General features: G+C 33.9%; 2 protein-coding genes across 2 annotated transcripts; both read right to left on the bottom strand.

Annotated features, from left to right (window-relative positions):
- Positions 1-1,604: 1,604 nt before the first annotated feature.
- On the bottom strand, positions 1,605-31,714 carry LOC124360011 (transcription initiation factor IIA subunit 1-like). Its single transcript, XM_046813238.1, has 9 exons — positions 31,473-31,714; positions 17,152-17,368; positions 15,668-15,753; positions 14,383-14,446; positions 11,967-12,092; positions 10,320-10,453; positions 9,114-9,263; positions 8,017-8,106; positions 1,605-5,788 (listed from the first exon to the last, which is right to left on the bottom strand). Exons 1-9 carry the CDS (start codon positions 31,494-31,496, stop codon positions 5,681-5,683), a joined length of 999 nt encoding a protein of 332 aa, XP_046669194.1. The 5' UTR covers positions 31,497-31,714; the 3' UTR covers positions 1,605-5,680.
- Positions 31,715-38,346: 6,632 nt separating this feature from the next.
- LOC124360010 (calcyclin-binding protein) lies at positions 38,347-54,876 on the bottom strand. Its single transcript, XM_046813237.1, has 6 exons — positions 54,676-54,876; positions 49,264-49,471; positions 45,767-45,863; positions 42,452-42,561; positions 40,856-41,117; positions 38,347-38,888 (listed from the first exon to the last, which is right to left on the bottom strand). The coding sequence occupies exons 1-6, from the start codon at positions 54,694-54,696 to the stop codon at positions 38,882-38,884; spliced, it is 705 nt and encodes a 234-aa protein (XP_046669193.1). The 5' UTR covers positions 54,697-54,876; the 3' UTR covers positions 38,347-38,881.
- Between the last annotated feature and the right edge of the window lie 2,899 nt (positions 54,877-57,775).

The following is a 57,775-nucleotide window of genomic DNA, read 5'->3' as shown; positions in this document are numbered from 1 at the left end:
TTTGGAACTGTTCACTATTAGATTTGTAAAGACTTACAACTCCAAAAATGTACAGAGATGGGAGGATGACTGTCAGGATCGGAGCTTAAACATAATTCTAATAATGCGTTTTTGCATTTTGAATGATTTTTTGAGTTAAATGAACTACAGCTCTGCCGTTTTATTCATTGATTCAATAATAGTTTCACATTGTCTATAAATTCTTTAGCAGAGCTAAAATACGTGATCTATCAGAGTCAAACCAACAAATAAAAAAGAAAGAGAAATATAAAAAATAACATTTGGACTCAACAAACTTTTAGTTCTTCCGGTTAATCTCTGTCTGAAAAGATATATTTATTGCAACTGCCAATGGAGGGGAAACCTGAAAGACACTGTTTAATGACAGAGGTTGGGATAACCGAATTTGTATTTCTCATTATAATTCAATGAACTTCCTACTGGTCAGTTGGAAGCAAAAACATTGTTAGATACGTCTTTCCGTTTTTCTCCAAAACTTTTGCAAAGGTTAAAAATTATCTGTTTTTAATTTGTTGCAACACTTACAACACATGTTAAGTTTGTAATTAAACAATTGTTTCCCCCATTTACTATCAAAGTTACATGTTCTTGTTGTTTACTGACCAGTTTGTCTGTTTCAAGGTGAACAACCTCCCACACAGCCTTAGATTTATTTCTTGCACACAATGTGCTTGTCGTTTGCCATCCTCTTAGCAGTAGTGATTATTTTCTTAAATATTTCTTATAGTGATGCTTGGGACAGTTTTACCGTGTACAGCATACTGCTCATAAAGTGGGTGAGGCACACGATCGGTCGGCCGACTTTAACTGTCTAATGGATTATTACATGTTTTGGGGAGCTTGATGTAACATAAGGGGTGGAACTAAGATAAACTCCACTACACTAGTGAAGGCATCTTTGGCATCAGATGGAGCTCATGAACATCGTGAGTTGATCCTTATTCACAGTTTCACAGACCACGTAACATAAAGTTACGATGTTTTGAGATTAATGAGATCCTTGATTTTTGAGATTTTCCCGGTTCTACAGGAAAATTCCCGGCTTATTCCCGGTTGAGTGGCCACCGTCAGTTTTTATGGGGCTAAAATCAAGATGGTAATCACTAAAACTAGCTCTTAAGTTGAACCAGACCCAACAGGGTCTACCTTTAGCTGTTTTTACAAATTCTAGTACAGAACATTTATATGAATAGCAAAATCTGATATCAATGAGGCAACACAATAGATAATGAGACATGAGAGTAACTCTAAATATGGTTGCACATTTTTTCATCCTGCCTTAGAAAACAGACATCAAATATATTGATATTTTTTAAATTTGTTTACTGTAATTCACTTAATTGACAAAAAAAAATTAATATTAACATTAAAACCCCGTTCTATTTTATATACCATCACAATTCTTTCTTTTCATACATGGAAGAGAATGTTAAAAGGAAAAAGGTTTTAAATTTACAATATAAAAACTGTTACTTTACTAGTCACAAAAGTGACGTCTCTGAATAAACCCAGAGTCTAGAAAGGGTCAACTGATCAAATTTACATACCTTAAAAATATACATTGAGGAAGAAAAAAAGGATGATTTCATATAACAAATACTTTATTTTACACAATAATATATTAACATGATCTCAAATACAAGTAAAATTAGACAATACAAACTATAGGTATATAAATACCAGAGCCCCAGCTTGGTCTACAGATATGTGCAAGACGTTGGTAGCTACAACCTACGCATCTCAGTCTTAGTCCCGCACCATCAGCGGAACTTTCTTCTATAAGACATCGCTATCATATATATAAATAATATATACAATGGTAGTTTTTGACAACAAAAGGTACAGGTCTCACCCTGTTTTAAGAAATGAAATAAAGTGATTCATTTTTATGCCAAAATGTAAGTTTTGGGGCAAGTAAAATGTAATGCAAACAAATGCGCTAATTCATATCATTTGGTTTTAATCTGGGTAAAATGTTGGTGCTGTTAATCTCTAAACGTTATAATGTTTACTAGTACCTAACAATATTTTAATAGTTTGCTATAAAAAAGAGACAAGTTTTATTTGTTTTACCCACTGAGGTAGACAGATGAACTGAGTTTGTCCCGCAATACACAGCTTATCTTTTGTTTTAATGTGTAACACTGTAAACATAGTTGTGTATTCTTCAAATTGTGTTCACATTCTGGAGCTAGACTTTGAAAGATGAACGTCTGATTCTTTTATACTTGTGATGGATAGTCCAATCAGCTGTTTGTTTACATACAATTTTATGCAGAGTCATGTTCACATTCTTTATTCATTAACACTGCCATGATTTGATCATGTTGTGAAAAAATTAATATAAATTCTTTTTGTCAACAAACAAATTTTAAGCAGATTACAGAAACATCACTTAGATTTAAATTTTTAAGATGTTTTAAAAATTAATATTTTAATTGAAAACTGTATTGAAGTGTAATTTAGAGGTTTTTATCCAAAAATTTAGAAGTACAATAAATGTAAAATGTTACAACTTTAACTTCTATGGTTAAAATTACAATGGTTAAAAATTACAACTAACCATTTTGCTTATATTACTGTTGCCACGGGTTAAATTAGCAAAAAATAAGTGTTTCCTCAATGGGTTACAACATATGGTGTAGAATTCCTATAATATAATAAATATTTAATAATTTAATGGAAGTATTTTACTATTGGCAGAATATAATTGGTATTTAGGTTTTCAATAGTTTACTACAAAACTTAGATTGAAATATTTTAAAATGAACTATTTCAAAATTTATGTTTTAATATTAAAACAGGAATTGTCTTCCTTAAAAACATTTACTCAAATATTGATACATATCATACATACCATCTCCCTAAAATCAGTTGAATTAACATAACTGTTAAAATAAATTTTATTTTGCAGTTGTTTTTACACTGGCACCAGCACCAAACTATTTGCATTTCATACTTTCTTTAATTTTCAACTAACATAAAATACACAACCTCTAATGAAACTTATATTCCAGGGACTACCATATTAATAGTAGTATTACTAGTAAGTAATGAAGGAGTTAACAGACAAGTAAAATGAAGTATTCTTCACACAAAAGGCAGGAAAATTCACAAACTACAAGTAAAAGTACACAAGTCATGTAAAACGAGTTTAACTCATAGAAAGTGGAAACCTTGCACATATCACAGGCCTGATGGTAAAACTAGAGACCTTTGTACTTCCAGTAACAAGAAAGGCCTCCAGAAAGTTTGGAAGCGGAAAACTGATGTCAATGACCTGACTAGATCCAACACTATCTCAGCAGTCATCGTCTTTAGAGCATTTGCTCTAACACATTTATACCAGAAATAATTCAGTCTAGAAAACAATATGACAGGAAGAAACAGAGAAAGTTCCTAGCACCTAAAGTATCTTTTAATGGAAGTTATTTATTCTAAAGAAGACAAATTTATGAACTAAACTAAAAGTCTGCCACGTCTGAAAAAGATTTTATGAAACAACACTATTTATAAGTGATAATTGATAAATAGGAAGTCAAGGCTTTGACTACTCATATTATAGTAATGAGAACACTGTTTTGTATTGGAGATAAAAGACAATGTTAAATATACAGATGTTTATTTAACTTAAAATGAATTAAAGTGAATATTTAAGAAATTGTACTGTGAAACTTTTTGACAAACCGCAAAACTTTTCTTGACAAAACTAAATATAAACATAAAGATGCCAACAAGAGAATTAAGGAAAATTTTTCTACAAATATAGGATTCCTAAATCATTCAAACTTTGCACAACAAAACTATTTTCAGAATTGACAGACATTCTGCAAACCCCATGAAAGAATTATAAACAACAATACCTCACTAACTCAAAATGGTACATTTTGTTAAAACTTACAATTCTATAATTAACAATGAAATCTGATGCCCATCGTGGAATCTGAACTCAACAGGTCAAAATTGTAAACACCGCAAAAGAATATCTTCTAACTAAAATTTAAGATAAAAATATCACATTTCAGTACTGCAGTATATCTTAATTACTTAAACTCATTAATAAGCTGTTTTGGTATGTAAAAGTAACCTCTAAATCATATAATCGATCTCTTAATCAATGAGTTAAAAGTTTTACGTAATGTCTTACTTTTTATCATCCGTTTAATTATCTTTTTATTAATAAAATTTTCTTTACAACAAAAAATTAATTATGATCAAACACAATAAACCTTTTTTCACTATTACAACTCATAATCAAATCAAATAACAGTCATATACTACTGTAAATCAACAATTTTATGGGTCAACTATAGTGGCGCACTCAATCAACGTAATTTAAATATGAATATGTGTTTGAACATATATTTGGTATTTTATTTAAAAATTACGACTGAGTGAGACAGCACATAAATGTATAATTAATAAATGTGAGACTGTTATATCACAGTAGGACTACAATGTATACAAAATATACATCGTACACAAGAAGTATACAATGTATACAAAAATTTTGTTTTTATGATCATAAAAATATTAAATAAATACATTATTTACAAAAGTATGTTTGTTGGATGCTAATAGAACGCTAAACATAATGTGACACTAGTTTAATCGTCATTATGTTAAAATTATTAGTTAATGTGTATCACTTATGTGGAATTAATAAAATAAGCATGATAACAAATTTAACAATATTAAGTTTTAAAATTGTTTTTAAATTGTGCACCTTTGTGAGTAAAAAATTTGCACTGAAAATTTCATAAACTATTCTTCAAATAAACAGAAGATGTAAAGAAAGCTGTAAAGAATGTTGATAACTTACACATGATGACCTTTATTAAAAAGTTTTCGTAACGATTACACTACAACTGCATGATTGGCCAGTACTGTAACTGGTCTTATCAAATACATATACCAATATTTTTGTTAAGTTTATATAAAATATTATTCAGTTTTAATGCTCTAAATAATAATTATCGGTACAATAATTTAAAATTAACGTATTTCATTTTATAACAACTAATTACAGTATATTAATGATGAACAAAATCTACGAGCCATAAGACCGAAGTGTACATTTTGAGTCGATTTTTTGTACAACATTGCTGCTCTTTTACATGTAGAAAAACAAATGTCATGATTTCTACATAATAATAATTGTATTACTTACCTGACAAACTGTACAAAACAATCTTTTACACAGTTTATTCAAATAACAATTATTTGTTAGGATGAAAATGTTTACAATTTTTATAATACACATCACCAGGACGCTTTGGCATTTTTCAATGTCTGTTTCATAAATTGATGAGTGTGTATGTAATGAATGATACAGCATATAATGTATTAACTACAATCATCCAAATAAGGATACTAATTAAATAAACAAGTAATAATTGTAACGTAAAATCTAATCGTTCTACTGGTGTCAAAATTATTTCAAGAGGCACTCAACAACTAAATAGTGCAGTGAATCAGAACTGAAGGTCCCACAACCCACTACCGTGTTCACTGTAGTAGTACTGCCCAGAAAAAGCAACTAACACTACACATGGGCGACTTTGACCGATTGAGATTCACTTTTCCGCTACCAAAAATCACTTGCTTCAACATACAAAATATGATACAACAATTAAAAACTAATCCTTAGGAACCATTTTCACCACTCTGCGTCTCCGTTGGCTTTTTGGAAGACGTAATCCTTGCCGGCGAGGTTCATGATGCCATCCTTCAGGTAAAACTTCCACTTGTTCCGGCTCCGTGTGATCTGCACACAACAACACGGACTAATGATCAATTGTATCCTTGGAACACTGATAAGTAAATGGAAAACATCGAGTTACATAGGACTCTCACCACTATCATCAGTGTCACAATGATTACAGTAGTCAGGTGGCAAGGGACAACTACGTGTGACACCTAGAATATGACATGCACACATATCTTCACAGGGCAAGGAACTTTAAACAAGTGCATTTGAAAGATGTATATTTACGAACACAACATTTAGTCACTGCCATGTAAGCTAACACAGCATAAGAGCAAAGAGATTTGTCAGTATTACCCATTTTATTTATATTCTCAACTGTAATTGATGGCTTATTATATTTTTTGTAACTGTCAATTCTAGTATTAGTGTAGTAAAAACCTCTTCTAATATTTCTACAGTACATTCTTATTTATAAATTCAGTCTAAAACATAGTGTCATAGATTGTTTTCAATTTTTATTGTGTCAAGCATTGTTTTTTTTTCACATTAAGCTGTTTTGTTTGCACCGTGAAGGGCTATGGATGGGTTTTTTATATACCATTTTTCTTCATACAAATGTGCAATAGAGGTTTTTCTTACTTCAAAACCATCACTCATCCTTAAATTGTTCTCATACTTTTTCTTTTGTCATGATAATTTCCTTTCAATGTCAAATAACAATATTTTTACTGATTTAGTATTACTGTGTTTTACTGAGATTCTGCATTGCAATTTACCTAGATATCAATTTTACACAAAGTTCAGTAGTTCTCCTGTTTCCAGAATAAACAGGCATTTTAGAAAAAAATTAATTAGTATAAACTGATCCTATATTCCTGCTTTTTTCTATAATAACTAAATTAAAAGAAATCAAGAAATTAAATATATTACAACACAAATTAATATAAACAAATTTTGTTGTAACCTTTTTCCTTCTGAATAACTGAATTACATTAGAAACTGTTGTATTCAGTCCTGTAATGTCCGGCATCTTTGATATGTATTTGGCCTGGTGACAAATGATAAACGTTTTGTAATTGTAAATTTTTGTTCACATGGTCAATTCAGGAGACACTTGCACACCTGAGGACTCATTACTGAATATCACAGGTGTAGGCTATGTAACCAGATTGAGAAGACTGCTAAACACATTATTTTTATTGCGAGAGGATTGAGGTTAGAAGAAGAACCCTATTTGGTTCCTAACAGCCAGGTAATGAGTTCTATATTAGTATTAGGCAGAAACTCTTAGATACAGGGCTCTTTTAATCTAATCTAACCCATCTGTAAGCTTTACGAGCAAGGAATTGATCACTTCCTCCCACACGTAGGCTGGTGGGCAAGGGTAGAAGAGTGGCCAGAGGGACAGAGGCTTTCTTATGACGAACTTATCTGCGCTTGTTTTAGAAAGAGTTGCCTTGAAGAAACTGTGATTTTAGTGTTGTAGTGTCAAATGTGCGTTGGAATGCAATGTAGTGGTGGGATGGTTACTTTTTACTTTTTCTAGAAATAAGGATCAGAATCATAAATATTGTACATAAATTGTACTACATATTTCATGATTTTTTCTAAAAACAAACCTGCATTTACTGTACACTCTTTTAAACTATATTTTATTATACAACATAACCACAAAAGTAAAAATATCTGGTGCATTAGTTTAGTTTTAAATATTTAAATAGAATAACCCTTTTTTATCATAAATTTATAAAATTAACAAATTTTACAGGAAACAGTTTTAGCGCAGTATTCAGTTTTTATAATTAAAGTGTACATACATATGCAATACATGGCATGCAATACAATGCAATACATACACGAAAACGTAAAACAAAATTTTTGAAAGAAAATATATAATTTCCTTGAATCATAAATATTGCGCTCCCTGAAGCTTCAGCTTATACATACTGTAAAAATTTCACTTTTTATCTTCAGCCATTTTTATTTGGCCCTGATTAAAAATTGCCTACATTTCCTACTTTAGATCTCTATTATTTACATGGAGTGATAAAAAATGCACCTATTTTTTCTGTATTCAGTGAAATTATGTTAAAGAGCTACAAATTTAATCTTTAAAAAAATATTTTCCAAAACCCACTCAACTGAAAGTTGTCGGATTTTCAAAATTTCTGGGAATGGACCCCAAGCTCTGCGCTTTTGCAGATATTTCATAGCAGTTAGAGGGTGAAAATACTCATTTCTGACCCCTTTTAATTTTTAGCATTTCCACTTTGGATATGGCTTACCTTATCATACTGGCAGACCACAACGTTGTCAGTGTCAAACATGTCCGTTGGGTCTTCCTCACTGACATCATCTGATGAGTTCAGAGGTTCCTACAACAAGTGCACACCAACTTGTCATTAAAAAATTAAAAAGTTCCTAAGAAATTAATGTAAAAAACCTTGAGCTGGAAACGTAAGTTCAGTATAAAGAATTAATACATACCTCAAACATGAATTTATTGTATGGTATGAATTTTTTCTTGGTATAGTTCCCTCGGTAAACAACTCATTAGCGCTTAACTAAACCCCATTATGGGACAACAAGCACCATCGTAGAACTTGATCTTGTATATTCTAAAAATGGACAATCTTTCAAGCCTATAGCTCAATTTGATTTTGAGACAATGTCTTGAGTAATGGGTTTCCTTAAAAATCAGCCAAATCCCATGGATACAATGGATATAAATACACTATTAATGAACCTAATTTGATCACAAAATAGAAATTAAGTATAATACAAATTTAAGCCTGTAGCTTAATTGGATATTGAGATATATTCCCGAAAAACAGGCTTTATTAGAGCTCAACCAAATTCCATTTGAACAAAAATTCAACATAATCAAACTCGATCTTGACTACATAGAAATTAAGCTCCATACAAAATTTCAGGAATACATAATATTTTGTTCCTGGAATATCCTGTGGCAGACAGATAGACAGGCAGAAATAAGAAGAATTTTGTAGCCCAAATGAATGGAAGCAAAATATAAAAATGAGGAAGTAAAATATATAAAAAAGGTCTATGGCTTGTTCTATTCTTGAAATATCCTGTTGCAAGTTAGGCCTCACTAATGCTCAGCCAAATCTCAAGGAGGGACATGCATACCATCACTGAATTCGATGTTGCATATACAGAAATAAAGCTTTATATAAAATTTCTAGTTTATAACTCAGTTCATTTTTGAGATTTTATGCAGACAGACAAGCGAACAGAAGTAGAATTTTTCCAGCTCTTCGAGTGATAAGTTTTGCTATCAGCCAATAACTATATATAAATCAGTTTTAACATACTATTTTGATCTAACTGTATAGATTTAAATTAATAAAGTCACACTCACCTCCTCTGCTCCTGCCTCGTTCTCATCGTTCTCTTCCTCGTCCTTATCCTCGTTGTCATCGTCATCATTATCATCATCTTCCTCCTCCTCATCCTCTTCTTCGTCGGATGTGTCGTGCTGACCATCCAGCTGAGGTACTGAGTTCTGCAACTACCATCACACACAGATTACAACACAAATCTTCTTCACACTTTTCTATCTCATTAATTTTGATGTCTTTCAATTGTATGGTAATTTTGTAACTGACATTTACAGTAATTTTTCTATAGCTACTTCTGTAACACCAGTGTCACATATATAATTGATGGCGATGTTCGGGAAATTTATTCATTTTATATGATTCTAATTTGTTTATTTAGAAAAAAGATAATTTGATAAAAATTTAATTGATCTAATAAATCAAATATCTTCCAATTGATTCCCAAAGATCACATACAGATTCTAGGGTTCCCTCCGGACCTTTAAGCCCCATGATTCTCTATGAACTATTCATCTATGAATTCAACATACTCTATGCTTACACTAAAAATTTTAAATTTCATAGCCTTGTTATTACCTCATTAAACCATTGTCCTACTAGTTCATACAGCCTCTGAATTGCACAGTAAATCCAATTAATTCTGTTACTTTACTTGTGTTTTTAGGATTTTAATTAAATTTGGGGAGTTGTAATATATCAATCCTTAACTAAATTTTTATTAGAAAAATCATATAAATTGTGAAATGTTGTGTTATACATTTTGTAACATATTACAATCGCAAATCTCCAAAATCCTGTTATCATTTCAAACCTTCCATCATCTAATTATTAATGTAATTTATTTATTTTAAAGGAAACAAATTATTAACAATTTAATTTAATATTAACAAATTTCTAATTATGTAGCAATAGTGAGTGCATAACATATTCATCCAAAATTGATGTTTTGATATTATAAAAAGTATTTTTATTTTGGAAACCAAGTGACTGACTTTAAAATTTAGGATTAGCAATAACAATAAAATCCTTTGAATTCATAAAAAATTATAAGGTTGCCTTTACAGAGCTGATTTCTTACAAAGAATCATAAACAACTATTACAAAATGATTGGAATTAGTTTGACCCATAACAAGAGATTTATTTACACACGAAGTTAAACAAGATTGGTCCATTGTATAACAATTAGGAAACCCCAGTTTACACAACTGAGACAAATTACACTTACCTGGTGGTGAGTGAATGTTTGTCGGGTTTCCTGTTGTGTGAGTCCTGCTGCCTGTAACACCTGTTGTTGTGTCTGTTGTTGAGGTTGCTGTTGTTGCTGCTGTTGCTGCTGCTGTTGTTGCATCTGCAATGATCCTACACCGGCAACAAACAGTACGATTAGTAAACTAAAAATAATTTGACACAAGAGAAAAGGTTTAATACTTTCACTGCCACCCAAATAACAATTATCTGTTCTCGTGTGATACAAATTAATTTTTTTTAAAGCAATATGTTATAATTTTATGAACACTTATTGTAACAAGTGTCAGGAATTTCACATTCATAAAACATTCTTTGAGGTAATTTCTTTTTCATCTAAGTTCTATTATTGGTTTAACGAGGCATGTTTTTAAAGAAAGCACAGATTTGAAATCTTTTTCAACCAGATCACTTTTAGTAACAAAATTATTTTAATGTGAAACCCTGTATCTTGAACTATTTTTCAACATAATTTCCATGTATATTGAGACACTTTTTATATTGTGAAACCAACTTTTGAAAACCTTACTCTAAGAAATCTGCCGCCTGACTGGACGACCACTGCAGCATGGTTGTTTTGACATCGTCAGCGTCGTTGACCTTCCAGATGCTTCCTTAAGTTTGAGAATAAATTAAAGTCACAGGGCGCAATATCGGGTGGATGATAAACTTGTTCCAGCTATATGATCGGATCAGTTCTTGAGTTTGAATTGCTGCATGAGGCATTGTCATGAAGAAAAGCAATACCCGTACCCGGCTTGCAAACACCGCAAGCCTTTTGTTTTAGAATGCTCAGCAAAAATTTCTCAAGGTCTCACAATAAGATTAAGCTCTGCCATCTTTTAAAATCTCTCACCAATTTTCATACCATCCCATCACTCATAATGTTTTCTCCATACACTTCATAGATCTAACTATAAATGTCAGCTACTTTCATGCCTTTAGCATTAACAAAACATATCACACCACATATTTCACAGTCAGCAGAATTTTTGATCGGCAGAGGCATTTATACATTTGCATTATACATTTGTATGCATGCAAATCGGTAACTTTAAAAACACATCTTCGTATTTTTCGTGGATTACAATTTGTGTATCATCATGTCACAGATCACAAAGCATAAACTTTGGTTGTTTTCTGGGTTTTTGTAGCAAATTGAATAGACAATGAGAAAATTATATATTCCGTGTTATACCATATACATTTGGTGATATAATTCAATCTCTGGCTAAAAACAACTTAATATGGTTTCCACTAAATTTAGTCTTTTTTAAATTGTGTTCATAATCACTCATTTTCAGTTTTTTGTAGGGAAGCCAAACTTTAACCTCCCATGTAGAAATGAAAAAACTCTGTGATACATCTAAAAAATTTATCGAATGGAATTATACTAACCATAACCTCAATAAACAAATGGGTTTCCATCAAATGTGTGGTTTAATCAATGAAGCTGCTCACAGATTATTACCAAACAACACAAACATAGTGTTACCACTAGTCCATAGCAATGAATGAGTTAATAAAAGTAAAAAAAAATTGTTTGAAAATAAAAGCAATTTTAAATTATTATTTTGTGGAAAACAATTTACTAAATATCATGAAAACAACACAACTGTAAGGTTACCTGACATGGCCTGCCCCTGCAAGTTGGCAGTGACATGGGCTTGTAGCACTGCCTCGGCCACGTGGGAAGGGAGAGCCATGGTAGCAGAAATCACTGGTCCGGTCAGTACAGAGTGAAGTTGGTTACCTGTAATACCACCACACTCTAGCTTCAACTGACTTAGGATAATATCTTATTAAAAATATGTACTTCACAATGATAAGTAAAACATAAAAATAAAGTTCCCCCACATCCTGCAAACTATCCACTACAAGCCCACCATCGTACACTGTATGAAAGAAAACCGTCATATGCTGGCAAGAAGCTGTACAACATACTACAACAAGAACTAAAAGCTCTTAAAGGAATGAAGCTGAAGGCATCGCTGAATGACTGGCTGACATCAAGACCCTTCTACACCCTAGATGAATATGTGCACTGGAAAGACATTTAAGAGTGACATTATTTTTGTATACAATTTGAATTGTATCCACTGTAAACTGAAGCTATACATTTCTCTAAGAAACTTTGTAATAAAGAGTTTCCGATTTCTGAAGTTCAACATTCACAATGTTTACTGTAGCAATTGTTCTTGAACACGCTTCCAGTATACAGAACAAGACCACCAGCAACATCCTAGCCTGTACTATACATGCAAAGGTAAACAATACAAAATACTTATTTCTATTTCTCCTTTTCATATGTTTTTTATTGGAAATCATAGTAGTTTTTACTTGATACATATCTCCTGACCTACCAAATTTCTTCACTGTTTCTTTTTTGTAAATGAACACCATCAAACTGAGGTTACGATTGTTCATTCTGGCGACATTTAGACCGTATAAAGCAGATGAATCAATCCATAGATGGAATCCAAAGATTATTCATAGATGGCCTTTAGATGAATAAAAATTACTGTGCATATAGTTTGTGTTTTTATATATTACTAATTTATAATACATGACATTTTATAAACAACCATTGAAATAGGCTTTTGGGATATTCTGACCCAATGACAATATAAATAAGCAAAATTGTAATGTTTAAGTGAAACGATTGTAACTTTATAACAATTACTAGGTACATACATAATAGATGTATATAATTACGAGTAGTAAGTTTTATTATTGAAGAACTCTGTTATATCCCTATCATGTCCTATGTCACCTAACTGGACAAACTTTTTTTCATGTAAGGTTAAGTTGTAACATTTGATTTATTTTTACAGATTTATTCAATTTTGAATAAAAATACATAATGTTGATATGTTTTTCATAAGATTTTCAAATAATATCAGTGAAAAGTACTGTAAAGGTATACTTTGTTTTAAATAAATAAAACAGCTGTTTACAGCTTAAATTTCCTAAGAACAAATTTTGTATACAGGAAATAACTAAATTTTCTGTAACAACGCATAACAATAAAACATCATTTTCAGAGAAACACAAACCACTGACTCTATGTAAACAAACAGCTAACTGAACTGCCAATTGGAAACATTGAAATCCATAACTAGAGAATGTCTATCAACGGCATACCAATGCGTCAAAAACATATAAATGTCGAACTTAACACTGAACAAAACATTGTTTGTTCCATTATCCAATAGCACCATTACTTTTGTAGAAAATTGTATTGTATAAACTGGCTATTTCACAGTGATATTTGACCGTATGATTAATTGTTAACCTCATTAGCCACTCAATATTTTTGCGCCCAACCTTCTTGTATAAATCCAATGAAATATACCAAAAATGCAGGGGGTTTAGTAAAACTCTCGTAAAACTTTTAATTTAATTGCTATTTGGTTGACTAAGCCATTGTTTTTAGCTAATAAAATAGGCTATAATATATTATAATTTATAAGCACAAAAGTATATAAGGTTTATTTTTAAATTTTGAGAATAATTTTTAAAAATTTTATTAATTTTTTTTATTTTGAAAGCAAGTAATTTTTTTTAGTACAAAACACAGTTATAATCTATGATTTTTGTTTAATTTTATAGGAAATTTAATTCTTTAAGTGGATAATTTTATTTCATTGATTTATCTGAATTTTTCAAATTTTAAATAGATTTTTGTAAGATGCAAAATTTGTGTTCTTACACAAATCCTAGCAAACACCAAAAAAGCGCAGGGGTATAGTATTATACCTTGATTCACACCCCTTTTCTGGGGTTAATACATATTTATATGTATATTACATGTTCCTTAGTTTAATTTCAAAATATAAGCTTTACTATTTGAGCCCATACTAATGTTTAAACAAGTATTTAATAACGTATGTCGTCATCACGGTACCGTCTCGTGATCAGCGGTTTTTGTACCGTGTCGGCCATCACGAAACGGTACCGTGATAAGTGGTCAATGGGTAAGCACGGCCTACATTAAATTGAAGACCAACTATCCAATTATGATCATATATATGATGACTCACCATGAAGGGCACTGGCTGGCACTTGTATGGTGAGAACTCTTGGTTGTGTGTTGTTGGAACCAACCTGGAAGATATTTAAACAAACTTAATTAGGTAACATAAGTTATTTTTTTTTAAGTAGCAAACTTCTGGAAAATGCTGATTTATTCATAAAAAATGTGAAATGAGCTTCCTTTTCAAAAACATTCCTTGGAAAATGTCGCATTCAGCAAACATTCTGCCAGTATTGCAATCCGTCATACTCCCAACTATCTGTCCCTTTTGGAAGCAGGATTTGTCACTTTAAGATACAACTGCAAACAATCGGAACCTCTGTGTATATTTCAGTACCACATTAAACAAGGAGACAAGGAGTGTTAAAATGTTATTTAACACTTTCTACAACCACTGAACCTTTCTACAACACGATGAAGGATTCTAGTCTAGGAGTTTACAATAAACTCTCTCTTTGATTGAACGTCATTTAATTTGATGAGGTGTGTCCAAGGAAACACGAAATTAAAAGACTTGCAAGCAGCTGCAACTCTGCGCCGACAGTCCACGACTACACACTTATCTCGGCTGCAACTGAGTGGCAGTGGGATCCAAGAGGTTAAATTAATGAATGTTAAATTATGAACACAATATTACGCTTGGCTGAGAAAAGTAATTTGGATTCATTCACAATTGATTCCCATTGCCTTGTAAGTGACTTGCTGACTTCAGTAGATTTCTCTCTCTATGCCACCTCCACCATTAAACATCATGATAAATCGTTATCACATATCACCAACTTGGAATGGTCTTTAATATGCTTATCATGATCGAAATTGAGCTTGATATTAGTTTACTACCAACTTAAAGTCATTAGAAAAATACTTTACTTTTCAATAATGTGTGATATAAATTAAATTGATTGTTATACATAAAGAAACATTTTTACATATTGGAAGAAAAAAGTTTAAAACAATTGTGTGGAAGAGTCAACTTTTAATATGAACATGCTACATTACATTAAAACTCTTTTCATATTGAATTACCATGTGGACTTGATAAACTTGAAATAATTATTTTATTCACATAAAACTATTTACAAATTAAATCACAACCAAATTTGTGAAAATAAACCTGACACTTAACAAGTTTTGTGGTTACAGAAATAATAATAATTATGAAATAAACATATTATATTTTAACTATTTTGAACTTGTTTACATACATATATATGACATAAAAACATAACAAACAAACCAAAATCAATTCTTTAGTCATTACAAGGAGAAAATTCAACAAACAGCATTAATACCTGTGCTGGAAGAGTGATTTGAATTGGTACTGGTTTATTGTAGTCTGTCACTGGAATTTGGGGATGAGGCTGGGGTGCTGGATTAACTGAAACATTTTCCACAACATAAACTAATACTGTACTAAACAAAATTGGCATTGGCTTACTGTAGTCTGTTACTAGAATTTGGAGATGAGACTAGAGAACTTGATTTACTTAAACATTTTAAAGAACATTTAAAGAACATAAATGTACTATAAAAAATAATCGTACAGGCTTTTCAAAGCTTGTATGGTTGGCTTTCAATTTTTTGTGAGAATGTTCATGTTGCTGTATTCATCCATCCAGGTTCAGATGTAAACAATCTTGCCTAAAAGACAAGTGCATATTTGCATACTCTAGTTGGTGGAAACTGGGTAATTGCATTGCATCTGGTTATAAAGTGTTCAGCTTCATAACTTGAGGAAACTAAGATCAACACAGAAGACTAGCTGTGGCTGCCACGATTGCCAGGCTGTTCCCCAACACCCTCTTGTCAGTCGATCCTGTTATGGATAAAGATGATAACAATTTAAAGGTACCCTCACAGAGGATTCCGATCCTTTCACCAACTGCTTCTACTCCAAATGCACCCATATATGATCCCTATGACGTTCCCTCTACTCTTCTCAAATTCAAATGTCTGAACTATCCAAGAACTTTCACAATAAAGATCACCCTTGGTATTCATCATACAAGAACATACTATCCAAATAGAGTGAATTAAGAAATTTGTCTAATCTATCTGAACAGTACTAAGAAGTTGGTGATGTATCTAAATGCTACTTTTAGGAGCAATGCTTTTAGTAGTGATATATTAATAAAATTAGTAGTTTCACTCCATTCTTATGTGGCTCAGAAATATAACTTACATTTTACAAATCATGATTTTGATGTGTTACACTATTTGTAGCATGTAGCCGCGGCCTAAATCACGTTTTTGTAGTACTTTATATAAATCATTCTAAAAACGTTACTATTACAGATAGTACAATATTTTTTTATTTTTTTTTTCTCTCTTTAACTATACTATAGTATAAACGCATTCAATTTAAGTTTCATTATTTTTTTATATTCAAAATTTAGTAAAACCTAAAATAAAAAAAAAGTTTTATGATGATATATTTATTTTGAAATCCAAATTCAATATAAACAATAAATATAATAATTAAGACCTGTGACAATTTTTAAGAAAATTAAATAGTAAATAACACAGCAAAAAATTATTTTCCAAAAAATGAAAAATTTGATTTATAACATATTCTTACCTGTCATTATTAGTCAGTATGGACAGCTCAAATGTTTTTTCTTGAAGATGTTTAGACATATTCTTGTATGTGTACACTCTTTTTCATTGTAATATGTATCTTACCAGAATATAAAAAAAAAAAAAAAAACTAAAAACCAGAATTATTACTGCTATACTTTGCTCTCATTGTAAACTTACAACCGATTGGGTTACTTACCAGGTTTGCCGGGAACATTAGCCACAGCCTTCTGGGAGTTGATAAGAGGAGGCTGTGGCTCAGGAGGGTCGGGTTGCTCCAGAGCCTTACTGGATAATAATTTACTTTCCCATATCTGTTTCAGTTCCTGCAAGACTTGCTCATCAACACCCTCGTCCAGAAAAGCTTCCCGCACACCACTTACTACATCTTCTATCACACTTGTGTACAACTTCGTCTGAAACATATCAACACACATATTTGTGTATAGCTTATTATTGTAACATTTGTAAAAAAAGGTTTGCTTTATTTTGTTGTCTGAAAGTAATGTCTGTCTTAATCAATTGCTGAATTGCACATATTTTGGCATATGACATGCATTTTCAACACTACTTATAACATTCACTGTGGTGGACGCACGTTCCTACTATTCCAGCCTACCTAACTTTGATTCATGACGTGTGTCGCAGTGAAGGTATTATGGAACTTAAAAGTTATCTTTTTGCATGTAACACATGCCAATAGTTTAAAAGTCACATAAAATAGGACCAAAATCAGGGATTCAAAATTCTTGGAATCTGGTTGAAGAACCTAGGAATTAGTGGCAATTTTTCTGCTCTGCTACCCAGGTATTATATCTGAGGAGGTTCAACATTTTGAGTCTTGCCAGTGGAAACAGTTGGAGCAACAGTAAACTCAATCATTCCAACCACGATAACTCAATATTCTCGTCAAGCTGAATAACATGCTGTTTCCTTCAGAAAACCTTAATAGCACAATAGCTTAAAAGTAATTTCACAGAACAACCTCAATAACTCCAAAAATCACTGGAGTAAAGAAATTAGTTGCAATATGTTCATGTATTTTGTATTTTTGAGAAAAACAAAGTTCGGACCGTCTACATGCAAATATATAATTACGAACTTATTAGTAGCTCAATAAAACATTTCTCAGCACATAAAACCAATGTATTGTCATTTTTTAGTGTATATTATCTACTTTCATGTGATACATGTGTCTTGCTGGAGCCGTTTTGTATTTTTTAAGAAAAAGAAAAGTTCTAACAGTCTACATGCAAATCTATAATTCTTTGTTATGATTTTCAAATATGTTGCCGGAAATATCCAACTATGATGTAATGACTTTTAACCCTCCGAGTGTTTTGCGTCAGATTTCTGACGGTTACGCAACACCGTAGTTTCACCCAGCAGGGATCACTTCTGGCTGGTTTATACCTACCAGTTGAACCCACCACTGGGCACAGCAAAAACCGATGTGCCACTTCAATCTGGGCAACCTTATGGATGTCCAGTAGCGGCACATCACTAACCGCAAATGTTGAGATTCTGGGATTCATGGGCAATTCGATAGGTCTAGCCTACTGTGGAGGATGGCTGTTGGAGTTGGTGGGGTTTGTTCCCATACCTCAGAGGCTCTTGTTAACCTCAACAAGGGTGTGCCACCCCCTGCCTACTTTGACTGGAGAGGCTGGTTCACAGCTGGCCTCCCTTCTTCCGGGATGACTTTGAGATGTAGTGCCCTAATTCTTCCTCATGGATCTCGATAGGAGGCGGCCCCTACTCCCTAACCTTACCCATCCTGAATATCCTATCACTCCGGAAGCAGCACAAAGCAAAGTCCTTACAGGACTAACTTTATAAGCTTCTTGTCCTAAGAGAACAAAAAAAAACAAAAAAAAAAAAAAAAGAAAAACACCGTAGTTTTCTACCGATATTACCGATTGTCAATAGCGATATCGAGATTATTCGAGTACTATGTGATTCTAGAACATCTAGGCTTCACGGTTATTGTATAATGCCTTGTGTTTTGCCGAAAAAAAATAAAAAATGTAGTTTATTTACTCTTTAGTTTGTAGAACATCAGTTGCGCCAGTTCATTTTGACATTAGAACCTTTGTTGGTGTCTGTGGTGTTTACTATTGTTTTAAAATGAGTCGTTATTTGGATAGAAGTGATGACATAAGAAATTTAGTCTATGATGACAACCTAAGTGAATTGGATGAACAATCTGATGACGACGTACAAGTGGAGTTGTTGGATTACGATTCTCTAACAGACTTCTCATCAGGTAGTGGGGACGAATACCAACCAAATTCAGATGACTTGGAAACTTCTGACAGAAATGATACTGACTTAGATCAACCAAGTACTAGCACAGGTAGGCTACCTAACCGCAATGTACGTAACTCCAATTCATCTAGGCCTAAGAGAAAGAAAGAGCCCCGTAATTTATTGTGGATCAGAACGTATTCTGGCGAACCAGAAAAGTGTATAGAGACAGACTTTACCAGGAGGAACACTGGAGTGAGAGATGTTCCAGTTAGAAATAGTAAACCAATAGATTATCTATTTTTTACTAATTTCATTTGGCATTTATTGACTGATCGGACAAATTTATATGCCCAGAAAAAATTGAGAAAGTCCAAGGTAACCTTTCTTTACACTCTAGACTAAGGAAATGGAAAGCCTGCACTGTACCTGAGATGAAAAATTTTTTTGGTTTACTTATAAATATGGGCATCCATAACTTGAACTAGTAAAGTCATACTGGGACACTAGAGCATCACAAATTATACCATTTTTTAGTCGTACGATGTCATCTAATCGGTTTTTGAATTTGATGTCCAATTTCCAATTGACAAATGCTGCACAGATTCCTAAAGGGGAGCCAGGTTACGATCCTGGCTCCAAAAATGTGTAAATGTATATATATTTTTGTTCAGTAATAAATTGTGTACAAAATGGCTATTTTGATTTTTGTATAAAGTAAACAGGAAAAAATTTAAAAATCCTTATTTTGAAACGTTTCAAAATTATTTTTGAAGTTTTGAGTTTCTACCCCACAGGAAAAAATTCAAAATTAAAGTAAGTGTTTAAAATCTTATATTTTATTATAGCCTAGTTATTCTAGTTTACAAATATGTATATATGTATGGACTTATTTTTAGCTATTGATGTTTTAACAATATTTTTGTAAAACACTGCAAAAGTCACAAAAATAGCAAAACACTCCTGGGGTATGTAATGCAACACTCGGAAGGTTAACCCAAGAACTGGCAACTAAATTACCTCTATTGGCTGGCCACTCTTCAAGGTTCTACAAATTTATTTTATTAAAAATATAAGAAATACTAAAAGTGAATTGATTATGCATTGTAACATAAAATTTCTTTTCATTAAAATCTATATTTTTTACTATGCATACTTTTTATAAGTAAAATTATATTTGTTTTTTGCTTTTAATTGGAAACTTTTTTATATATATTTTTGTCTTAGGGGGTGGGACCATACCTACAGAAGGGGTATTTTTTAAATCAAATTCCATAATATGAACAATTATTTATATATTTCTCTATATTCAGAAAAAATATAGTTTGATGAACTTATTTAATAAATTTGTATTTTTATTTTGATAAAACTTGCAACAGAGCATTGTTTATGAAAATTTATATTACCCTGGTAACATTCTACATTACAACAATAATAGTTATTCCTTACATGAAACTATTATATCACATCAAGAGTTAGCAATAACATTTCATTTTTCAATAACAAGTACTAATTTTTTTAAAGTTTTGTTGTTTTAAATTATTGTATATTGGTGAATTATATAACAGGTTGTTTCAACCAGTGTGGTACAGTTAACATTTTGAGTAAATAGTTATCATTTTATCTAGACGTTTTAAGTGAAAAATATTAATTTAACTACCACAGTACTTTCATGTCCTCTGCTAAACACATGGTTTTTTGTTAGTGAATTAATTGGCTTAAAACCTTCAAATTAAACTGTAAAATAGAGCTGGTTCATTATAAAATGTTAAATAAATATGTTCTATAATACTAAACTGCACAATTTACTTAAGTTTGATGATTTTAATTTTTATTAGAAAACAAGAAAAGTAGTTGATTTATCTTGACTAATTTGGTGGCTTCCTGTCTCAAACTGCACCAATTATTATTTGAACCAATACACCTGTTCAGTTGTGCTGGTCAAGGTCAACTACTGGTTATCAGCTGTTTTGTTTTCTGCTACAGACTTCTGTCAAGTGGATTGTCCATAATTATATATTGTTTAAACAAACTTGAACATTATTCAAACAAAAATATCCAGTTTAATACTGAAATATTTTCATACAATCAAGAAGATGGGAAAATGAATAGATAATATATGTGACATATTATATTATCAGTTGCACTACAGTAGTACTTTCATTGAAGATGGCTTCTGGTACTAAAACTCCAATATGTGGAGCTTGTCCAAAAAAAGTTACAAGTACAGTTCGAGGACTTTAGCTGTGCGCCTGGAGTGTGTGGTGATGGGCGGGAGGGGTGGCGGGGTAGCATTATGCGCTGCGTCCCGAAAACATTTCTTTTGACTCATGGTTAAAACCCTCCTTTCAGGAATCGTATTGGCCCAAATAACTCATCGCACTCGCCACAATCAGTCTGTTTTTGTGACAGTGCTGAGTGTAGCTTGTGCTTTCGCTTTTAACCGATAATGTCTGTTTGAGTTAAAGTCAAAAGCCTATTCATAGTCAGGCTCGCAAAATTGTGAGTAATGTTTTATACATTTATGAAGGAAGAGGCAGACCATCAAACTGTTAAAATTCCGTTGTCAAAGGCTCGCCAAAGAACTGCTGCAGCAACTGGAATGTCAGAGCGAGTTGTGACTAAAATAAACAGTTAACTTAACAAGTTGAAGGTTAGTAATATGTGTGAGGCAAGTTTTACTACACCAAACAAAAACCGTTCAACGACGTAGAATAGTTAACAATTTCAATATTGAAGAACATCAAATACAGACTGCAAAACTTTTGAGGGAGGCGCTAAGGGACAAAATATATTTCTAGGGTTGTGAGAAAAGTTTTAGGTGGGTATTAAAGGACCTGGAATTTACTTAGAGAAGGACGGCAAACAATAGAAATTATTAATTGAAAAGCCAGAAATCCGAGAGAAGAGGATAACATACTTGGGAGCGTTGAAAAATTACAGGGAGCAAGGACGCCCCATAATTTATTTAGACGAATCCTATATACTATCGTCTCACGTATCTAACCAAACTTGGTCAAATGGCTCAAATGAAGGGTTACACGTGCCGATTTCCAAGGGCGAGAGACTAATAATTATCCATGCGGATGGAGAGAAAGTGTTTCTTGCCCAATGCTTTTACATGTTGGAAAGCAAGCAACCATAGTGGAGACTACCACTACAATGTGAATGGGGACATTTTTATGAAGTGGATAAAGGAAAAAGTGTTACCGAATTTAGAACCAAATTCAGTACTGGTAGTCGATAACGCGCCCTACCATAACATATAAATTGATGAAGCTCCTACTTCAAAAAGTAGGAAGCAAGGTATGAAGGTGTGGCTTTCTTTCAAAAAACGGAATACCATTCTGCGACGATATCCTTTTATCCTGAACTCTACAATCTTGTGCAGCTAATTTAACCAAGGCATGTCCGGTACGCCTTGGACGAAACTGTTCAACTACAGAGTCATGACATCTTACGACTTCCGCCCTACCACCCAGACCTCAATCCCATTGAGTTAATTTGGGCCGAAGTCAACATCATGTGGTTATGAGAAATTCATTTTTCACTATGTATCAAGCTAAAGCTCTATGCGAAGACAAGATATCAAGTATGGGCGCAGAAGAGTTGTCAGTAAAGTGCAAGCACATAGAGAAAATCAACAGGGACTATGCAGCCGCAGAACCCCAGATTGACAATATTATAGAATCCCTTATTATATCAGTTGGTTCGGATACAGACAGCAGTGACAGTGACCCAGAAGAGGAGGACAACTTGAGTTTAATTGAAGAACTCCAATGAAAAAACAATCATTGTAAGTAACATTTGTTATTAGAAAATTATATACTATAGCATTTAAATTAATTAAATATTATTGAAGTGATTGTACATTAAATAATAATAAGAGATACCAAATAATAACAATAATAGGACTTATCCTTATTTTTCAGTTGTTATATTGTTGTTTTAACGTGTTTTTTGAAAATAACTTATGTGTGAATAACAATCGGCAAATCAAAATCGTGAATTTAAAGTCGTTAAGAGATTCTTGCGCCTTCATCTCAGCGGCTAGCACGTAAACGCAACCCGCCACACAGATAGCATTCGTTTTTTGAAAGGGTAGTATAGGGCTGCACGAGCACAGCTAAATTCCTCCAACTGTACTTCAGGGGGACTTAGGTGTGAAGGATACTGTATGAAGTGGTTTCACTTTATATGTGCCGGGAAAAGTAAGAAAGATTTCTCGTTTTCAAAAGATGAAAAATCCAATTTTGTTTGTGACAACTGTAAACGGTTGGAGCAACGTGAGAGGACTGTGAGTGACTTGTCTAATTTATCTGAGAAAGTTGAGTGTAATCGCTCATGTGACTTTATTGTACATATTAGAATTTTGACTGATCAAAATTTTTATCTTACAAAAAATATGCGAGAACTTCAAGAACAGATTAGGTCAGTTCAATCTGATAATGTGAAGTTATCATCCGTTCTTCAAGACCACACAGAGGCAATTGGTGACATTTTGACTAGGCCAAGTGACAGCGAGCGAGTGTCTTACTCTGGTATACTGAAATCTACCTCTAAAATACTAACTCTTCCTATCCTATGATAGGTAGTAATAGTGAGAACAGACGTGTTATGTCTACATCTGGAAAATCTGACAGTTTAGACCAGCGTGAAATTGGTCGGATTAGAGGGTTATCAACGGACTTAAGTTCTGCAGTATTACCACCTAGGCCTAAATCAACATTAACGGAGTTGGAGGAAAGTGACAGCAATGATGGTTTTGTTGAGGTTAAATATAAAAAGCACAATATGTGTCAGCACAAGAGTGGTGCTAACAAACATAAGTTTTTTACTGGTCGTGCAACTGTGACTGATGCCAAACTAAAAGTAGTAGAAAGGTACAGACATGTTTTTGTTTCAAAATTTACTGAAAATGTGGAATGTGGAGATATCAAAGAGTATCTAAGTGGCAGTGCTAAAGCTGATTATGAGGTAACCAAGCTAAAAAACACGTCCAGGATATAGTTCCTTTAAGGTTGGTGTTCCCTTATCACTGTAGACTAAGGTGTTTGATGCAGATTTTTGGCCTGAAGGTATTTTACATAAGTCGCTTTAGATATTCAAACAAAGGCAACTCTGATGCTTCAAAACATTTTTTTTTTTTTTGGAGATGAAGACCGTGTTGGTACCAAATACGTAGGCCTACACAAGAATAATTTTTCACTGATGTTGTGGAATGTACAAGGTTTGATAAATAAAACTGATATTCTTAAACTAGTTGCTGATAATAACAATCTTGATGTTATGTGTATATGTGAACACTGGATCTCTGATAACGATATCAGCAATCCTGTTATGCCTGGCTACCGTACTGTCAGCTATTTTTGTAGGAAAACCAAACAGCGAGGAGGAACTTTAATCTTCATAAAGGAACACATAAACTCTGTGATCTACGACAGACTTCCATCAGTGGTTGAAGAGCTTCAATTCGAGGCGGCAGCAGTTCTCCTTTGTGATTTCAAAACTGTGGTTGTGTCATTCTACCGTCTACCACAAGGTAACATCTATGCTTTCCTAGATAAGCTACATGATGTTTATTCCAGTCTCTATGGTGGGAACTACAATCTTATTCTGGCTGGGGACTTCAACATAGATTTTATGTCTCTCACTAGTGAAACTCTACAACTTCAAAACTTGATAAACAGCTTTAATCTAACTCCAGCAGTAGTTGAGATTACAAGACCTAACGCCACTTCTGATGGGGACGGTACATGTATCGACATTATAACCTCATTGCATCCAGACAGATGGACAGCGACTGTAGTACATATTGGTGTATCCGATCACAATGCAATAGTTTTTAAGGCATGTATCGATAACGATACCTTTCAAGCCTGTCAGTCATTCTAGAATACTAAACTGTGAAAACAAAAATATATTTTTGTTTTACTTAAAGAAAATAAGTTGGCTTGACGTATATAGTAATAGTAGTGATGTAAATCATAAGTTTCAATTGTTCTTTGATTCTCTCATGTGGGCTGTAAATAGTTCCTTCCCATTTAGGACTAAGTTTGGTGGTAGCACAACTGGGAGAAAAAGCAAAAGTAGCAATTGGCATCATGAGGGTATTGTTTCTATTAAAAGGGATCTAGATAGGCTGCGTTTTTTGTTAAAGAATAGTATAGATCTTGATGGCAACATTTACAATAGTTATAAGTCAGTTAGAAAGCTCTATCAAGATGAAATTCAAAAAGCAAAATTTTCTGCAAATTGTGATATAGTAAATACTTCTTTGAATAAAACCAAGGCTGCTTGGTCAATTATCAATTGCTGTATGAAGAGTAACAGTACACCTCTGTCCACGCCAGTTTCTTTGACAGGAGATAAATTTAATAAATATTTTGTGGATTGTGTAAATGACATTAGAACCCAGGTGCCTTGTAGTATAGAAGACCATAGCTTTTATGTAAAATTTACATAGTGTTTATTGTGATGGTAATAGATTTGTAGTTTTAATATTAATGTTTTTACTGTAGAAGAAGTTTTTAAAGCCATAAATGGAATAAGAGAAAGCGCATGCCTGCATGTCTATGGGCTAAATGCTGCCATTCTAAAAATTGCTTCTGTTTTTATTTGTGAAGTCCTCACTTACTTATTCAATTAATGTATCACTCAGGGTGTTTTTCCTGACTTATTGAAGGTTAGTAAGGTAATACCCATACACAAAAGAGGAGTAAAGGAGTTATGTGACAATTATAGGCCTATATCTATTGTGCCCAGTGTCAAAAGTCTTGGAGCGACTTTTACATGGTCAGCTTGTGCACTTTTTGGAAAACAATAACTTATTGTCAAAAAGTCAGTTAAGCTTTAGACCTAAGAAGAGCACTGTTGGAGCTGTTCAACAAGTAATAATCAACTCCTATGAAGGTATTGAGAACCATAATAGTGTAGTTCTGAGATCCTATGATATGTCCAGGGCCTTTGACACTGTGGACCACAACATCTTAGTGAATAAGTTACCTTATTACTTTTTCAGTGATTCTGTTGTAAGCCTGTTAAAATCATATTTAGAGAATAGACGTCAAACCGTGTTCCTAAATGGCAACTTTTCTAGCACACTGTATGTACGCCATGGAGTTCCACAAGGTTCCATTTTGGGGCCAATGCTTTTTGTCCTGTATATCAACGACCTTCCATATAATTTGCAAAGTAACAGTATAAAGACCTTTTTGTTTGCAGATGACTTAGGAATGTGTATACAAGATAAGTTGGTAGATAATACCAATGCCATTTTAACAGACAGTTCTGAGACCATTCTCGATTGGTGCAGTACCAACAAACTTAATCTAAACTCTCAAAAAACACGAGATCTCACTTTAAGTCTTTGAAATAAAGGGGGCTGTGATCTTCCTCTCAAGTTTCTTGGCATATATTTGCAGAGTGATTTAAAATGGCAACATCATATCGATTATGTGGCAACAAAGATTTCAAAAGGCATATTCTTGATAAGATCTTTAAGAAATAAAGTAACTCGGGACACCTTGCTTAGTGTGTATTATGCCTTTGTACATAGTCAGCTAAACTATGGGATCACCCTTTGGGGAAACTCTGGATATTGTGATAAGTTGTTTGTTTTGAAAAAAAATCATTAGGCTTATTTGCAGTTTGCCGGATTTGACTCACTGTAGACCATATTTTATAAAATTCTTTCCCTCCCATCAATGTATGTTTTTTCTACACTAATGTACATTAAAGAAAACCTCTACGCTTTTCAACATATAACTGATATTCATGGCTATGAAACAAGGAATAGGCTTAATATTGTTACAAAAAGATATAATTACTCTAGCACTCAAAACAGCTTTATATATCAGGGCAGTAAGTTATACAATGCATTACCTAGTGACGTCAAAGGCATGTCCCTAAACAGGTTTAAAATCACTATTAAGTTATGCTTAACTGAAAGATGCTTATATAGTGTAAGTGAGTACTTTGATGTATAGGGTAACTTTTAACCTGGTTTCAGTCCTTTGGCATCACTGTATTTTATAAACTTTTAGTTAATTTTACACCTAGACCGTTAAATTGTAATTTTAAATTAGGCCTATTTCTATTTTAAAAAATATTCACCGTTTTGACAATGTCTTACAAAATGACCAAAGACTTTATTCTTGAATATAGTAAATAATAACATGTACTTAAAGGGTTGATGCGTTTTTAAAATGTATTTGTATTTAATAATTATACGTTAGTGTGGATTGTTGTTATCCTTTAACTGATAACGTTTTTATACACTTTGTGTTCTGACAATATGATTGATTGATTGATTTAATTTATATTTAGTTATGTAATATTGCCAACCAGTAGATTATTTTATTTAATTGACAGATTACATTTTTTTAAGTTTAAAGGTTAGGTTTGAATGACTGTCGTCCACAATTTTCTTCTCTTGCTTCGGTAAGTAGTGGGGATTGGTTATGAAGTATGGTAGGGGGAGTGAGGAGAAACTCCTTGGTGGAATCCATTGGCAGTTTTACACAATACATTTATGATGTTAAAATAACAAGGTTTAATCACTTAGACTTGAACTCTGCTCAATACACTACTGTAAATGTTTTAATTAAATTAAAATTTACATTAAATTGCCTCCCCAGTAACTTGTAAATGTTCAGGTACTGAAAATAATAGTAGTTGAAAATAATTTAAAACTACATTGTTAATTGTAAACAGAATAAAAAAATTTTTGGCAAAGTCTACGATCCAAACCGTAACAACTGGCAAAGGAGACAGTCAAATCAGACCTGTGTGATGGCAAGTCTACACATAAGTTATTGCAGAGGTAAAGAGTAATTTTTTTTATTTCCTTTAATTAACTAATCAGTTTAACAACCACTGACACAGGAGCACTAACATGGTCTGAACTGCAATTAGATACCATCTCAGATTTTTTTTGTGCCAGCAGTGAGAGATGGTGTCACTGTAGCTCACTCTGATGGTCAGGGACATTAGTAATCAGTACTTTCTCATGCAAAATCATTCACCATGATTGTATCACAAGAAAATACCAACCACAAAGTCCCCTGGCCATCACTGTAGGATTTGGTGACTCTGAATTGGCAGAAAAAAATACTGGACATAACTTAGTATCTAAAATCCAGCTCAGATCATTTGAGAGTATCAGCCACACTTCAGAACGAGATAAGTAGGATGCGGCTCATATAAATTGAATTTTCCTATCACTCTGCAAGGCCAACGATGGTTTTCCAACTCTTCATGTTCATATTTCCTTTTGTACTTTCTAAGGACTGCCTGATTATCATACTAAAATATGAAATGAAATTGACCCAGTAATTGCTCAGAATTACCCAGGTAATTTCTTACTGTTGGGTTACAAAAACACCATTTAGTTTACTAGAATGTAATATGCCAGTGATCCAAATTAAATTTACTATTGAAAAAAATTAAATGTTTAGTATAAAAATTATAAAAATGTAAGCCTTTTTAAATTATAGTGTAAACTATCTAGCTATCATTTCTATTCCCAATAATCTAAAATACACTGTCAATCTAGTTTCAGTTGGTCAAAATACTAAAGAAATAAAATAGTAAAAAGGTTATGAATTCTATTTACAAATACAGTTGTTAATCTTCTCTGTGCTGAGTGATCTTGACTAGTGTTACAAGTCTACTTCAGACTAGAACATCTGCCGGTCAACATGTTAAACTACGCGGCAGTATCAGTACAATAAGCAATCGATATTTATGATTATCAAATCATTGAAATTCATGAGTATTGAGTCCTTGATATTCATGATTATCTAACACTACTGAAACCAAAACCTCAAGCTAAATTAAATTATAGGTAATTAAAATTACAGTATAGTACGACCTTTCTATTTAATAAAAAGTAACAATTTAATGTTGGATAAAAACTATTTAGGCTATGTATATTTTTAAAATCTAACAAACAAAACAGTTAACATTTAGTTACTTTTTACTATTTTAAAGGATAAACGTGTCTGACATCGTGATGCAAATAATGCATGAAAATGACCATTGGACTTGCAGACATTATTAAAATATCACACACATTTTTTAAAATTATTTTGGAACAATAATGTTAAATCGAACTACGTTATACAGTTGATTGTATTGCAGTGAGGCTATATTCTTACATATAAAAGAAACATGGATATTTAAGATTATAGAAAATAATAATACTTTAGTTATATTTTTATAACCATATAAAACAAAACTCTGGGGTAGGGTCCAATAAGCGGACCCGGTTTTTTTTTTATATCGAAGAATATAATCATCGATACCTAATATTCGCATATCGAATCATAGACTATCAATCGATATAAAAGTAATAACAATCATATGTTTAAATTAAAATGTGAATTTAATGATAACAAATAATAAATGAACATAACCAAAATCAGGGAAACTCATAACTTTAACTTAATGAAACAGAACGAAAACGTTTTTACTAAAGTTGTGTCCACCATTACCTTCTTTTTTTGCATCTGAAGACGACCATGTTAGCTCCTCTGACAGTTACATTTGTTACCTTTCCACAAATATCACATAATGGATTCTTAGGTACTAACCCAACATCCTGAAGCCATAAAAAACATATTTTATCGTCTTTTAAAGCAATTTCGTGAAGCTTCCTAAGATTGACGGCCATTTTAATACACAATGTTACGTGAAATTTAAAATATTACCTTGTATTATTTGAAAGTGTTTACAGCTGTTCATATAGATTATTTAAGTTGTTAAAAATAATTCATCAGTATCGATTGATTATATCGATGGTTTATGATTAAGTAATATCGTTTGCCAATTTCGATATAAAAAACCGGGTCCGCTTATTGGACCGTACCCAAACTCTGTATAGAGTGATAGAGTATCTGTGATGGTATTTCTGCATGTACTGATGCTGTTAACACTACACTAATTTATTACAAAGTCAAAGTTGGTTTGGTATAGTGTTAAAAGTCTTCTAAAGTGCATTGTTATATAATTTTATTTGTATTGAATTTTCTTGCAATGTAACACTATTTGATTTCCTTCCACCTTTTCATTCTGGTTTTCATCTGCACTACAAACTGAATACTTTGAATTTAAAGGAGCCATCTGACACATTGTTCAATGCATAAAAATAAATGTTGACACAATAAGCGCATGTTCATTATCATTGCTCAATTGCCAATGTCACTACGCAAATGATTTTACTTGACTTTAAAAAATATTGTTATTCTATACAATAAGAACAGCTGACAATGATTAATTATGAATATATTATAGTCAAATGTTTTTATATTAGATAGTTTAGATATTTCTAGTCGGTAGTTGATTCTATTGTCGTGGTAGCCAATTATTACACTGCAGTTTTAAACTACAGTACAATAAGTGTCCAGCTATAAACATTGTTCACACCTTCACTGTATCTCAGTTCTGAGTGATGTTGATTAGCGTCATGAGACTACTCCATACTAGTGCATCTGCTAGTCAATGTGTTGACTTAGCTCTTGCATGCTTACCTTGCGGTGCAGCATGGCTTACCTGACATTTTGTATAACTCTAATTATGTAATTGTAGACAATGCAACTAGGTATTTGAAATGATTCCATGTTTATCAGTTAAAAATTACAGTGCAGTAATAAAATATGTGAATCTGATCTAATCAGCTCATGGCAGTTTAGATATGACTGTCTGAGCCAAGCACATGGGCCTGTGGTGAACTTCGAATAAAATCTGATGGTCGATTAGATTAGCCTGTGTTGGTAAAATAATTGATTGGATAAATAGCCTAACTTGTTTTTAATATTTGTAAAAAAAAGGCTTAGACTAGAATGTTAAGAACATAAGAGCCAAACAGAACTATACTAGTGTCTAATTAACATATCAGTTTATACAAAACTATGAAGGTCTACAAGGTTATTATAAGGTTTTAGATCCTTACAGCCATTAAGGCATAATTATTGTTTCAGGTTGGACTTGGTAAAATACATTTTGAAATAAAACCTAGCTACAATGAACTGAAAACACATTGTAAATCAAACTAAATTGCTCAGGTACACTGCCTCACTGAAACATAAAATATGACACAAATATCGTTAAAAGGTTGTACACCGGCTGACTATAAAGTAATTTGACTCCAATTCTGGTTAGCCTATTTGCCAACATGGCCCTATTAATGATCTCAAGGGTACATGACGAATGAACATTCATCGGTATCAAGATAAATTGTCAATAACTGCTAAACTAGCATTTTTCACTTACCACGCTACTCTGACTCAAAAACATTTCAAAGAATTTCTATAAACTGCTCTTTTGAGAAACAAACTTCAACACTATCACTACAAAGGTGGGCTTCTAAGAAGCCAACTTTCCAGGTTTCAGAGTGCTTTTATACTTTCTCCAGCCTTCCCTTACCACCCATATCAAGTAACAAGCACTTCAAAAGTCAAATTCAACAAACAGTATAAAATTGTTGTATAATAGAATAAAATATTTCAAAAATATCAACCTAAAATTATATTATCTGATTTAAAATAGAAATCACTACTAAAGCCAGTAAATATTAATATTACAATTAAAATCACAGTGTTTTAGATACCCATTTGAATACAAATGAGCAGAAGCAGCCATATGGCAAGACGACAGACGAGCAGAACAGTGTATAGAATTGGATTTCTTGCCAAAGAGTAAAGAGTAAAAATAAATACTATAAATTGGCACATGTTTTTTTTATTGTCGGTTTAAACTTATTCCATATGAGGTTCAACTTCTCATTTGAATTATATGAAATGCTTAAACTAACATACACGTTACAACTAATATGTCTGTAAAGAAGGACAAAATGGGTAAAATTAAAAGAATGCGAGTTAGTGTTATCCCGCAGAAGAATGGCTAATTTATGAGTAATTCAGTCCAGTAACTTCACATAATTGCTCCAAGAAAGTGTTAAAGTATATAATTACACTGCCATACGACGCTCATCACTCTCGCTTTGAATCTCATCATGTTGCTACGGGTATAGAATCTATCAAGGCCTTATTTTGTTTTTAACTGAATGAAGAGCTGACTATAGTGATAGTTTATGCTCAGGTCTCTCACTTCGACTTTGATTTACAATTTTTGTGTATGTATTGTCATTGAACGTTTTCAGATTTTTCTTAATTCACTTATAGACATTCACCTCTGAAAAAATGTGGTCCTTCCAAATTCTTATTCTTAAGTGAACTGAATAGCAGTTATTTTATTCTATTTCCCCTTCAGTTAATAAGTTTTGCCGACCAATACTGAAATGCCTTCTAACCAGATTATTTAGCTTATGCTTGACTGTAATTTTCACAGATCTCTATGGTCCTCAAGAAAAGAAATCCTTAGAGGAATTCTCAAAAGAACATCAATTTTACTGTCTCTGTACATAATATTGGCTCTCTTGATGGTGCCAGTAACTAACGACATATCTTTCTCCTCCCCTGCTATAGCTAATATTTTTGAGAAAGCTATTCTTGGTAGTATTCGTTTTACGATCTCACAGTGTCGACGACCAACTCCAAGTGGTTTTATGTGGAGACGCCCTTCTGCCAAAATTTCTTTGACCTTCCAAATTGATTTGTGCACGAGCAAGATGTTGAAGATCTGATAAGCTGGACATTTAACACACTGATCATGTCATTCATATTTATTCAGACTAAAACTTGGACAGTTGGTATTACTGGTCTTATATTGTTTTGCTGCCGGAAAAATATACAGGGTGGAGCGCGGTAATTTGCTGATTTGGAAATGAAATAAAAAAATTATGAACCTCAGAAAAAATTATTTTTTATTTTAATTACATTGAACAGTGAGGGAGTTTTTAAATTACATGGTTGTAAATAATGTATCTGGCATATGTTGACCTTCGGCATCCACACACTGCTGCATACGTTTTCTGAAGTTTTCATTAACTCTAACAATCATGTCGACTGGTATTCTGCCAATTTCAGCCTCAATATTGTTCCTTAGGTCTTCCAAGGTGTTGGGACGGTTGATATACACCTTCGACTTCAGGTAACCCCAAAGGAAAAAATCGCATGGGGCTAAGTCTGGTGAGCGTGCCGGCCAGTTCACATCACCCCTCAAAGAAATAAGCCGTCCAGGAAACATTTGCCTCAAACAATTGGTAACCCTCGCTGTGTGTGCAGTAGCATCATCCTGTTGGAACCATGTATCCTCTAATTGCATTGCCTCAAGAGCCGGCTGAAAAAAATCCTGTATCATAGTCAAGTACCGTTCGGAGTTCACAGTTATGGCACGACGGTTATCCTGAAAAAAGTAAGGGCCAATGATGCCTACTCGTGATATGGCGCACCACACAGTGACGTGGTCCGAATGCAGAGGTCTCTGGTGGACTTCTCTGGGGTTTTTTTCACTCCAGTAGCGCATGTTTTGCTTGTTAACACACCCACTGAGGTGAAAATGTGCCTCATCAGAAAAGAACACAATTGTGTCACACGGTATAGTTGCAAGCATGTCTTCACAAGAAGTACGCCGTGTCAAATAGTCCCGTGCTGACAATTGATGGACCAAGCACATTTTATACGGGTGAAATCTCAATTCATCATGAAGAATCCGGTGGAGAGAACGTCTTGAAATGCCAAGAGCAAGTGATTGCTTCCGAGCAGAGCGTTTTGGAGATTGCAGTACTGCTGCTCTAACTCTATCGATGTTTTCCGGTGTTGTAATCCTTCTCTGAGGTCCCCTTCGGACACATAACACATTCCATGCTGTTCTGAATGCAGTTACCCAATTTACAATTGATTGCCGACCAGGAACACGTCCGCGTGGGGGAACAGCGAATCGTAAACGAAAAGCACGTTGCACTGCAATGATCGAGTGGGCATTTGAAAAATACGCTTCAACACAAAACGACCTCTCCTCTCGTGTCCACTGCATGATGGCAACTGGAACGCGGAGGAATACAAATCTCCCGTCAGTCACTATAAGCCACGCTCACTCTCCCCTCTCTTCGACCAACAGTGCCGCCACAGCCTGCAGTGCAAAAAAGCAAATTACCGCGCTCCCACCCTGTATATCAGTTGCAAGTTCGCTATAAAAGTGTCCTCTCTATTTTTTGTCTACTACAACCCGAGGATCTACATACTTTCTGCTATTCCATATATTTTATTAATGATTTAGTTATGCACTCCCACAATAGTATATGCTGATTTTGACTTTATGCTGATTATTCGAGACTTTCAAAAATGTATTATCATAATCTAAATCTTAATCTTCTTCAAAAAAGTTTGAATTCTGTCGTCCAGTGGTGCGAAAGAGAATGTGCTGAATATTAATAAGTGTTTTTTTTCCACTAACTTTCCACAAATATGTAAATGCCCCTTTAAAAATGTCTACTAGATAAATGACACGTCTCTTAACGCCTTTGACGTTATCCTCACACAGCAGTCACTCAACTGGAACGAACAGACTTTAACTGTCTCCTATATAGCTCTACACAATATAGATCTGGTTCATCTCATTGCTAAATTCTCAGTTGCCTTCCACATTTGAAGGATCTTTCATTGCTCATAAGTTCGACCTGTCTTGGAACATTTTAGTCTCCAGCTTGAAATCGCCCAACGCTTCGTCGTGCTATTACTATTCTGAGATTCCCGTTAGTAACTTGGAATCATTTCACAGTCTTCTATCTCCTGAGGTCAGAAGACATACTCAGGTTTATTTTTAATTTATTTACCATTCTGAATAATTTGGAGGATAGACTTTTTCCGGTATAAAAGTACATCTCCCCCTGAGTGACACATTTCCCCAACAGTTGCACCTACCAATTATGTATAAATAGGCTACCAAAATGAGAATATAATTCCATTTACGTGAAAAATACATAGGCATTGCTTAAATACCGACATCTGAAAAATTCAAACAAATTACACACATATAAATATAAAACTTGCTGATAAATCTTTAATTTCCTTGAACTCTCATATCTTCTTGATAGGCTCTTTTTTGTGCGTCTTCATCCACAATACCAGATTCAAAGCCCGGGCAAGCAGTACTGATTCTGATGAATTATAACACCCCTCCCCCTCAAAAACTATTTGCGGTGAAACCGGAAATAGAGTCAGGTAATAAAATCGTTACCTACCGTACTTTGTGTTGTTTTGCCATTAAATCATGTTCTGCTTTATCACACTGTTGCAAAATCTTCTTTTTATGGTTAATTTAATTGGTCTTATGTACTAATATGTGAAAACTATTTCGAAAGAGTATAATTTAAAAAAAGTAGTTTAGTTTTTACTGTATGTAAATGAATACATTTTGTTAAATCATAGTTTAAATCCTTAAAAACTCTATATTGGTGTCTAAATTTTAAATACTTCCGGGGGGTTGGACTCTGGTCCCTCATTATTGTGGATGTTCCATATACCCCAAACACTCTGGTATGCCAAGACTCCAAAAATGGCACCCTTAGTCCACCTATTATAAATTTTATAATTTGAGCTTGGGAGTACAAGGAGATTTCTCTGAAAACTTTTTCATGTTGCAAACAAAATGACACAGAATTTATTGAAAAGCAAACAAGGTTTATTTAAACAAAGTTTTATCTTCACACCAGCAATCAATATGGTATAATACACAAAGTTCTACATTTTAGTTTTTCACCCATCATTTTAGAACATAAATTATAATTAACTTTTATTTTTATTGAAGTGTTAGGCTTATAAAGACCTTTAAAATGATGTGCAACATTACACATGTTCACATTGAAAAAATCTAAAATCACACTACAGACATAAGATTTTCGCACACTCGTACTTAAATTTCATGAAAATATTTTAAAACTCTTCTCATTGGTTGATTTTGTGGGAAATACTGTTCGATCACTTTTATGGAATAATGCTTTAACTCAGAAATGTGTTAAGATACTTTATATGAAATAACATAAACATACTGTAAGCCTATATTAATTTTAAATGCCCAGTAATGCAAGTTATAAGCAATTTAACCTTGATGTACAGTGAAATATATAGTCTAATTAAGTGAAATATTACTTGTTTCTAATGCCCCGTTTTCACTCCAACAAACTTGTATCTTAACACATTGCACGATGTGTGGTCCGAAACTTGTGTAATATTTTTTGGCCAAAAAGCCTCTAATCCACCATATTGGTTGTTATTGCATTTTTCTTATAAGTGGAACTTTCTATGTTCAATCCAGAGAACAACTGAAAACTAATGCACCTTTATTTCATGTACAAAATAAACTGCAATCTTGCACTTCACACCTTTTATCTTTAAAAATTCCAGGATAATGGAATTATTATTTACAATTGACGTGAAATTTGAGCAACAAATCCCAGGGATTTGTACTTATGAAAATTAGCAAATTATCTCAATCTCATTAAATTCAGTTAATATGTAGAATAATAAACTCATTCTTTCTATAGGTAGAATATGTGTTAAGCATGTAGGATACTTGCAACTAAATTACAGGATCAATAAGCTACACCAGAATATACAAGGTGAGGCAAACCACCTGTCCACAATGTATAGTGGCTGAACAGAGAAATGTACCTTCTTTGTTATAACGAAAATCCCATATTCGATGCCAAAGAATTAAAAAAAAGTTTGTAACACCCAAAAATGGCACTTTTGGGGGTTGAGGTAATTTTTAAAGATTTAACGTAAAGGTATGTCAAGATGTACCTCATTTTAAAGGTCTCTTATTCATTGATAATTTTGAAAAAATGTTTAAATTTATTTTGCTTCTCATGTAAAGGTTCAAAAAGTCAAAGTTGTATGGTTTAACAATTTTTTTTAACTGTTTATCACTATTTCACTTCAAGTAACTGCATTAAGTAATGCCAGTGGAGACATGTTTCAGTAAAGAGCATTCTCTTGCAGTAAAGAACATTACTCCAGTTCTTTCTATGGATTGGCTATCAAGTGGCAATTTCATATGTTAATCAAATCCTAGACATTCGTCCAGGTGGTATGGTATTGAACATTGTCAACATACAACTGAGAACCTGACTGTTTTTAATGGAGTCATACAGGACTTCATACTCCTAGTTTGCGGAGGTTTTGTAAATTGGGAAGATGGTTGGTTTCAGATCAGATGCGATTTCTGGTGACTCTTGTTTATATAAGAGTAAGGCTTTCTTACGAATTCTATCCATTGAGGTGATGGATATGTACAGGAAGACATGAGATAACTGATCACCCTTTTCATTCTATAAAATTGGATTCACACAGCACACTAATGAGACACAAGAAGGAAATGATTAAGAGCATTATACAATACTAAAGTATTTATCTTCACAGCAGTCTTTTGAATATCAATGGTTGGTCTATTGCGAGTGATCAAAAGTACCCTTGGTGATCATTGTGTTTAAGCATTACACTATAAAATGAACGGTCGTATTGCAAAATGGGGCAACCCCAAAATCTAATTTTTCAGATATTTAACGGCAAAGTTAAAAAAATTATTACTTTTGTTAGAAACTATGTACTCAAATCAAATTTGCACCGCCATACTTTTTAATTTTTGTCAAAAACACACTGCAAACCAAATTTAAAAAATGTTTTGTTTTTCAAAAATTTGAGTTGGTCCATTTTACTAATAAAATTGGCCCACTTTGTATTTTGTAATGTTTCAGTGAAGTTCTCTAACAGAATACAAGTAATAAACCTAAAAAAATATGCATGTTGTGGTAAATTTAGATTTCATAATATCCCAAACTTGTGTTACAAAATATTAAATACAGTTTGGTCTATTTTGACTCTTTGGTTGATGGGGTTAGTGCAATCTGTTTTAGAAAATAACTGAATAAATCTGTTTTAGACCAACAGTTTTTATCAACATAAAAAAGTAAAGCTGCTAGTTGGTCCATTTTACCACTACATTCATTTTCCAAAAGGCGGTGGATAACTTCTTTGTGAAGGACTATATTAATATGGCAGTATATCACTAACTTGTGAACTTTCTCTTTTTTCATGTGCACAAAAACATTTATGGTGAAATGTAAGTTATTGTATTTGTAAGTTAACTGGTGCATTGCTTCATCAAAGTGAGCTTTTCAGATCCTACCCAATTTGTTTTAAGCCTAATTACAATAATATAAACAGGAAGAACATTAAAACGCTAATAAAAATGTATTGAAATATTTATTAATTTCGTACAGAAACACAAAATAAATTGTAATTTAATTAGTTTTTAAGTACAACAACCTAAATTTATAAGTTGAATGTTTAACAAACAAATATTCAGCCTATTCAATAGAACATCATTTTAATTTCATACATTCATATAAAGATTTTGCTTAGAAACTTCTGTTCTGACGCTTACATAAATAATGTGGAAGACTCTTCAAAAGATCCTGTTACAGTCATTAGTTGAAAACATTATTTCCACCAATTGTTAAAAAAAGAGTAACTTTCTTTTATATTACAGTTATATTTCAGACTTAAATAAACCAAGTTATTGAGATCCTGTTAATAAATTCAACAACAAATTAAAAAATTACAAAACATTGTTTAACTCTACATGCAATAGGAATACATATAAAACAACAATAATCTTATACTATACAAGACTATTTTCTAAGGTTATGGAATTTCTCAGATGGGCGAGAGCCTTCGCATGAATCTTTATAATGGAGTAAGAACCTCACAATGAGTCGTTCATTTTCTGAAACACAAAAAAAGATATAGTAGTAATACAATTTTGTCAGCTGTTACCAGAATAATACATTATTTATACTAGGGTAGATCAAATATAAATGGTAATTTAGCTATTGTTCTTAGAATGCAGGTCCTAACTAGATAATGCTGTGTGGAGTAGAATTTTGGTTTATGAGGAGTGGGGGAACCGTTCTGGCTACTGTTCAGTTTGGCATTGCCGTCAGTACAGCCATGACCGAGCAGGAAGACCCTTCATCTGTTGCGCAACGGATTATCATAAAGTTTTTAACCAATGAAGATTAAACTGTCTGACATTTTAACTCATTTGGGGGCACAGTTTGGGGACAGTACACTGTCTCAGAATTGTGTGTTTACGTGGGCAAGAGAATTTAAGGCTGGGTGAAAACGAAAAACATTATTGACGCTCAAGGGCAAGCTTTACAGATGACAAGATTCGTGCCGTTCGAATTCTACTGTAAAAGTACCTGCAACGATTTTTTTGGACTACACGTGAATTTTATTTGTCAATTTTCTGCATTATCAACGTACAGTGAAAGCAGCTTACTACTGTCAGCAGTTGTTACAGTCGGCGAAAGCTGTCTATTGAAACAAACTAAGATACAAGCCCATCAGAGATGATATTCTCCTCCATGACAATGCCAGGCCTTACACAGTGGTTTTGACAAGGGAAACAATAGAAGAAATGGGCTGGAAAACCCTTCAGCACCCGTCAATTATAACCCTAACTTGTCCCCCTGTGTCTAATCTTGGTTCTTTTTGTTTGCGCCTATGAAGGAATCACTGGGAGGAAAACAATTTGAGAGCAATGAAGAAGTCTAGGAGCACATGCGCAATTGGTTTAAAACTTGCCCTCAAACTTTTTATGACCAAGGAATACTGAAACTTCCATATCTGTGGCAAAAATGTGTAGATTATGCAGGAGAGTATATTGAACATTTTTAAAAGAATAATAAGTATATAAGGTCCTCAAATAAACTAAAAAAATAAATGACAGTTTATATTTGATTTAACCTTGTATAATGATGGAACCAGGTATTAACCTTCCTGGCCATCGACTAGAATCTACTTAAAGTGTTTCTAATGAATTAAAATATCAGTTAAAGGCACTTTTCATTAAAAAATGTTGTTGGTGCATTTAAAAATATATCATAAACGTAGCGGAGCTGGTGCCACCACTATATAATACATTAGCTCAGTATTTTAACCTTGATAAAGATAAGATGAAAGTATTCAATGTGTTGTATATTAATTAAAAGCTTAAGAGTCTCAGTTATAAGATACTAATTTTAGTAAGGAAAATGTTTTTGAAAAATAGTTACATTTTATATTATGTTTTTATAAGAACACTTACATTTTACTATCTTATTTCATATTTTTTTAACAGATATAAAGTGTAATAAAAATATCACTTATCTATTAATAAGATACATCTTGAATACTATTATTAAAACATTTTTGTATAATATGTTAAACTATTTTTGGCCAATAAAAAAAGTTTTATTTTTTGTAAATGTATTTTTTATTTTTGTAAGATGTTTTACATTTTGTTACTAATATATTTTCCATTATTTGGCTATCTCGATTAATGCTTAAATTATTTTAGGAACTATGGTACGATACCCAAAAGTTAGAATTTTAGAAAAACATTTTGCAACAATGATACTATACTATTTATTCAGTTTTATGAGAAAGTTCTCGTTTTTTCACTACATAACCAAATTTTTTACTTCATTCTGTAAATACCATACATAAAATGTATATTTTTGACCAAAAACAACATATCTCAAAGCAGTTTAAAGAAACCATTACAAATCAGCTAAAGTAGGATAAAGAAATTTTAATGAGGAACAATTTATATTTCTTTTTCTGAATTCAACGAACTTGACTAAAAGTTACTGACAACAAAACAGAAATCATGTTATAAATTTGTTTAATGCTCATGGGAAAGCTCACCTGAGTACTATATGCCTCTCTAAAAAACTGGGCATTCCAGAATTGTTTCGACTTTCTGTCCACGCTTTGGCAATTGACCGCTTCATGTCATCATCTCCATCTTCATACATCTGCTTCATGAGATCCATGAGTCCAGCAGAGGGGTCAGCGTTGTCACTCAGCTTGGGAGTAGGCTTAGGCTCCTTGGCTTTCTTCTCAGACGAAGTCAAGTGAGACCAGGTTTTACCAGTTTCCTCTTTTGCTAGTGAGACCACCACCATGTCTGTAACACAGTTACGCACAATTGTGTAAGCTTTCTGTGGATACTCATTCTGGTGTCGTAAGTTTAATCTTACTACAAATAGTTTTTTTTAATGCCTCACACTAAATGACATATCCTTATTTTCACTTTACACTAAAACGACCAGAGTAACTGCAATCTCCCATGTCACTGTTATTTGTTCTAAAATTGCAAAAAAACAAATGTATTTAAAATTAAATAACTGCTACAACAAATTCTGATTGGTAAACTAAGCATAAATTACAATTACATTAAAATGTTAAGTTCCATTCACTATGCTAGTTATTCATATTAATTCACAACACAATATACAATGACATACACAAAAGTTACTGTGAACGCAAACAGACACTGCCACAATGTAAGAAAGAACAACATATCCAAAGGAGCAACGAATATTTATTTGATATAATACACAACAAAGTGTGTTGATTCTGCACTGTAAAGGGTCTGTCTGGCACAGTCAATGTGTTACACATTAAACAGTTTTGATAGTCTTGTGTTTGTTGATGCAAATCTAAGGACTGTTTTAAGTTTGATAAGGTCTGGATTAGATTACATGCCACAACATGATTTGCTGAAAGATTACTCATTAAATGGTAATGTATAATTTGCTATAGAAGTAAAACATACTACTAAAAATATATATAATACATTGAATGAAAGGTCAATTACTCTTTACTGGTGAGGATATTTTAATATTTAAATGCTTTCTCAATGTGCAATGAAACGACTTCACTACTAAATGAATTTTTACTAGTTTTCACAAAAATACAGTACTTAGGCTGTTTTATAAACAATTAAAAACATTACATATCACTAAAAACACGGACATTTTTATTATCTTTCAAATCTGCATTGATACAGCAAACTTAAGAGCCCATAGATCAAAAACGGTTAATTTTAGGGCAAAAATGCAAGGAATAATTGTGCACAGAAGTCTGACAATCACGGTGATGTGTGACCCCATTGCAGTAGACAAACATGTGGAAATAATCAGCACTTGGCAATGGAGTCCATCCCCCACCCACCCACAGCTCAGTTTTAGCATAATGTAACTTCTGGCTCTGCCCGCGACTAAAAAAGGACCAAAAAAGGGTCCGCTATGAATATGATAACAAAGTCAAATCTGCTGTAGCAAATGACTAAAATGTAAAGATGTTTTCCTCAAAAGAACATAGAAATTGCTGAAGTACAAAAATATTATCCGTGTGCCAAAATGATGCTTGCACACGACCAACCAACATAGTGACAGTAAGATATGATTAAGTCGGCAGTGAAACTAACTAATCACAAAGCAGTCTTAATACATTTACCTGTCTTGACCTTCCAGCTACTTTTGCTGCCGTCGATCTTCTCCAGGAGATTCTTGAGAGGCAGAGTGTAGTTGCGGTTGTCCAGCTTGTTCATGTGCAGTTCCATGGAGCTGAAAATTTATTTCATGATTAACATAGTGATTTATGGGCAATTCGTTGTTTAAATATATTAAAAAGAGCAACTGATATGTTGTAAGGATGGAAATGTACACTCTGATATGCTTCTTAACCTTTTGGAGTCTATCTGTTCCCCACTGGGTTGACTCACAAGGTCCAAATAATTTCCCTAATCATTTCCAGGTGAATATGCCTATATTTCAATATTCTTTAAATGTACATAACACCATAAACCAATAAATTGCTATAAACTTTTTTTCCAAGGAAGAACCTCATACCGATGTTGTAAAAGGTTAATTAATGCAAAATAAATTTTATATTCATATTTTTGTAATTTTTAAAATAAAGTACAAATAACTTTTTGTCCAGGTTTTTTACCTACTCTATTTTTTTCTAAGTCCAAATTTAAGGAAGTACCCATCAAGTATAGTCATGCTCTAAATATCTACATAATTAAGTTCAAGGCTTAGAAAACATGTCATTTGAAAATAAAAATAACAATAAAAAAGGTCTGAAAAAAGCTCCAGCATAAAAAATAGATAGAAAAATTGTAAAGGAATATTGATCTACACTGATTTTTTTGGTGTTACAAATCCACAATGATATTCATCAAATTGAACAAGTTACAAATCAGACCTATTACTATCCCAGTACTCCCACTCATCGTCTACTTGTGCATCAGACTATAATCTAGGCCTAACCCTACGTGGTACACAACTGGTGTCAGGGAGAGGGACTGAAAGTAAATCCCTCTAAGACAGTAGTTGTACCATTCACTAGGAAAAATAACCTAGAGTCTCTTTCTAGGCTGAAACTCGCATCCATACAGCTTGAGTGGTCAAAGACAGTCAAATATTTAGGACTGACTCTAGACCATAAGCTTACGTGGAATGATCATCTTAACAATATCCTGCACAAAGCAAAGTGGGTGCTCATGACGTCCAGGAGACTTGCAGGAATCTCATGGGGTGTAAAACCCCATATAGCACTATGGCTTTACAAAGCAGTTGTAAGGCCTCAAATCACTTATGGTTCATTAGTCTGGTGGACAAAGGTGAATCAGGTAACTGCCAAAGCCAAGCTTGAAAGCTTACAAAGGCTTGGCACAATCTTTGCAACCGGAGCATTCAGGAGCAGTCCCTCAGCGACCCTCGAGGTGGCTTTAGGACTTCTACCTCTTGATGTCCATATAAAAGCTGAAGCGCGTAAGTCAGCTTATCGGCTGATGGTTGCTGGCTTGTGGAGGAATGGTGCGTCTAACGCGAGCCATGGCGCCATCACTGAAGCTGTAAACCCAAGCGCTATTCTCGAAATGGTCTCTGACATAATGAGAACGGAGTTCGTATTCAATAAGCCATTCTCTGTTGACTTCTACTCCAGAGATGAGTGGAAATCGCAAGATAACATCCCAACAATAAGAAAGAGCTTTGTCTGGTACACGGATGGCTCGCTTATTAAGGGAAGAACTGGATATGGAGTGTTTAGTCAATCCCCTAGAACTGCCCTTTGCGGCAGTTCGGGTCGGAACTGCTCCATATTTCAAGCCGAAATCTATGGTATCCTAGCCTGTGCCAACCTAGGCCTCACCAGAGGGTACCAGGGAATGAACATCTGTATAATGTCAGACAGTCAGGCAGCTCTTAAAGCTCTTGACTCCAACAGCATTTCATCCAGGCTTGTGTGGGAGTGCTTTAACACTCTCTGCAAGCTTGGATCACGCAACTTTGTGCGTCTTGGTTGGGTACCGGGCCACACAGGCATAGGTGGCAACGAATACGCCGACAGGCTTGCCAAAAGCGGAGCAAGCATGCCATACACCGGTCCAGAACCAAGTTGTGGTATAAGCAAGTCAGCCGCTTACCAAAGTATAAACAAATGGTCCAGGAAGACACACCGCTTGCGGTGGCAGAGTCACCAAGGACAAGCACTCGGCAAAAGACTGCTTGCTGATTCTAGCTCCGGCTTCACCAGATGGCTGATGGGGCTGGGCAGGGATCGAGTTAAGCAAGTGATTGCCTTGATCACTGGACACGGCCACTTCAGGAAACACCTAAACACTCTAGGTTTACGAAATGAGGACTCGGAGTGTAGACTCTGCAATAAGTCTGAAGAGACTGCAAAACACATAATACTGGACTGTGAGAGACTGGGAGCAAGGAGAAGGGCTCTTTTCGGTGATAAACAACCAGGCGACGAATCAGATGCTAGTATCGGGGAAAAGCTTCTTAGCCTAATTAAGGGCACAAAGATAGGCTTACCCCTCTAACATCAAAGGGGCACACAATAAGCTTAGGTTGACGTGTGAGGATCTGTGAATCCACCCCAATACCCTAAAGAAAAAAAAAAAATCCTACGTGGTGTTGGAGATTGTCATTTAGCCATATCACTATCACTAATGTTGCCATCACTGGTGTTAACAATCACTTACTACACTTTTGTCCTCAAAAATAGTAAAATCAGGATCAATATCATCACCACTATCAAAATCAAACAGCACAATCTGAATGCCTTCATCGTGCAAAACATTTGCAACACTGTTTCCTGGGCTCGTTGATGCCATTTTAGTTGAAAATGAAAACTCACTTTACATGTTTATTTGTTGACAATTACATAACCATAATAAACCTGCATCTATTCATAAACAAATGACATCAAAACAAATATTTAACCTAACAGCAGCAGACGCACACAAGTCATCGGTGGGCTGAAAATAAACACTATGCAGGTTTGCAGCTACGCACCATAATAGTACCGAAAGTGAAACCGCAGATGAAGATAAGTTGGACTGGTTATCTAAAACCCTTCCACAAGATCTACAGAGATGTAACATTAAACAAATACTAGTACGTTTTTATATATACATTTTTTTATATAAACGTTGCAACAGATGTCGGACTGAGTCCGACTTTGGACTCCAAAAGGATAAGCATTTACGTGAGTTAACCCTCACACTCCCACTCACTCTGTAATCTGGAAGTGTTTTCCAATGAATTTTGTACCAGATATTGGAATGAGAGAATGATTATGACATAATTATATATCTTTGAGTTTTTGAACTTAATCATACACATAATCTTTATCAGATTCAACAATAATTGAGATAATAGTTACTGGTACTATATTAAACTAAAACATTTTGTACTTGATTAGATTTATCTCAATAGGCTATATATTGTTTGAAATACATTCTCTACTTACTTCTCTGTAAAGACGGTATATACATTTTCTGCAGGTAATGTATGGACATTCTTCAGTGTGACAAAGATCTTCACAAATTTATCTGACTGATCCCAAGCTGGAAATAAAAATGTTCATGTTAGTACTACAAATGTATAGCTATTGTTACTTGAATAAAAAGTACATATAATTATATAATTTAATTGTAAATATATGTGAAACATAAACTTTACAAAACTGGTAATATAAAGAATGTTGATGATTAACATAAAAGAGAATTCTCCTGTCACACAAATTGCACGTCACATTATCACTCCTTGTTTGTTACTTGGCTCTGGAGTACTTAGTACCATGTTTCTTTAACTGTTAATATTTCTTTCAAGTTTAATCTTACATTTTCGATTTTGACAAGAAATGAAGAGAGCTGTTACATGGAATGATAACAAATGTCCGTATCATTTCTGTTATTCCCTTAACCCTGGACTTGGCTTCAACCGATTTCAATGCCCTGAACATGTTGTTATGTAATATAAAGCCTTGCAGTACCGATTTGTACAAACTAAACCTTGTGTTCAAATGAAAAATGAAAACCCAATACTTGAAAAAAAAAAAAAACATCATAAATGTTTCTGTACATGAAAATACAACTACAGGCATATATCTGATCAGATATATACAGAGTTTTTATAAAACGCGTTGTTCATCCGATGGAGTACACATTGCTATGCATTTCCTTACTGCAGTTTTATTGTTTGGCTGTCTTGGTGGTTTGTTAAATTTGATCCCGCTCTTAAATAAATACCTCTGACTATTGTGTACCGCATTGGACGCACAATTGCTTAATTTTAACCCTAGAACTGGCGGTCATTTCATCCTGTAGTGTCGGGCTGTTTTGGAGCTTCGCGCAAGGTTTTTTTTAAAAAAATTATTAAAAATATAAAATAAAAGCAATATAAATAAGAGTATATATTTTTGTGTTCAGAATTAAACGTAGAATTGCACTATATTGTAAATTTAACCATCAAAAATTTTCTAATAAACACTTTTTTTAATCAAAATAAAATTTACGAAAAATATTTCTTAAATTTGGGGGGGACCATACCTAGCAAATGAAGTTATAGTGAGAAATATTTATAAGTGAGATAGCCATTCTGTGTCAAAATTTTATCTAGTTTCAGAAAAACATAAACATTATACACATTTATGAAAGCATCATAAAGCTATAGAACAAAAAGCAGCGATGCGTATAAGTTCTGAAAATCGGGTGTACACGTAAGACTTTGGTAAAACAAGTTTTGCTAATACATTTATCTATGAATACATGTTATTTTGCATATTTTATTACTTAGAATAAAATAGAATATACAGTAGTAATGAAATAATTACCATAAATTATTTTTTGAAAAGTAAAAAAAGTTAAATTTTGCCATTATTCAAAAATTTTGCGAAAAATTTTCATTCAGCAAAATATAAAATAGTTTCTAAAGCTTGTACTATATCAAAATTTATAAATTTATGGTTTATAAGTAATAGGAAATATTATGTAGTTAGAAAACTATAAATATAACTAAAGATATTGAAAAAATATAGAATAACCCAAACAGAATAACTGTTATTATATTATATAACCAAAGAAATTACAGGAAATATATATTTTATTGTGAAAACTATCTATTTACCAAAAATAAATAGTTACTTCAGAGCTAAAAGAGTGCTATAAATAACGTTTAGTAAGTGAAAACAATAACAAACTATGTGAAATGAATTTTAGCCAAGTCATTTTGCCATAGCCTACACAAAGCCGGTAATTTCTCAAACATATTTCAGTAAATAGAAATTGATTTATTCTAAAATATATATGTTTACACTACTACGACATCAAACAACACACTACACATTAAATACGACACTAAAACACGCGTTTAAAACTATTAAAACTTACAAATATCCACAGCTCGGCACGAAAGTGATACAGAACGGCAGCGGCAATATGGCGGTCACAACAAACGGCGTCGCGTTTTCTTTTACGTTCAAAATAACAAGCTTGCTACGTCATAACCATAATACAAAGAGGAATAAAACTCATCTGTTCCTTTGCATTTTTCTTCTTGAATCCAATGGTGCATGAATTATATCGATACGTTACCGGAGTATATTATAAAAAGTAATTATACGAGGGAATGTTTGATCGACAAACTTTTTGACGGTTAACACCACAAAAGCGGCATTAACCGACATAATTATGTCGATTAACAGTTCTAGGGTTAAAGGTAAATTAATTTTTAGGTGCCCCTCAGGGTACATGGAAAAACATTAAGAAATATACTGAATTTTTTTTAACCCTACATACTTTTTTGTTAACGTTTAACATAAAAAGATGGTTTTTGTCATTTTATTGAAAAATTTGATGGTATATAAAAAATTCTGAAAATTAGCCTTGTCCTGAACATATTGTCTTCAGATAAAAATCTGCCGCCTGAGAACGTAAGCCAACCTGTCACAGCGTTTTGAAGCTCTTCATCACTTGCAAACCTCTGAGATGCAAGCCACCGCTTCATGTACGGGAAAAGATAGAAATCACTGGGAGCCAGGTCCGGGCTGTAGGGGGGGGTGGGTCAAAAACGTCCCATTTGAACTTTTCCAAAAGTTCTGTTGTTCTTTGAGCTGTATGAAGACAGGGGGTTGTCATGGACAAACACAATACCAGATGTCAGAAGACCATGACGCTTGTTTTGAATCGCTCGTCGTAGCCATTTTAAGGTTTCACAGTAAAAGGTTTCAGGAAAATGATCCGAAAGTTCCGAGATTGTGAAGCGACGGTTCTTGCAAATTTTCTCATCCACTTTGTTCACCAAGTCATCACTGACGAGAGATGGCCTACCACTCCGGTCTTCATTGTGAACGTTCGTTCTTCCATTTTAAAAAAAACGAACCCATTGACGGACTCATAGTGTTTGGGCCATACACCGCACTCAATTCACGATGAATTTTAGCTGCTGTGTAACTTTTCGATCACAGAAATCTTATTACACCACGAACTTCACACTTGGCGGGATTTTCTATCACGGCGCTCATGTTTTTGCGTTGTAACAAAAGAACGCGCGATTGCACGATGCTCTCCCTTGCACAGCTAGAAGCGTACTGAACGGCTGCGCACACCGATGTGAGAATGGTGGCGCTACCCCCACTACTTATCGCGCCATGCCCAAACGGCGGTTACTTTATGGACGACCCACGTACAATTATAATACAAACACAGAAAAATGGTTGTTCATAAAATATCATTATGGTGTGGTTTTGCACAAATTTGGGTAGTCACAATCTTGAAACCTTTTATTGGTTGAAAGACTAGACTTTTACTGGTGGAGACCTTATCAAGTCATGTATAAGCATCGTCTTAGTACAAAGTTCAGTTTGAAATGGCTAGAAATTATGACATTTCACCACAATTTCCGCAATATTGAAATGTTACAGTGGATTATTTAGGAGTCAATTGTAAAAACAGATTGAAAACTTACCGTAATTATTAAGTTTAACCTCATAGCACCTAGACTGCTGTGGAACTACAGAGGTAGGTTTTATACTCTCTCCACTGCTACCAATTTGCTCTTGTAGTCTTGATATTTCAGTCTGGACTTTTCTTATTTCTAAGGTTAAAATGTCCTTGCATTTTTGTCTTGTTGACTGAGATAGTAACTTGTTCAGCTCCTCAACATCTGACTTTAACTGAAAAATAAAATAAATCATTGCAGTTCACATTTGTTAGTTTCGATCGTGTTGAATCAACATAACACAACTCCAGCCATTACTGTTTTATAGGAAACACAACTTGGGAAAAACAACAAATATTGTAAATTCACCTAACCATAACTTAGCATAATGTAAAAAAAAAATGGTTATCTTGCAAGAGAAGTAGTTCCACTTTGAATGTTTTAATATTTATTATTTGTAACCAAATTTACCAACGTAACCATATTTCATATGTACGTTATATGTACCTTGCATACCACTGGATAACTTCCGATCACATAAAAATAGTTTTTCTTGATAAAAAAATAACATGATTACACAATGAACTTATAATCTTACTCTGAAATTAATTTCCTAATACTTTAACACGTTGACTGCTGACGGCAAATATATGTAAATTGCCCCAGAACCTAAAGTCTAATATTTATTAATACACTTACTATTTGCTATCAGAGGCTGATTTATGGGCAGATAATAACGTCTGTGATCCAAAATGGCGGATTACATGACGTCACAGATTGACCCGATGACTAATAGACCAGATGATTAATAACACAATAATGTTTCTCATAGGCTAGTGACCTTTGTCTCTTTAAACCTTCCTGCTGACTGGAAAACACCAAGTACAGATTCATAAGTAATCAGAGAAAGTGACTCATAAGTTTTATTCATTGTAATAAAAACTGGTAAATTTGTACTAATGAAACCAGCTTAAAAATAAATTGTTTATTTTATTTTAATGGAACATTTAAAAAATGCTAAAAAATTAGTGTAACACATTTTGTGGCAAGAACCATGTTAAAATTACAATGTTGAACATCAGTAAATTTTCAATACTAAAAATGCTCTATTTTCTGATAGAATAATTCCCTTGAGATGCGGTTTGTGGCATTCAATTCAGTAAGCTATTACCTTTAAAATTGTGTATCACAAGGTATAGGCTTCCATTAAGAATATTCACGATACCCTCGGCAGGACGTCCCCCGTTGGTGTGACATAACAAAACATTGTTCCAAAAAGTAGATGCCCAATCTCTATCACGATTGTAAGAGGTTTCAAATTTATATTTAAATTATTAAAGGATATATTTGGGTGTTTCCAGACATAATATACACCCTGTATAGTGCAAAACAAAAACAAATAAAACTATATACAATATTTACAAGGTCTTGAGGGCATGGCTTTTACTGCTGGCCTCTGTGATGTATGTCAAAACAATTGACAGCACAAAGTCCTGGTTTACCTGGACAAACAGAACATGTATATGTTGTCATCTTCCTTTTCTTTTCATTCTTGTAGCATACCCTACAATCTTTACGTTTTCTGTCACCCTTTTTATCCCGTTCTTCATTTTGTACAAGTTTGTGGGTTGGGTTTCTTGGCGGAGAGGAGGAATGGGTCGTCCATCAACATAAAAAACCAGTCAATCGGTGAACCATTACCTGGTACATCTACTAGCAATCTATTGTTTCCGGTGAAAGGGATCTGTCTTAGTCCATTTGTATTATTAACCCATGAAGGGTTTATTACAATATCTTCACTATCACTACCCGAACTGTCAACAGCAGTGTTTCCACTGGATTCACTATCCACATCTGATGCTTCATCGTCAGTAGCACTATTTTCTGTAGCACGGTTGGCAGACATGGTGAAATGCGATATAAAACTTGTATAATACAATAGTACAATGTCACTACACATAAATAAACAACTCACTAAGAACGCATCACTTGCACATGCTAAAAACGCGGGAAACAGAAACGAAGTACAAGTCAAGGTCAACTCGGAACCACACGCCACGCTCAACGAGTACGAACCGTCCCGGCCGAGAGCTGGGCTCACACTGAGCAATAGTCGAGACTATGGCAACGCCCCGCGGATCCGCGTGGCGCGCACTGCTACGCCGCCGCTTACCCCGCGGATCCGCGGGCCCGCACTGAACGTGTTAACTGCTCATGTAATCTGCAACAAAACACGTAACAATCTTTTAAAACTAATCAACTGTATTAGTTAACGTGCCGCGATTGAGCAATAGATGCCCTTGTTGAAAAGACTGCACGGGACAGTAGATTGTGCTTACTAAATTGTTTTGACCATAGAACACTCGGATAAGCTATCGGGAGCAGTTAACATAAAAATCATAGAAAACAAGAAGCACAGTTCACAAATATAACCACAAATTTACACCTACATTTCAATTATTAAAAAATAAAGTTATTGGTGTTTTCCACTCCCTAAAACCAAATATAGAGAATCTTATTTCGGTCAAAACGTTAACTCTTTACGTGCCCAACAAAACACTCCGACACATAATTCACTACGATTGGTCGAACTAGTGGATGGTTGATCCATGACTGTCACGCACTCACTCGATCCAACCTACAATACATTATATCTTGTGAAGCACTGACTTCTGCCCCAGAGCGCTCAGATAACAGATACGCTAACAGTCTCGGCCGCAGATAATATTTAAGTAAGCAGATTCTCCAGACACAGCGCACAAACAGAACATTAAAACATTAGAAACTTAACTATGAATATACCCCCTAAAATCATGTTATTTGTCATTTGTATCCCCTAAAGTTTTAGGGGATACAATATATATATATATATATTTGTTTTGTTTTTTTGTTCAGGAGGGTGAGCAGAACATGTTGATAACATCAAATTCATGATTTGCCATGTCGGCCTTTAACCTTATAATTTCCTGCACATGTTTTGGGTTTAAAAAGTGTATTCTTGAAATTAGTAAAAAGTAAGTAGGCCTAAATACTATACTGTTTTGTTTGTTTTATTTTATAAATACACATATCGGGTAGGGTACGATAAGCGGACCCGGTTTTTTATATAGAAGAATATAGTCATCGATACCTAATATTCGCATCTCAAATCCTAGACTATCAATCGATATAAAAGTACCTATAGTCTTCAATAACAATCATATGTTTTAAATTAAAATATGAATTTAATATTTACAGTGATCAAACAAATTATTATAACCAAAATTAGGAAAACTGAAGACGTCACAGACTGTGACGCCAAAGGTTTTCAAGTAGCTCTAGTAAGCGCCAAGCGGCACTGTGCATTGTTATTAAAATGGCGGGTTGTAGAAAGTTTTGTTCTTTTGACCAGATGAAAACTTTTATCAACAATAAAGAAAATACGGACCATATTCAATTAAGAATAAGTGATTCGAGAACAATTGCGTGCGCTCGTAAACGTGGTATTATAAGATTTATTAATGAACAAAGAGCTATTTGTCACATTTTAGCAACAGTATTATACCGCACTGGTAACTTACGTCCAATGTAATTATCCCTCTTACAACTCTATTAATTGAATTAACTTATTTTTACTCATTTTTTGAAAGTTTATAAATATTGTAAGTTCTCAGTTTATTCCATTTTAATAATTTTCTTACAATGCATTCTACGACTTTATTTTAGTTTGCCTCTCCTAATGTAGGCAATTCAAGTTCCATATTTAGAGTCAATTTTAGGAATTTTTATGATCGTTTTTTGTTAAATAAGAACATTGAGCTTGAGGAAACATCATGCACATCAATCCCTGAGATTTATTCTACAGTAATAGGAAAGCGGAAGGGATTGTGGTAATAAAAAGAACTGTCTGTATCATCCACGTTAGATGTATTAGATCTACGACAGTTGTGCTTGGTGTGAGATGCCATCAGTTGTTTCGTTGAGATGTTGTATACAACTATTATAAGTTTCTCTAGAATGTTAATGCTATAACGCAATTTTCCGTTTCTGGCCAGTCACATCTTAATGAATATAATTCAGGCTTCTTTTTATGGTAAGTTAACAGCTCAAAATTCTTTCGTGTAAGATGCCAACTTTTCTAGATACTCCTATCTGTTATCGTAATGACACATCCCTGTGTTTTATGAATGAGAATTATACATTGATGTATAACATTTCAAGTTCCAGTTTAAGTGTTACTTTACATCTGTCTGACTCATCCAGACGTTTGTATACTGACAGTATTTTTCCCAGAAACAATAGAAAAGTTAGCTAGACTGTAGGCTATATACTTTAAACTGTACCATGATCCCTTCTACAAGAATTTACAGTCCTGCTAAAGTCCGATAATACATAAATGATTAATAATAAAACTATTTTTAATCGGTAAATGGAAGAATTAATTTTAAAATATCTCAAGACGTGTCGAGAGTGAGATATATGTGTAAATGAACTAATTTCCCTCTTACCACTTACATAAAATATACAATGAAATTATAACCATTTGAGTGTTATTTGTAAATAAGACAAATGTTCCAGTTATTTTATGCTATTGAATGACATACATTATTTAATATGACAAAAATTATTTATAATTAATTATGATTTCTCTTAATGACTTAATAAATTGAAAAATTCCAATAAAATTGCTGGAAACAAAACTATATATATCTTAATAAACTATGAAGTGTAGACTCAGGTACATGGTTAATTTTTAGTTGTATATTTCTCCTTTTTAATTTATTTAAGCGTACACTTTTATTACATTACCAAAGCATAATATGCAATTAATAAAATAGTCTACAAATTGTGTTTTTTATATTTCTAAGGCAGTGGTGTGAAGGTGACAGTTATAGCTGCCCTTTCGTTACGTCACCACTCATCGCCCGTCTTATCGACAGCCGGTTGCCGTCCATATAGCCACAGCGTAATTAAAATGTAGCATAATTTGGTTTAAGTAGTTGTAGGGAGGATTCTTTACTTATGAATATCAATTATTTGACATTATTAATCACTCGAGTGTTCGCTTATTAAACTGCAGCCAAGTCTATTGAAGACTCCATTCCCCATAACATGCTGTATGTATTCCTGAGGCTTAGTTTCAAATAATACAAATATCTCCTAACCTTCAATCACAACTGTTTTTTTTTTGATGACTACTCCAAGACATCAGTTGAAATATGGCATCGTTAGTAAAACATGTGGTTTCAGTTACAATTAGGAAACTGGCTGTGGGCATAATTAGGATTATATCATATTTACAACCACACCTTAATAAGATGCATTATTTGTAAGTTAGCATCAAAGAATCTGAGAACATGCATGCTTAACTATTACATAGCTTAAATGTGTATAAAAGATAATCACAGAATAGATCTGTCACTTCAGAAGTTTCTAGAAATCTATAGGAACTTAACTTACTTCTTCTAATTTTGATGACATGTTTTTTCACTGCTTTCAATTCTTCTCAAACAATAAGTAAGAATAATATCAGGAAACCCTAATGTACAAAACTAATAGAATGGAATATTATTTATCGAGTAATCACAAAGAAACAAAACTGCCGAATCACTAAGCTTCCTCAAGAGACATAGGCTAAGAGAAAGAACCAAATCCTAATCCAGCGCAACCACCGTGAAGTTAGCGTCACTTTATCGTCCGTCTGTATTCCGTGCAACAATTTTGCAGTCAACAATCTGAAGGCGCTAACAAACATTCAAAATCTGAAATAATAGTATAAAACTAATTATTAAAAAACGATCATTCACAAAATCTACACAGTTAATCGTATTTTATTACTTACCACAAAGAATTCCCGATCCCGTTAATTGACTTTAATTATACTTTAATATACCAACGTCAAAAGGTGGTGTGTCGGCCGTCAGAGGTCCTATCGTCTAAATTAAATGCACCGTTAGACGGGGCGTTCTCGTATAAAAGTCGCTCCTGAGACTAAACCAAACAAGTGCCCGCAATGAAACTTTGTACACAGATGCTCTGTAAGCTGAACTTTAATATACCAACGTCAAATAGGTGGTGTCGGCCGTCAGAGGTCCTATCGTCAAAATTAAATGCACGGTTAGACGGGGCGTTCTCGTATAAAAGTCACTCCTGAGACTTAACCAAACAAGTGCCCGCAATGAAACTTTGTACACAGATGCTCTGTAAGCTGAACTTTAATATACCAAACGTCAAAAAGGTGGTGTCGGCCGTCAGAGGTCCTATCGTCGAAATTAAATGCACCGTTAGACGGGGCATTTCTCGTATAAAAAGTCGCTCCTGAGACTAAAACCAAACAAGTGCCCGCAATGAAACTTTGTACACAGATGCTCTATAAGCTGAACTTTAATATACCAACGTCAAATAGGTGGTGTCGGCCGTCAGAGGTCCTATCGTCAAAATTAAATGCACGGTTAGACGGGCGTTCTCGTATAAAAGTCACTCCTGAGACTTAACCAAAAAAGTGCCCGCAATGGAAACTTTGTAACACAGATGCTCTGTAAGCTGAACTTTAATATACCAACGTCAAAAGGTGGTTGTCGGCCGTCAGAGGTCCTATCGACAAAATTAAATGCACGGTTAGACGGGCGTTCTCGTATAAAAGTCACTCCTGAGGACTTAACCAAACAAGTGCCCGCAATGAAACTTTGTACACAGATGCTCTGTAAGCTGAACTTTAATATACCAACGTCAAAAAGGTGGTGTCGGCCGTCAGAGGTCCTATCGTCGAAATTAAATGCACCGTTAGACGGGGCGTTTCTCGTATAAAAGTCGCTCCTGAGACTAAAACCAAACAAGTGCCCGCAATGAAACTTTGTACACAGATGGTCTGTAAGCTGAACTTTAATATACCAACGTCAAAAAGGTGGTTGTCGGCCGTCAGAGGTCCTATCGTCAAAATTAAATGCACGGTTAGACAGGCGTTCTCGTATAAAAGTCACTCCTGAGACTAAACCAAACAAGTGCCCGCAATGAAAACTTTGTACACAGATGCTCTATAAGCTGAACTTTAATATACCAACGTCAAATAGGTGGTGTCGGCCGTCAGAGGTCCTATCGTCAAAATTAAATGCACGGTTAGACGGGCGTTCTCGTATAAAAGTCACTCCTGAGACTTAAACCAAACAAGTGCCCGCAATGAAACTTTGTACACAGATGCTCTGTAAGCTGAACTTTAATATACCAACGTCAAAAAGGTGGTGTCGGCCCGTCAGAGGTCCTAACGTCTAAATTAAATGCACCGTTAGACGGGGCGTTCTCGTATAAAAGTCGCTCCTGAGACTAAACCAAACAAGAGCCCGCAATGAAACTTTGTACACAGATGCTCTGTAAGCTGAACTTTAATATACCAACATCAAATAGGTGGTGTCGGCCGTCAGAGGTCCTATCGTCAAAATTAAATGCACGGTTAGACGGGCGTTCTCGTATAAAAGTCACTCCTGAGACTTAACCAAACAAGTGCCCGCAATGAAACTTTGTACACAGATGCTCTGTAAGCTGAACTTTAATATACCAACGTCAAAAAGGTGGTTGTCGGCCGTCAGAGGTCCTATCGTCGAAATTAAATGCACCGTTAGACGGGGCGTTCTCGTATAAAAGTCGCTCCTGAGACTAAACCAAACAAGTGCCCGCAATGAAACTTTGTTCACAGATGCTCTGTAAGCTGAACTTTAATATACCAACGTCAAATAGGTGGTGTCGGCCGTCAGAGGTCCTATCGTCAAAATTAAATGCACGGTTAGACGGGCGTTCTCGTATAAAAGTCACTCCTGAGACTAAACCAAACAAGTGCCCGCAATGAAACTTTGTACACAGATGCTCTGTAAGCTGAACTTTAATATACCAACGTCATATAGGTGGTGTCGGCCGTCAGAGGTCCTATCGTCAAAATTAAATGCACGGTTAGACGGGCGTTCTCGTATAAAAGTCACTCCTGAGACTAAACCAAACAAGTGCCCGCAATGAAACTTTGTACACAGATGCTCTGTAAGCTGAACTTTAATATACCAACGTCAAATAGGTGGTGTCGGCCGTCAGAGGTCCTATCGTCAAAATTAAATGCACGGTTAGACGGGCGTTCTCGTATAAAAGTCACTCCTGAGACTTAACCAAACAAGTGCCCGCAATGAAACTTTGTACACCAGATGCTCTGTAAGCTGAACTTTAATATACCAACGTCAAAAAGGTGTTGTCGGCCGTCAGAGGTCCTATCGTCGAAATTAAATTGCACCGTTAGACGGGGCGTTCTCGTATAGAAGTCGCTCCTGAGACTAAACCAAACAAGTGCCCGCAATGAAACTTTGTACACAGATGCTCTGTAAGCTGAACTTTTAATATACCAACGTCAAATAGGTGGTGGTGTCGGCCGTCAGAGGTCCTATCGTCAAAATTAAATGCACGGTTAGACGGGCGTTCTCGTATAAAAAGTCACTCCTGAGTCTAACCAAACAAGTGCCCGCAATGAAACTTTGTACACAGATTGCTCTGTAAGCTGAACTTTAATATACCAACGTCAAAAAGG

This window comes from Homalodisca vitripennis, chromosome 4, assembly GCF_021130785.1.
Source record: "Homalodisca vitripennis isolate AUS2020 chromosome 4, UT_GWSS_2.1, whole genome shotgun sequence".
Lineage (NCBI taxonomy): Eukaryota > Metazoa > Arthropoda > Insecta > Hemiptera > Cicadellidae > Homalodisca > Homalodisca vitripennis.
The sequence above is the reverse complement of the archived record's forward strand: the minus strand, read 5'-3'. Positions and strand labels throughout refer to the sequence as shown.

Bases quoted from the DNA above. Each gene is read 5' to 3' on its own strand.
- LOC124360011 (XM_046813238.1), bottom strand. From the start codon at position 31,496: ATGTTTTTGAGTCAGAGTAGCGTG. The intron at 15,754-17,151 runs GTAAGTAACCCA...AAAATGTTTCAG, and splicing joins TAATGTTCCCGGCAAACCTG to TTAATCCAGCACCCCAGCCT. The intron at 12,093-14,382 runs GTGAGTCATCAT...GTGGTATTACAG, and splicing joins GCCAGCCAGTGCCCTTCATG to GTAACCAACTTCACTCTGTA.
- LOC124360010 (XM_046813237.1), bottom strand. From the start codon at position 54,696: ATGTCATCAAAATTAGAAGAA. The intron at 45,864-49,263 runs GTAAGTTTTCAA...TTTTATTTCCAG, and splicing joins GGTTAAACTTAATAATTACG to CTTGGGATCAGTCAGATAAA. The intron at 41,118-42,451 runs GTAAATGTATTA...ACTGTGTTACAG, and splicing joins TAGCTGGAAGGTCAAGACAG to ACATGGTGGTGGTCTCACTA.